Here is a 67223-nt window from a genome sequence, read left to right as displayed (position 1 = left end):
CCCCCCCTTCCGGTTTCCCCTTTCCCCCCTTTCCCGCTCTTACTTTACTCCTCGTTTCCTTGTAACCCTTCTATCCTACTACTTAACCCTTCTCTTACCCCCCTCTTCCTTATCGCCTCCATTCAACCCCTTTCCCTATCCACTGAGTCAAACCGCCGCCTTCAGATCTATGAAGGCCGCTACTACCTTACCTCCCTTCTTCTTCACTTTTTATTGATCAGGTGTTTTGGCACATATATACTTCATCCCCCCACCCCTTCCTAAAGCCTGTTTGACTTTTCCGGCAACATATTCCCCCTCTCTATTTCCTCCTTAACCTTCTGTTAGAATCCCCACATACCCTTATAAAACGTTTGGCATCAAAGTCCCCCTCTGTGTTTTTCCACCCTTTTTCCCCGTTCCCTTTTTTAACAGTGGTACTTACCCCTTTCCACCTTGTCCATCTCCCCTTTTTTCTATTCCTTTTCCTTCCTTCCTTTCCCCTTTTCAGCACCCCCTCTTCTTTCTAACGTTACAATCAAAGGGTGATGGCCCGACTCTATGTTTCTCCCACCTCCCTTTTCCTCTTTATTTTTTCCTTTTACTCTTAATCCTCCCCCCCCAAACATAGTTTTCCCCTTTTTCCCCCCTTTTCCTTCCCCCTCCTGTATATTTTTGTTTTCCCCCCCCCTACCCCCCTCTAATCCCTCCTTTAAAAAATTCCCCATCCCACTTCTTCTGCTTTTTTATCAACTTCCTCCCATCCTCTTTTTACCTTTTTTTCCTTCGATCTTTTTTTTCCTCTTCCTCCTCTCCTCCATAAACTCCCCCCCTTCTACCTTCCTTGCTTAAAATCTCCCCCCCAAAAATCGTCCATTTGCCCTTTTCTTTCTTTTTCCTCCTTTCCCTTTCTTTTCCCTCCATTTTCCTTTCCATGCCCCCCCCCCGTTAATGTATAACCTTTTACCCTCCACTTCTCTTTCCTCCCCTTAAACCCCGCCATCATTTTTCCCCCCGGCCTTTTCTCCCTTTTCCTGATACTTTTACCCCCTTCCCTCTCCCCCTTTTACCCCCATGATCATTCCCCCCATCGGTTTTTTCCTTTTTCTTTTTTCCTCTTTTTTGCTGCTTGCTTCTCCCCATCTAAAACCCTTTTTCGGTAACCTTTTTTTTAATCGCCTCCCCCCCCCCCTTTTCCTCTACCCCTTTTTTCCATCATCCCCACTCCCCCTCCCAATCCTCTTTTCCCCCTTTTCCCGAATTTTTTTTTCCTTTGGGTTTTTCAACCCCTGCCACATTCCAAAAACCTATCTTCCATTCCTCTTTTACTTCCCTTTTTCCTTTCCTCTTGCCCCTTTTCTTTTTTTCTATTCCCTCCCCCTTTCTCCCTCCTCCCTTTTTCTCTTCTTACTACTCTTTTTTCCCCTTCCCCTTTTCCCTTTTCCTTTTCTTTTTCTCCCCTCTTCTATCCTTTTTTCCTCCATTCTTTTCTTCATTCCCCCCTTCCTTTTCCCCTCCTTTTTCCATTCCTTCTCTAATTTCTCCTTTCCCCTTTTTTTACCCCTTTTTTTTTCCCTTCCCATTTTCCCCCCAAAAATCATTGATTTTTTTTCCCCTTTTCCGTAGTTTTTCCCCCCCTTGTTTTCCCTTTTTCCCCCTTTTTTTTCCTCCCAATTTATTTTCTCCATTTTATCTTTCTTTTCCCCCCATTTTTTTTTCTTTCCCCCCTTTCCCCACCCCCTTTCCTCTTAAAAAACTCTTTTTTTTTTCCCTTTCCTGTCTCTTTTGTTTTTCTGGGTGCCTGGTTCTTACAACCACCATTTTTCCCCCTTTCCTTTCCCCCCTTTTTTTAAAACCCTTTTTACCCCTTCTTTTTCCCCTTTTTCCCCCCCCATTTCTTCCTTTTTTTTTCCCCCCCTTTCTTTTCTTTTCCTTTTCCCCTTTTTCTATTCTTCTTATAAAGATTTTTTTCCCCTTTTTTCCTTCCTCCCCCTTTTCCCCCCTAAATTTTTTTCCCATGTTTTCCCCCTTTTTCCCCCTTATTGACTCCCCTAAAACCCCCTTTCTCCCCCCTTCTCCCCCCTCTTTTCCCCTTTTTTTTTTTTCCTTTTTTAATTTTTTCCCTTTTCTCTATTTTTTTGCCTCCAAATCTATCACCCCTTTTTCCCCCATTTTTTTTATTTTTTTGCAAATTTTAAAAAATAAACGGGACTTTTCTATTCAGTTTTAACCGCCTATCTGCCCATTCGCGGGGGTTTTTGCAATTAAAAGGACACCCTTATATAGGGGGGTTTTGGGAAAACCCACCACACCACCACCCCAACCCATATATATTATATGGGGTGTCCCAAATTTGCGAACCACGGGGAAAAGGGGAATAGAGCTTTTTAAAAAATAAAAAGCCCGGGAATTTTGTGATTTTGCAATAATTATTGAGTTTTTATTTAAAAACTAAAAAAAAAGGGTAATTTTATATATTTTTAATATATTTTTAAAAAAATTTTAAAATTTTTTTAATCTTTTATATCTTTTATATCATTATATTTTTAAAAATATTATAAAAGATATTTTTTAAAAAAAAAACTCAAAAAATTTTGCAAAAACCCAAAAAGATACGGGGGTTTTCTATTCATTTTTAACCCCTCTTTTGCCCCCCCCCGCAGTGGTTCGCAATTAGGGACACCCTGTTTAATTTTATTGTGTTGGGTTTGTTGGGGTGTGGTGTGGGGGGTGTGTTCTATTAAGTCTTTATATAATTTTTAAAAAATTTTATGTAAAGTATGTTGTGATTTAGGGTGTAAAAAAATTTTTTTGGGCCCATTTGCTAACAATTTTAGCGTGTGGGGGGGGTGTTTTGTGTTAAAAAAAAGCCTGTTTTTTTTAATTTTATTTAAAAAATTTTTTCTTTGTAAAAAAAAAATTTTTAAAAAATTTTTTTTTTTTTTTAAAAGAGTATTTTTGAGATTAAAAAGAAAAGCCTTTTATTATCAAAACAAACAGTAGTTTGATGAAAAACCCCAAAAATTAATTTTTTTTTTCAAAAAAATTAAACCCAAAAACTTTAAATCTTATAAATTTTAAACATTTTTTATTTTTAGATTATAAATTTAATTATTTTTTTTTTGGAAAATTTGATTTTTTTAAAAAAAATTTTTAAATAGTGTGCCAAAAAGTTAAAAAATGAATGTAAAAGAGAAAAAATAGACGGAAAAAAGAGCAAAGAAACGATAGATATTTTAAAAAAAAATAATAAATAAAAATAGACCGACTATAGATAATTTGATAGATAGGTAAATCGAAGATATTTCGAAAATAACACGAGCTAAAAAAATCGTTATATTATAAAATTTTTATATTTTTTATATGTAATCTAACAGGGTGTCCAAAAAAATCGGAAAGAAAATCTCAACGTTTTGCTTGCGTTTGGTTAAAAAAAAAAAATATTTTTATCCAAAACGATATATTCGTCTTATTTGTTTTTAAAAATATTTTCTCCCAAAACGTTTTGCTGGCGTTCTGGTTTTAAAAAAAGATTTTTATATGGGACGATTATTGCTGCTAATGTTTTCTAAATTTTTTCCCCAGACGATTTGCATGTGCTTTCTGGTTATTAAATTTAGAATTCAATCTTTATACCTACATGCAATGCCTGAAGTCAAATTCAAATACAGGAAACGTGTAGAAAAAATGTCGAATTTTCGAAGATAAACAACATTTTGTTATTGGAGAATACCCCTCGGGATATAATCGTATCCAAAAAGCATGCGCTCAAGGATGTCGCATGTCGACTTTCTCATATTTGGAATAAATTTAGAGTCATTCATAATCATAGCAAGAATAGATGCCAATTTAAAGATTGGAAAAATATAAAAACTAAAAAACCCAAAGGCCCAAAAGGGAAAAGGCTTAGGGAAAAGCACCTAAAGAAACTAAATGAATCCGTCATTTCAAAATTGGTGGAATTTTCAGATACGAGGATTCTAAAAATTGGTATTCAAAAAGGTCTCTTTTCTAATAATAAAAATTTATCAAATCAAAAATTTGTTATATTCTAATACTATTGTTTCAAAAAAACCTTTGAGCAAAGCTCGTTTTTCTATAAAACGGATAGACAAAAAAAAAAAAAAAATTTTGTGGGTGCGTTTCACGGGGAAGGGCGAGAAGGGCTTTTTTACCTCGATATTTAAAAAAATTTATTAATTTTTTTATTTTCAGTTACATATAATTATCAATTAATTACTTATCATAACATGTTGGGTATAATATTTATGGGCATTACAGTGGTTAAAATTTTTACTAGTGTTCAAATAAAACGTTACAATTTTTTTTTTCTAAAAATATAATTTTTTTGAAAATAATGTGCAAAAAAAAGTTCCAGTATTTTCAACGGAGATAACTATTTTTTATGTTACAGAAATGTTTGAAAGGCAATTTCAATACATTAATCAACTTTATTTTTTGATATATTGTCTAATATAAAATTTTTTAAAATTTATTCCTTTTAACTATTCTGCATACAGGGGAAAAGTCAATAAATTGAAAAGGTTTACGAGATATTTTACTAAATTTAAAATTTTAATATAAAAAATAAAAATTTTCGTAAATAAAAAATTAGTGTTTGAAATACTTTTATTAAAAAATTTTGACAAATAAAAAAAACCATAAAAAAAAAAACAATTGCTAAGCAGCTATAATTTTTTTCGTAAAAAAACTGTTTTTTTTTTATACCAATTTTTTTCGTTAATTTCATACTAAAAACAAAATTATTAAAAATAAATTTTTACGAGATATTTTTTATTTTTTAAACAAAAAATATCATGTCGATTATGTAAATATCTCGGAAAAATATTTTTCTTGGGTACATTTTTTATTTTTATGCAAAATTTACAAAAAATCTATTTACAGAAAAAGCTTAGAATAAATTTTATAAAATAAATTAAAATTTACTAAATAAATAAGTTGAAAATTTCCTCTTTAAAAAATTCTAGCATCAACTAGCCTTCTTTGAGATACTAAAATTTTTATTTTAAACATTTTTTTTTTTTCATTTTAGCGTAAAAAATTTTTTAAAGCTTTTTGAAACTTTGGGTAAATTTATTACATCTCATACTTCCTATATATATATAATATTATATATATATATATATTTTACCCACAAACAAATAAAGTTTTACTAAACATTTTTACATGAAAGTATATTTATTTGTTTTTTCACTCATAGATTAACTTTTTCAACATATATTACTTGTTTATTTGTCATTATATCCCAAAATAGCACGTTACAACATAAATGTGCATTTGGTAAAAATTCAAAAACACAAGAAATATATTTTAATTAAATTTTAATCTATGAGGGGAAATTCAACAACAGGATTTCATGTAACTCACTTTTTTCCTTTTTTATATTCCGTTTATTGTAGCAATGAACAATTATAAATCGGTTTTTGCTGGGTAATATATTAAAAACCATTGAAAACCCATGTAAAATTGTTTTAAAAATTATCCTTGAAAATTTATTGAACACTTGCAAACCCATGTAAAATAAATTTGTATGAAAAATTACGATTAAAAACCCCAGTAAATTAATGAAAAAAAAAAAAATTCGCCAAGTGAAAGAAAACTTTCCCAGGGGAAATTAAATTTTGGACATAATAGAGTCGTAAAAATAAATCAGTAAAAATTTAATTTGAAAGTAGAATCGTCCAAAAAAAAAACTTCTTTAAAAAAAAAAAGATAAAAAATGCCAGCCCAGCCCAGTGAAAAAAAAAAAAAAATTTTAATTAAAAAAACTGGGCGCGCTCAAGTTTAAAAATTACAATCCCTTTAAAAGTAACATTATTAATTTAAACCCAAAACATATTTTAACTGAATGATTTTTAAAAAATAAAATTTATTTAATATTTTATATTTTTGCCCCCCATTTTTTTTCTAAATTTTTTTTTTTTTTTTGGGGTGGGGGCATTTTGTTATTTTTTTTTTTAAAAAGAAAAGTTTTTTAGGTACGTTTCTACTTTGAAAATTTTAAATTTTTACTTTTCATATACGACTTATATGTCTGAAACTTTTAATTTCCCACGTAAATTTTACTTTCACTGGCGCAATTTTTTTTTTTTTCTATTTTTTACGTTTGACATGGGTTTAAAATGAAAATTTTTCATACAATTTATTACGGGGTTTTGAAAGTGGGATCTACATAAGTTTGCAATGGTAATTTTTAATCAATTCTACAGGGTTTGAAATGGTTTTTTTTAATAGGTTCTACATGAGTTTGCAAGGGGTATTTTTCATGGGATTCTACTAGGTTTGCAAGGGGTTCTTTTACATGGTTTTGCAATGGTTAATTTTGCCTAGGATTCTACAGGGTTTGAAAATGATTAATTTTTCTAGGATTCTACATGGGTTGCAAAGGATGGGATTTCCCGGGGGTTTTGCAATGGAAATTTTTTTTAATGGCGTGCCCAAACGTGCCTTTTTTACCTTTTTTTAAAGGTGAGTTTTTAGGTTATTCATTCATTTTGTTTTTTTTTTATCCAAAATAGAACATTATTAAAATTTTTATCAAAACTTTTTTGTTTAAAAGAGTGTACATCATATCCTAGAATCCTGTCATTCCCCTAAACCCCCTATTTTTTAAAATTTACCCAGTGGGTGTTGTGGTTTGTGTTGTGTGACTAATGTCGACATTTTTATAATTTTTAAATTAAAATTTAATAAAAGTTGCAGGATTCGAAAAGAAAAAGTTGACACAGACTTTTCCAAAGGGCGTTTTCAAGGTTTTTAAAAGGTCACTTTTTTTCAAAATAAAATTTTCCCTTATTTTTCTCATATAAATCTTTTTTTCCTCGCAATTTTTACAAAAAAGTTTAAAGGGTTTAAAAATTTTTTTTTTTTTTCCATAATCTTAATAAATTTCGAAAATTACAAATTTTTTATTTATAAATATTTCATTTATGAAAAATTTGGTAACTATTTTTAAAAATTTATTCACTTTACCCATCTTACCCTTACAACCTTTATTTAAAATTTGCAAAAAAATTTTGGTTTATAATAAATATTATTAACATCAGTTTTATTAATTGATGTTTAATTTATTTTTAGACTTATGGGCTAAAAGCTCCCATTTTTTGAAAAAAACTGTTTTTTTTACAATTTCAAATAGCTTTTAATGATAATTGAATATTTCCTTTTTTTTTAATTATTTTATTATTATTTTAAATCTAAATAAACTTTTAACTTATGCCAGCACATACAAATACTTTGTTCTTTATTTTTTATTATTTTCATTTTTTTTTCAATCTCAATCAATTCTATAACCTTTTCCAGCGATAAAAAACATGTATGTTTTTATTATTGTTAACTTTGTCTTTTCATTACCTTTCTTCATAGTTTGAATTATCCCTTCATCTTTCAATTTTTCGCAGAGATTTATTAAATTTAAATAACTTCCCCACGAAAATAAAGTTTGCTGGAAGATATCAGCAACGTACTTTAAAAACATGATTACGGGGAAAAAACAGTTTTTGGTACAGTAAAGGAAAGAAGTAATACATGAAAGTACGTATTGGCAAAAACCTTACCCGGGGAGCAGATTTGTGTAAGGTGTCGCTGCACTAATGGGGGACGTAGATTTTTGAATAATTGTCTAATAAAAAAATAAAATTAAAAAAATTTAGTTTAAAAAGCTTTTTGCATAAAAAAAATTTTATTTTTTCAAATTTTTGGAATAGTTAATTAATTAATTTTAAGTTATTTTAAAAAATTTTTTTAAAGTCTGTTTCAAAATTTTTTTTCATTGATAAATACAGTATTCTTTTTTTTATATTTTAATAATTAAAAAATTCATTTTTTAATTAGTAGTAAACTATAAATTCATTTTAAATTTTGAAAATATTGTGAATATTAAATTTTTATCTTCTCCTTCCTCCCTTCAATCTTTTTAAAATTCAAGGGTTTTTGTGTACACGCGGCCTTTTGTAAGTATTTTTTTAATTTTGGAATTGAGAGTATTAAAATGAAAAAAAAATTATGAAATAATAACCCTTTTTTTTTTTTTCTTATTATTTACTCAGATTTTTTTTCTATTTTATAAATAAACCTTTTAGAGTTTAAATTTTTCAAGTAAACTAATTGTAAAAAATTTAAATTTATGCTATAATTTTTTAAATCAAAAGAAAATAAGTACAAAGAGACAGTGATAGTGAGTGAAATGAGGGGTGTGTTTTTTTTTTTTTTTTTTTTTTTTTTTTTTTTAAGGAGAAAATACTTTGCGTACAGGTTGGGGGACTAAAATCTTAACGACAATACCGACTAAAAATAGCCCTCTTTCACCATTTTTTTGGCCCCCGCGTGGGGCCCCCCCAGCTACTTCGCGGGGGGGATTTAGCCGCACTTTCTCTGTAAAGGGGCTGTTTGGCCAGCTTCCCCCGCTCGCGCTTTTTTTTCCGCACCCTTTAACACGGTCGTAGCGTAGTACTTGAAGTCCCGGCGGGAAACGAGTTTAAACATTGGGGGTATCATACTTTCGGGAAGATTTTGCATCCTATTCCATCTTCCCATATTCCGGGTTTCCGAAACGAGGACACACGAAAAATGCCTGCATCTTAAATTGCCCTACCATTTGGGGCATCAGGGGATCTTGGTTTAAACCCTATGAAGGTACCCCCCGGTAACAGCCTGCCGGATATCATTGGTAGTTTATTTTAACTCTCCAGGTTTCCGGTTTCCCCCAGGGCTCGGTCGGTATACCGTGGTCCATCTTCCCTTCGCGACGTACCCCAGGCAATGCCACTTTTGCAAGCCTTCAGTTCCCTGGGTTCGAAGCTCCCCCCTAGTCAGGTGCGAGTTTTTTTGTTTTGACGCAGATCTTCCTTTCCTCTCAAAATCAAAGGGAAAACCTACCCCTATCACGCATGCCGCATTTTCCCAAAAGTACAAAAGGGCGCTGGTCCCGGGGTGTGCTGACTCTTAGACTGAGGCAAGCTTCGTCTGGACTTTGTTTGCTCGCACCTCAAAAAATTGGGGCCCCGTCATGAGCACAGATCTTCACCGACCTAGATTTTTTTTTCTATTTTTTTTTGGGACCCCGACTTTGGGCATGAGTCGCATAGTTTGGCTGTCACTGGGAGCTTTGTTGCAGCTGTCTCCACACCCTTTTTAAGAAACCCTTGGTCATTATTACCCCTAAGTATCGAATAGCTGTTTGAGTTTGCTTTTTCAGGTTCCCGAGATTGAGCTGAGGGTCTTTGCACTTCCTGCCAGAATTTAAAAACCGCCTCCTCTTCTGCTACAGTCTACCCGACCGACTTCATCCACTAAAATTTTTTTGGAACGTCTTTAAAATTCCATGTCACTTCCTCCAGGTATTTCCACTTCACAACCCTAATCATCACAAATGAAGATTTTAGTTTCAGGGGTAGTTTTTTGCTCAGAATCCTCGTAATACTTTTTCCTAAAAGTGGCCCTAGTCTGACCCTTGCGGGGACGCCCCCGTAACCTTTAACCCCTCTCCCCCGGGTTTCTGGTGTAGTCAAAACCCTTCAGGAAGAAAACTAGCGACTTTTTTCGTAGGTAAAAAGGGTCTTCAGTGATTAAAGCTTTATGTATTTTTCCCATTCGCTGAGTTAAAGGCTTTTAAAATGTCAAACGGGGAAACCAGAAATTTTTATGGACCCCCCCTTCCCATCTTTTCCCGACATGCTTTTTTTTGCCTGCTGATACTTGCTCTAGGGGCTCTGGTAGCCGGCCTTTTGAACCCCAAAAGTGGTCGGTATTGGGGTTCAAACCGCTTCTTCGACCTGTTGTGGATAATGCGTTCCAGGATTTTCCCCCAAGTACCCAGTAAGAGTGGGCGGTTGAGATGGCTGTCTAGTGGCTTTTTCCTTTAGGGGAGTACCCTTATCGTTTCCAAAAGTGGGGAAGGTGGTTCCAGTAAGAGGCCTTGTAGGTCTCCAAAAAAACTCCTGGTGTTGCCGTAAAGCTTGTTTGAGGGGTACGTTGGGGGAAACCCATCTGGGGCCGGAGCTTTTTTTATTTCTAAACCTAACCCCACCTAGCATTTTTCTTTTTTCCGTTATGGTGGGGTCTCTTCGTTTCCCCAAAACCCCCCTTGGAAGGGGGATTTTGGGGTTGGTTTGGGAAAAGGGCACTTTCATTTTTCGCAAAATAGAATAGGACAGTGGGGTTTATTTTCTTGTCCAGTTTCTAACGACAACTGGTAGGCCTGCCCCATGGGTCCCTTTTCCAACCTCTTCCAAAAGCATGGGCCTGTGTTTCTCTTGCTCTCTTAATGGCTTTATTTAATTTTACCGTGCTTCTTTTACTGGTTGTAAAGCTGCTCAAAAAGGGCGTTTTTCCCAGCCCTTTAGCCGTTTTGCGAGCCTTTACAATTTTTTCCTCAGCTCAGAGGGTTTTTTTATTTCCCCCCGTACACCGGTAAAATCGCTTGTTACTTGTCGCCCTGGGATTGTTGCATCGCAGGCTTAGTCAGTCTCAATGTGATTTTATTTCCTTTTCACTTGGCTTTTTTCCCAGCAACGGGGACTTTAGTGCATCTTTAACAGGGCCGGGATCATACTGCTAGTTTCCAGCCCACTGGGTTAGCTCTTGTACTGGGACTTGACCTATTTGCATACAAATTTTTTAGGTTACCCCCCCGTATTGGCACAGTGGTCGTAGCGTGTAAATATCGGAGACCCCCCCAACTGTTACTTCTCCCTTTCCAGGTATGCTAACAAAAGTCACAACATTAACTCGCCTCCCCTTTTGAAGTGGGGTTATCGCCTTTTTGAGTAAGACGACGTCCAGTAGCGACATCGCCTCCAAAAACAGGGGCCTCCGTATTGTCGCTTCTACCCCATAAGCCCATGCTTTTAAAAACTCCCGCAATGGTACAGGGGAAATACTTTGGGACTTCCACTAATTTGGGCCCGGAATCAGCAAATCTTCCTGTGTTAGGTAGGGGGGTGTAACAAATGTAAAATTTTTATGCCCCCGAATTTGGCTCTTATAAAAACCCGGGGCCTTTCTTTGGCTACCCTGGAGAGTTCGTCCACTCCCAAAGGTACTTTTTCAGCACATTTGGTGATCCTTTTGGGTACGGCTGCTTATAGGGGTTTGAATTTGAAAATTATCTAACTTACTCTCGTGCAGTTTGTAAGTGGTCTGGGCAATTCACAGGTTGAATTGAAATTTTAGCGTCTAACATTTTTTTGGGGCCGCCTTACCACCTGGAGGGGTTTTTTAAAAAACAGGGGAATTACCCCATCCGCAATGTAGCACAGTCTTCAGTATTTTATTGCCACACAAAAAACATCGGGGTTCCTTTCTGATTTTTTGGCTTTGTGGCCAATTTTTCCACATTTGGCCAAGTCTTCGATCGTTTCTTTGTTTCTGCATTTGCTGCAAAATGACCAAAATTCCAGCACCTGAACATTTTTTAGGTCTTTTAGTAGGGTCTTATTCTCAGTTACCCCCCCTATTTTAAAAGTTTTTTGCCGTTTTGAAAGGGTTTTGGCCAATCCCTTCCATTTTTAAATTGACGGGGGTAAGGTCCCCCCGTATGCTTTCGGAGGGGCTTTTATCAGTTTCAGAAATGGGTCCTTCCCCCGCAGTTTTTTAGTGCTTTTTAGATTTTAGGCACCGTGTGGTTTTCAAGGTCCTTATTCCCGATCCTGTTGGGGACCTTTCGACCCCGTGCGTCCTCTCCAAGGTGAAGAAATGGATTTCCATCTCCTGCGGTCACCCTTTTTGGGTTTTTTTGCTAGATAAGAACATATCCCCCCCTATTGTTCTTTTAAATTTTTTTTTTCCCCCCTTGGGGTTATCATCGCGGAAGCATCTTTTTAACCCTTTTTTAGGATCTCAGATATGTTTTTGGTTGGACGAATATTAAGCATAGGGCGTTTGTGTTTCTTTTTCGGTGCCTTTTCTTTTAACTTTTTCCACCAGGCGGGGCCTTTCAAATGCGTTTTGGCTTCGGTTAGGCTCGGGCTAACGGCAGAGTCCGTTTCATTAGTCTTCAAATTTTTTTGGCTCCTGCTTTTCTCCGGAGGGGGAAAAGCGTTTTTTCTTTTAACTTTCCGAAATTTTTCGGTCTTTGGGGTTGCCGATTTTCCTCTTTCTTCATTTTTTGATCCTTTATCGCGTCTCCAATACATTGCCAGTGACGGTTTAGGGTTTTTACTACCCTACCCATGTGGTGCCGTTTGATTTTTCCCAGTTATCGAATTCTCCGATGATCTTTTTTAAAGAGCGTCACGTCGTACAAAATTGCGGATCTCTCCATTACGTTATCTTGCCCTTTATGAAATCCGCCGGGGAGTGGTGTTTTCGTGCGCTCCCCGGCCTTATTTAAACCCTTTTGCTTTCATTTGTTTTATTTCTTTTTTTAAAAATCCTACTGTTCCACGAGAACCTAGGGAAAACCAAAATCCGCTCCGGGGAGAGCCCCGGTTGCCGTAGTAAGGCCACTAAATTACGCCTAGGGGGGACCTGGTCCTCAGGGGGAGCCTAGCGACGACAATACCCGCGCTTCCATCCTGGCCGCTAGACCACTGACTGGGGTTTTTTTTGGTCCGCGGAGCTACTTTATTTTACTCCTACCCTTTCAAGCGATTCGGGCATTCCCCCTATCCCCACCTGGGGGACGGCCACGTAAACATACAAACCCCCGCCCCTGGGGAGAGATGTGTGTGTGTGGCGTGTGTGTGTTGGGGGGTGTGGTTGTGGGGAGAGGAGGAGAGGAGATAGAAGAGAGAGAAGAGTTTGCCAACATAACCCCAGCTGCGGAAGGGGGGCGCTACTATCGCCATTGTTGTAAAACGGGCGAGATGGGCAAAATTAAACCCCTCAAAATCTTTCAGTTTTGTACTGGGATATTTGGGGGCGCAGTGTTTTATACGGTTTTGAATACGGTAGACGATCTACATTTTCTGGTCGAGATGATATAATAAGATGACGGGGGCGTTTCTTAAAAAAAATTTTTCATATTTTGCTTTGCATTTTTTTTCTCTCTTACAACACGTAGAGCGAAAAAGACACTTTTTTTTAATAATTCGAAAATCAATCTAAAACGATTAATCTATTATAAACTCGATTCTTCGCCTTATTGAGGGTTCGAAAAATTATAAAGATAAAAGTCACTCCCTTTTTAAAATACACGGTGTCCCGTTACCCGCCCCCAAAAATGGTCCGGGGGGCACTCCGTGTTCTTTTAAAATGTTGATTTATAAAATATCTCGTAAACCCTTTAATTATTGACTTTTACTTGTTTCAGAAATGTTACAAGGGAACAATTTACTAAAAAACTTTATTGACTAACAATACAAAATTTTAAGTTGACTAATGATTTGAAAATTGCTTTCTACAAACATTTTGTAACATCAAAATTTTTTTTCGTTGAAATACTAACTTTATTTGCAGCATTATTTTCTAAAAAAATTTTACTTTTTGAAAAAAAAATTTTTAAGTTTTATTTAGAAATCAGTAATATATTTTACACCACTGTGAAAGCTCATAAAAATTCATACCCAAAAATGAAATGAAATATTTTATTCTACTAACTGTGAATGAATTTTATATATATATATATTAATCAGGGTTGGAAAGTATTTAAAAAAATTATTACAGTTTCAGTTTTTTTTTTATTAAAAAATAACTAGTTCAGTTAAAAGATCCCAACCGAAAGTAAAGCGTTACAGTTACAGTTTAAAAAATAACAGTCGTTACTTTTTTAGTTACTTTCTTGCGATGAAAATAAAATTCAGATCATACTTAAAAAAGAAATTTAAAGGTAAAAAAATGAAAAAAATTTACAATAAAATTCCTTAAAAACATTTTTATTAAATATTATTTATTTAATTTTCAAAATTTCTTTTATAAGAATTAAAAAATTTTAAAACCACAACTCCACTTGATTCCTCTGACCAATGAGCCAAAACCCAGTTATTTCGACAATTAGAAGGAAAGAACTTTTGGGAAAAGGAATTTTAATTATGGGGTTGGGTCTCAGAAATTCCCCCTGTTCCTTTTTAAATCCCCGGGAAGAAAAGGCGAAAAAAATTGGTCCCAAAGTCGGCTAATCGGGACTCGAAAACCCCAGACCTCCGCTTTCCGGGGGACTGCTCTTTTTCCAACTGGGGCTATTCAACACTTACGAAAAAATACTTTTCTCATGTTTTTTACCCCCCCCCCCCAAAGCGTCGTAATTTGGTCTGACGCGACAACAAAAATCGAAAACCCTTTTTTGTCAGCCTTTTAAATTTTTTTGCCCAATCTCCACTTGATTTTTCCACCAATAGAGCCAAAAGCGATGTTATTTCGAAAATTTTGAAGGGAAAAAACATTTTTTAAAGGAATTTTTTTTTTTAAACTTGGAAAAAAGTCGGCACGGAATTTTTTCACCCCATTAACCGATTTTCGGACCAATTTTTTCTCCCTTATTTTTTAGGGATTTTAAGGGGGGGGCAGGGGGAATTTTTTAATAACCTAGGTTCAAATTCTTTCCAAAAAGTTCTTTCCTTCAAATTTTAAAAAACATCGCTTTGGTTTTTTTCAGAAATAATGGAGATTTTTTAAAAAAATTAAAAGAGCTACTTAATAAATTCCCTTATTTTTGGTTAGATTTAATTACACCTTTTTATAAACTTTAAAATTTTTTGAATTCTAAAATAGCCATTTTGGGACATTTGGGAAGCGGAAGGTTCGGTTGACTCGATTTTCCCCCCCCTTTCCCCTTTTTTTTAAAAGGGGGTTGGGGAAAGGGAAAAGGGGGAAAATTCTGAGGGATCCCAACCCTGGTTCAAACCCTTTCCAAAATTGTTCTTCCTTTCTAATTTCCAAAAACACCGTTTGGTTTTGGCGGAAAATAATGGAATTGTGGTTTAAAAAAAATTTTAAAAAGCACAATTTAAAGTTTTCCTTATTTTCTCCGCTAACCACACGCGTTTTGGGGGGGGGGGTTTAAAAAAACTTGGAAAAGTATTTTCGTAATTCTGTCCTCATTGGAAAGGGAAATCCCCGGCAGGGGAAAGGCCCGGGGTTCGACCCCGATTCAGCCGCTTTGGGCCCAATTTTTTCCGCCTATTTCTTTAAGGGAGTTAAAGGAAGGAACAGGGGAATTTCTAATCCCAACCTGGGATTCAAATTCCTTTCCAAAATGTTTTTTCCCTTTCATAATTTTTTGCAATAACATGGGTTTTGGCTCTATTGTCGAGAGGAACAAGGGGGGAAATGTGGTTTTAAAAAATTAAAAAAGCTGACTAAATAAGTTTCGCATTAAAATTAAAAAATCTTAACGTTCGAGAGTTATAGAGTTTCTATTTATATTGTATAACACATGTTAAATAATTAAGATCTCTTTTTTTCCCCAAATTATTTTTTTCATCTTCCCGGAATATTTTATTCTTTTAAAAACTTATTTTTGCTGATATCAAAATGGCCCCGCAAGTCGTTTAAAAGCATAAAAAGGGAAAACAAAAAACTAAAAACGTTATCGGGGTCCCGATTTTTGGTGACCGGGGACAACAGAAAGAAAAATTTCTAACAGACGTTCCCAAATTCGCATGGGAAATGCCAGAATTTCCTGAAATATTCAAAAAAAGTTTAATTTCCCAATTTCCAACAAATATTCTTGGGAATCTCAAATTGGAACAACCAAAACTTTTCCGGGAATTTTTTTTTATGGATGTTTTGGGAATTTATAGGAAATGTTTTGGGGATATTTTTGTATCGTTCTAGGATAAAAAAAATTCAAAAAAAATTTATTTTTAAAAATTTGTTTTTTTATTCTGTTGTTCTCAAACAAAAAAATATGAATTTTTATATCTTAAATAAACGAAAAATTGAATTTTTTGTCTTAAATATTATGTCCCTTACGTAGTTTTAAAATTAAATAACAAACTGAAAATTTTAAAAAAACTTAAAAACCCAAAAAAGTGAAAAATTAAAAATGTGAAATTTTAATAAACTTAGATAAAACTTAAAAAACTTGAAAATTTTTTTACTAAAATTTAAAAGAAAAAATTTATTTTTTTCCTTTTTGCTTGTGTTGTTGTCTTCTGTTTCACCCTTAAATTTAAACCCAATAGCCCAAATTTTAAATTTCAATATTTTTTCTGTTGAATTCCTTCTCGCACTATTGGGCGTCTAGAAAAAATTTAAATTTTTTTTTCATTGTAACAAAAAAAATTATAATTAAAAATTTTGATTCAATCTTATTTCCCAAGGAGTCCCGGGAAAAATTTAGTAAGGTCTTTTTAAATATTTTTGGTTTTTGGGCTCGTATTTTCCAATCTTCCAACCCCCCCCAACGGGGTTGCACATTCTTTTTGGCTATAGTGGCCTATTCTGGAAACTTTCAGACAAACTTGTGCCTCCTTGTCCTTTCAAAAAGGTTTACCTTTATAAAAAAAATTATAAATTATGTGTTTGAAATACACATAAAAATTTTCAAATCTAATTATATATAAACAAATTATATAAAAACAAAAATACACCAAATTTTCTTTAAAACTTTTAATAAATAATGAAGTACTTCAGATTAAAATTGCGATCAAACTTAATAGAGTTTTTAAAATTTTTCCTTTTTGTGCATTTTTTTTACGTTTACGAGTTTCACTGACGTGGGGTAGTTAATGTTTTGAGAATAAATCTTACTAAAGAACTTTTTATCATTGCCTGATTTTTTATTTAAAGCGGTTTTTATTTTTCTTTGATTATTTTCAACCGTATCATCCATTTTAAACAGAAAAATTTTTTAAAATGATTAAAAAAAGAAAAAATTTCTTAAAAATATTAAAGTTTAGAAAAAACTTATGAAAGCTTTTTAAAATAATAATATGTATTGAGTTTTTTTTTGTACTATATATCTAGAAAATTGTACTTTTAAAAAAATGCGAAGAGAAAAAATTTTAATATACTTCAATCATAGTGCTCGATTTTTTTTTTCTTCTGTCGAATTAAGTTGATGTAGACGCTCTGTTCTTCTTCTTCATATTAGTATTATTTTTTTATTTTTGTATGTTTAAAATCGCCAAATTCCATTGCCCATTCAAAATTTTGCATTCCTTTAAACAAAATATATACGAAGGTTCTTTTTGTAAGAAAAAAAAACCTTAAAAACTTTCTTAATCGATATAATTGACGTAGCATTCGGTATTCTCACCCTTGTGAAATTTTGCTATTTTTTCTAGAATTTTTGGAAAAAAATAACGTGTAAAATTTTCAAGTTCTGTTTAGTAATGTAAATTCTGACTCTACTAAATTTTTTTTTATTTTGATATCCCTTTTTTCCATCGTACATTACAATGAAAAATAAAAGTAATATTGAAAGAAAAAATGAGGTCTTATTTACTGAAAAATAAAATTTTTTGAAACCATGTTTTATCCTTTTTTTTTAAAAAAATTTAACAAAATAACTTTTCCATGAGTTTTCAGGTCCTCTAGTTCGTTTATTGCAGCCTTCAATTGTGCTTTTTTAATTTTTTTGGGGAAACCAACAAAAATTTGATTTTCTTTTTCATTAACCAACTTTTTGGTACAAAAATCCTAGGTACAGTTGCCCTTTCTTTTCAGAGGAAACCTACTTTTGCCATTTTTACTGTGATATAAATTAAATTTTTAATTAAAAAAAAAAAAATTTAAATTATAAATGAATACTTTTATAAAAGATTTTAAAAATCAACATTTTTAATTAAGTAAAATTCCCCGGCCCATTCCATTTTAAAATAATATATTCTCAAATTTAAAATTCAAAAAAAAAAAATTAAATTAAAATGATTTGTAACTCTAAAGAAAAAAAAAAAAATTGTTAAATGTTGGGAAAAACGCAAAATTTTTTTTGTTGAACAAATTGCCTTTATAAAATATCATAGGTGATTTCCCGGGGCCCCAAAAGTTTTTTACTTTTTAAAAATTAAAAGGTGTTTTTGGGGGGAACAACTTTGCTTTTAAAACGTTTTTTTAAAAAATACAATAGTTAACAAAAAAATTTTTTTCCCCGCTTTTGAAATTTTAAAAAACCCTTTTTTTTTAAACCCAAAACATACCAGCACAACTTTTTGTAACAAATTTAAAAAAAAGGCCCCCAAGGGAAAAAAAAATGGGACCCTTTTTTTTAAAAAAAACAATAGAATTGTTCAAATTTTTTTAATGCTTTACAAGGCCCAAAAAAGGGGGTTTTTTTCATTTTTTTAAAAAATTTATTTAAAAGGAAAAAAAAATTTATTTCGAAAAAGGGGGCTAAAATCACACAAAAACTTTGAATTTTATTTAAAAAATTTCCCCAAAAACTTTTTCTTTTTATAAGTTTTAAAAATTCCTTTTTTTAAAATTTTTTTTTAATAAATTTTTTCTATAATAAAATTTTAAAAAAAAGGGGTTTTTACTTTTAAAAAATGGGGTATAAATAAAAAAAATTTCTTATTTGGGGCTTCCAAAATTTTTTATCCTTTTTTGTTAAATTTTCCAAAAATTTTTTTTTTTTTAAAATTTTTAAAAAAATTTTAAAAACTTTTTTAAAAAATTTTAAAAATTTCGCTATAAGAAAAAAAAATCATGGGTTGGGAAACTTTAAACAATTACCAAACTATTAAGCTTATTTTTTGGGTTTTTTTTTTTTCTTTCGAAAAAATGTTTTAATTTGATGTAACGGGGAAAAAAAATCTTTTTTTCTTCCCTTTTTAAAATTTTCAAATCCCTTTAAACCCCAAATTTTAATTTTCAAAAAATTCTTGCTCAAAAAAACCAAAAATACATCTTTGAATTAATAATAAAAATTTTCCAAAAAATTTTTCTGAAAAAAAATTTCAAAAAAAAAAAATTGTTTTCTTTTCCCCCTAACGCCTAAGGTGGAAATTTAAATTTTTTTTAATTTTCCCAACTTCGACTATTTTTTAAAAAAAAATCCTAAATTAATTTATAAATTTATATATTGAACATTTTTTTTTTTTCTCTTCCAATTTTAAAAAAAAAATTACCCCCCTTTTTTTTAATATATTTTTTTAAAATTTTCCAAAAAAAAATTTTTTGGGAAATTTAATTTAAAGAATTTTTTTAAAAATTTAAAATTTTTAATTTTTTATATTTAGATTATTTTGCAATAAACATTAATTTTCCCGCCCTTTTAAAAAAAAATTACCTTTTTTGTAATATCCGGGAAAATTTTTGGAAAAAAATTTGGAAAAAAAACTTATAAAAAAACTTGTAATTTAAATTTAAAAAAAAAAATTTTTCATTCCAATTATTTTCCCTTTTCCTTTATTTTCCCCGGGGAAAAAATTTTCATAACGAATTTTTTTGTAATTTTTCTTTTTCATTTTTTACAAGAATTTTTTGGTTTTTAAAAAAATTTTAAAAAATTTTTTATCCATTGTAAAAAAATCTTTTTTTTTTGAATTATTTTTTTTAATTGGGTTTTTTGTCTCGCAATCCGTAAAAAAAAATTTTTTTTCTCTTTCCCCAGATTTTCCTTGGGACTTTTTACATTTTTTCAAAAAGGGTTTAAAGTAAAAAATTTTTAAAAATTTTAAAAGTGAAACTTTTAAAAAAAACCCCCCAAAAAAAAAAACTTTTAAAATTTTTTTTTTACCGAGGGGGAATTTTTTTAACCAATTTTTTTTTTATTAATTTTTTAAACAAAATTTTTTCTTGAAAAAAAAAAATTTTTTTAAAACCCAAAAATTTTATTTTAAAAATTTTTATTTTAAAAAAATTTTTAGAATCTGGGAAATTTTTTTTTTTTCTTTTTTTTGTTAATGGTTTCATTTTTAAAAAAAAAAAATTTAAAAAATTTTTAAAATTTTCTTGTAAAAAATTTTTTTGAACCATTTTGAAAAAAAAAATTTTTTTATTTAATAAATTTTTTTTTTTTTTCCCGAAAAGGGGGGGGGGCCTAAAAAAAATTAAAATTTTTTTTTGGAGATTGGGGCCAGCAGTTTCCAGGGGTAAATTAAAATTTTTCCCCAAAATAAAACCGTTTTTTTTTTTTTTTTTTACCTTTTTTGAATTTAAAACCCTTTTTTTTCATTTTACTTTAAAATTAATTTAAAAAAATTTTTTTTTAAAACCCCAAAACCCAATTTTCAAAAAACTAGAATGTTCCCCCCCAAAAATTTTTAAACTGTTTAATTTTTTTAAATTTATTTTTCCCTTAACAAATAATAAAAAACCCTCTTTAAAAAATACATGGGAAAACAGGGCGTTTTAGTAAAAAATTTTAAAAATTTCCCGCAAAAAAATTTTTATTATTTAAAAGGCCATTTTCCCAAGCTTTTCAAAAGTTTTTAATCCCCTTAAAAAAAAAAAAAAGAAACGGAATTTAGGAAAATTTTTTCTTCAAAAAATGGGGGAAAAATTTTAAAAAAATTTGAAAATTTCCCAAAGTTTTTTTTGAAAACTATTTTATTTTTTAAAATTTGAGAATTTTTGGGGTTCCCCCCCTTTTTTTTTTATCGATATTAAAAATTTTTAAAAAGTAAGGGAAATTTTATAACTCCCAGAAAACCCTTTTTTTTGGGATTTTTAAAATTTGCGTTAATACTAAACACCAACGTAACATTCGCCCACAAGCACGCTCAAAAGTGCCGTTTTATTTAATAAAAATTTTTTTAATTGAAAATCTTTTAATATTAATTTTTGCAATTTTTACTTGATTTCAAGAAGGGGTCTTTTTTCTTGTGTAGACTCGTTTTTTTTTTGTTTTGGTCAAAAGAAAAAAAAAAGTTCGTTGTTGAGATTTTCATCGTTTAAAAAAACTCTGGGGAACGAATTCCTAATGGTTTTAAAAAAAGTTTAGCATTTTTTTTTCTTCCCATGTACCAATTTAATTTAAAATTTGGGATGCAAACAACGGCAATAATGTTCTTTTTTTTCAAAAATGAAAAAATCAAAATTATACATAAAAAATCAAATAATTGAATATTTTTTAAAAATAATAAATAATTTTTAAATTAAAAATAACAAATTCCTTTTTTTAAAAACCTTTTGTTAAGAGCTGCGATTTAATGATTGGCAATGCGTTTTTCATTTTTATTAAGTTTCTAAAAATTTTTTTTTTTTAATGTTTTAGACGGTATAAGGTAATTTCCCATTAATCCCTTTTGCTTTGCAATATATCTAAATTTTGGGGTTAAAGGTTTATTACCAAAGAAAAAAAGAGGAAAAAGATACACGTTATTATATAGTTATTAAATACATATTACAATCTTTATACAGGGTGACCCATTTTAACTTAGGCAGCCAATAACTCGAAAAATAAGCACACTACAAAAAAATGTTTAGAATCAAAATTTCGTCATTTTGAGGGGGACGTACAATGACGTTAACCATCAGCCCCTTCACCTCTCCCACTGGGCGGTGAGGGGGGGCAAGTTTTGAAATCTTAAATGGGAACCCCTATTTTTTATTGCATATTCGGAATCTTTGGCTAAAAAACACATACAATTTGTCTGAAACATTTTTCTCGATTCATGATAGATGGCGCTGTAATCGACAAAATGTCAATTTCTTCGATTTCTCTTACTGAGAACCCATGCTTACGATTCTGCAATACATTAACAATAAAAATACCACGTTTTCATTGTTTAATACTCGAAATTAGTCTTAAAACAAACTTTTCATTATTTTTTAAAACTTATTAATTATTTTTAAAAAAAACGGCTTTTAGCGTAACCCAGGAACAAAAAACGTGACTAGCAGTTTTTATTCCCTTGGGGTTTTTAACGTAGTCCCCTCGCCCTCACAATTCGGGGTGCTTGAAGGGTGGAAACCCGCCAGGAAAAAAGGTCGAGTGGACCAACCATTAAGGGAAAAGGGAAATAGTACCCCCAGTAAAGGAAAAGGGCGAGTGGGACACAACAGTTAGGCAGGTCAAGTAGTGACCCACCCCGGGGAAGGAAAAAGGGCGAGTTGGGACCCAACCCCTTGGCAAGATCGGTAGTGACCCCCCTGAAGGGGAAGGTCGAGTGGTAACCCCCAACAGTTAAAGGGAAGGTCATGTGTGCCCTCAGTGAAGACAAGGCGGTGGTGACCCAACATTTTAAGAAGGTGGTGGTTTTCCCAAACCTTAAGGGGAAATTGCATTGTTATCAGCTCTCTCCCAGAAAGGGAAAGTCAAAGTGTGCACCTTATTTTCTAAGAATAACAGTAATCGACAGCAAAAGTTACGTTGTACATTTCTAGCATTAAAGGAGTTATAGCTTCACAAGCTCTTCTTATTCTTTCCATCATATTCAATCTTGTCGTTGGAGCTTCACTATACACTGCATCTTTAACGTATCCCCCATTAAAAGAAATCAAAGGGGTTCAAATCCGGTAATCTCGGAGGCCACAGAACTGGTCCACCCCGCCCCTATCCACCGATTTGGGAAACCTTTGATTCACAAACATCCGTACAAGACGAGCATAATGAGCAGGAGCACCATCTTGTTGATCACCATAAATTTAGTCTAACTGCAAGGGGAACATTCTCTAGGTATATGCTGGCAAATCATTTTCGAGGAAAGTCTAAATACATTGGACTATTAATTAGACGTTCAAAAAAATGAGGTCCAATAACTTGGCCATTGCAAATGCCTACCCATACATACAAACTCCAACGATGTTGATTAAGCACCTCACGATACCAATGTGGATTTTCTGGTGACCAATAGTGGCAATTATGCCTATTGAGACTACCATTGCTGATGAATGTTGCTTCATCACTGAAACCAAAATATTACTAAAAAATCTGGATTCTGATCTAACATCTCAAGAGCCCATCTACAAATTGTAATCTGAGTACGTCGTCGCCCTCCTTAATTCCTGTACTAGAGTAATATGATACGGATGGTATTGACTGATCGTAACAATCTATGTGCCGTAGTTTTGAGGGGATTCCCGTTTCGCGTTCTATTTGACGGGTACTAATATGGTATTTTGATGAACCACAGCCAAAAACTGCGAGCAATCTAGGGGTCATTATTATTATGAAGTCCTATTCCTTCGCCCTTTCGCGATGGAAGTGGTTATTACGAGATCTTCTTTCAATGTTTATAATTTGTTGATCAGTAGGATGGCGGCAATTTGGGAATCGCTCCGCATAAGTACGGGCAGTAAGTCTGTAATTTCTACCACATCACCAATAGGTATAAAGAATATACGACTACTTCGTAGGAGTATAATTTTGCCATTTTACCAGAATTTTATCAGAGTACAAATTGTTAAAAAAATACATAAACACTGTGGACTTTGGCCACTAATGGAGTGCGCACTGAGTGTGCACTCGCCGCAGGTAATTGGGCGTTTCTTGTGCGGTTACTTTGGACATTCAAGTTGCCTAAAGGGCAAGTTACGCTAAAAGCAATTCTTGAGAAGTAATTATGAGTAAATATAAATAATGAGAAGTTTGTTTTAAGACTAATTTCGAGTATTAACAATGAAACGTGGTATTTTTATTGTTAATGTATTGCAGAATCGTAAGCATGGGTTCTCAGTAAGAGAAATCGAAGAAATTGAATTTTGTCGATTACAGCGCCATCTATCATAAATCGAGAAAAATGTTTCAGACAAATTGTATGTGTTTTTAGCCAAAGATTCCGAATATGCAATAAAAATAGGGGTTCCCATTTAAGATTTCAAACTTGCCCCCCCCCTCACCGCCCAGGGGGAGAGGTGAGGGGGCTGATGTTAACGTCATTGTAGTCCCCCTCAAAATGACGAAATTTTGATTGTAAACATTTTTTTGTAGTGTGCTTATTTTTCGAGTTATTTGGCTGCCTAAGTTAAAATGGGTCACCCTGTATATACATATTTATATATTTATGTTTCATATTAACAACTTATAAATTTATCTAAATACCTGACAATATTCTTCTATGAATTTCATTTCATGTTCAGTCAATCGTTGCAAATTACAATGATCAAGGCATTGATTGATTTGGTCGGGATCATTTTTTAAAAATGTTGCTAGTTGCATTACAGAATCAAAAGTAGAGTTCCATCTACCAAAATAAAAAAAGATGAAAGTATATTAGAAACTTATAATTTGAAAAAATATTTATATATACTCATATGCAGAATTAAATGAAAACATGATTAAAATTAAAAAACAGTAAATATGCAATTTATTTAGTTATAGAATTGAAGACAGTTGTAATGTTTTTTACTATTGTGTCGAGAGAATATCTATGGAAAAATAATATTGAATATACATATAAGCCACTGCGTGACTTGTACATAAACATTGCGAATATTATTTTTAGACACTGATAAAAATCATTAGGTACATCTATTATCATTCTAAGATCAAATAAGTTTCATATTTACAATCTAACGCAATAATAAATTTTTTTACCTGGTAATAACAGGAGTTTTTAAATAGACACCTAAAATTTCTTTTATTTTGTCAGATATTTGTGTAGATTTATTTTGTTTACTCCATAATTTGGTTAATTTAGCAAATGTCAATCTGTATAGTTTTTTATATGAAACATCATTGTCTAGAGCTTTCTCGGAATCTTTTACAGCGACAAGATTTAAACTGTGACTCACACATCTATGATGTGATGGAAGAATAAGCGAATCTTCTGCATCCATATCTTCTATATCATCTTTAATTAAAAGATCACTTAAATCGTGAAATTCTATAGCAGTAGATGTTTCATCTTCGTCCTCGTCTTTTACAAAATTCCTAAAAAATATTTAAAAATTTTACTCTCATGAATTATATTAAAATATTTTATATGTCAATTATGTTTTGTTAATTATATTTTTTATTTTTATTATACTTTAATTATATATATGCTATTATACCTTAATTTTAATTGTTTTAGTTAATTTTTTGTATTATATGTAATAAGGTAAAAGGAGTATGTAAGCGAGATGAAGAATGCCACATTCGTTTGAATATCCAAAATTAAAATATAAAATGTAAAAAATATACACAATATACTTTGAAACAAACTCTTACCGAAAAGCTTTAACAAAGTTGGATCCACTATCGGTAGTTACATAACACACTTTATTTTGGATATGATACTCGAGAAAGACTGAGTTAATTGCTCGAGTTAAAACATCGTATGTACGTATGTCTGCCTTTCATCCTACGGCAAGCCAATGCAGCTGATTTTCTCTCGAAAGTTACGGGATTCACCCAATGAATAGTTATGCCTAAATAACTCCTATAAATTTAGATTTTAATTTATAAAATTTGAAAAAATTATAATAAAAAAATATAAATATAAAGTAATATTACTAGCCTTTTTGTTTTGCTCCACAAATCTGCGGTATTTGCAACTACTTCTACTTCTGTCAATTTTTTTTCAAGAGCAGCCTTCATTTTATGATATGTTTCACAAATTTTGTTTCTTAATGTTTTTCTGCACATTATACGGATATGTGAAGGAAGTCCAATTCTAAGTAAATTAATGAATGCTGGACTATCTACAGTAGAAAGAGGTTAAATATCTTCAATAATAAAACGCAGTATCGCTTTATCTACTGCTTTTTGAGTAGCTATTGAGCTCCCAGAGCCCCATCTCTCTAATCTTTGACATTTATTTGGAACATTATTCGGAGGATCTTTACTTGAATGTTTATTTGATAATTTCAGTTTTGCCTTATCTATGTTTTGCAACAAGTGTGGATGTTTTGCCTATTAATTTTGTTTTGTCTATTTATTTCATACACACACCAGAAAGAGTAAGAAACGGAAAAAGAAGATAGAAATAATTATAATAAAAATATATCAATAGTCTTCATAATTTAAATATGTACATAAATAATTTCACAATAAAAAGAAAAATAATAACACATAGTAAAATTTTTTTGAAAAGTAAAAAGAATTTTTACCAAAAATCTTATGAGAAAAATTAAAAATTAGTTTTTAGAAAAGTTTTGTACTAATATTGTATTAATATTTATTTACATTAAAAGAGAATTTTTACACATGTTTTTCTCAATTTAAACAATTATAAATTTGAAAAAAATGTTTAAAATCGTAATTTAAATAATTCTAATTGTTTAAATTGAAAAAAACGTTGTGTTCAAATCATATATTTAACATATCATACTCTTGTAACTTTTGATACCTATTTTATGCTTTATGCACATTATATTTGCTTCAAGGTTGAATGTTTTGTATATTTGAAAATCTAAAAGTTGAATTAAAAAAATTAAAAATATAGCTTACTTATATATATAATTTTAATTTTATTATACTTTATATTGATTTTTATGTAAAAAAGGGAAATAAATTATTTTTTCAATTTTTTTTTTAAATAAAAAGATTTATGGATTATTATATTCCTTAAATTGTATATAATTTGCATAGATTCGATTTATTAATTTAAATAAAAAAAATTTGAATGTAAAAATATAAATATCAACATTCCACACTAAACATATTATTATTTGCTTATTCATTATCACAATTGTCAATTCATATTTATTTTTTAAAATTACTAAAATAACAATTATATAAAAGATTGAATTTAATAGGAATACAATAAACCATAGGAATCAAAAATAACCTTACATACTAAAAATAATTTTTTAATAAAAAATTTATGTAAAAACTTACACTTATATGTTTTCTTAAATTTGAAGTGGAAGTTCTGCTAGCATGAATAATTTTACTTCCAATGCAAATTTTACACAAAAATGCCCAGTTTTTCTCGTCTCCAAGTTTTTGTTGCAACTGAAATACTTCTGCATATGCTGGCCATGGCATTTTATGATCATTTTCTGAAGATTGAGATGCCTCTATTGCTTGAACATTTTCTGAAGATTGAGATGCCTCCATAACCTCCATTGCTTGAACTTTTTAAACGTAGACAAATATAAATATATATTAATAATTAATATATATCAGAATTATATTGTAATTAATATTAATATATCATATATCCATAAAGTGTTTTACAAGATACTCGTGTAATCAATGCTATAATAAACTAAAATTTAAAATTAAATAAAATTTTGAAGAAGTAATAATAATAACAAATAATATCTTAAAGAAAATCACAAATAAAAGAGAAAAAACCAACGAAAGGCGAAATACAATACTTACCTCGTATCTTATCTTACTCAGAATCAACCAGAGATGTTCTTATTCTTGGTATCAAACATAAAACGAAACACAAAACGTGCATGAGCACGTACAAGACTTGTTAATCCGTGGAAAAACGGATTCTCTACATGCGGTGAAAAGGACTTCTCTCTCTCTCTCTCTCTCTCTCTCTCTCTCTCTCTCTCTCTCTCTCTCTCTCTCTCTCTCTCTCTCTCTCTATTTTTCCATCTCTTTCGCAATCAATCAATCTGACAGAACGGAATCGAATGTACGAGAGCACGTGCTCACAGCTACGATATTTCAACTTATGTCGAGAGTGCTATTCTGTTACCAGATTTGGGCGCTCGGCAATGACACACGTATAAAAATCACTATATTCTAGTGACTTTAACGTATACGGCTCCTTCGTCGTGTGTGTCCCCACATCAGGCGCTTCGGCTGCGGCCCAAATCTGGTAACAAATCAGTAGTCGAGAGCAGTTGGGAGCATGTGTATTGAAATGTACAGTACCGATAAAGATACTTGCGCAAGCGCAAGGCTGCCCAACGCGAAGTATATAGAGATTTGAAATATATAATAAATATAACTATGAATGTAACTATTGAATTAGTTACTAGTTACCGAAAAAATGTAACTGAAGTTAAGTTACAGTTACAGATAGAGAGAAAGGAACGAAGTTAACTGTAACTGTAACTGTAACTGTAACTTCGTTACAAGTAACGAGTTACTTCCCAACCCTGTATATATATATATATATATATATATATATATATATATATAAGAATTGCATGTAAATATATAAGCAAAAAAACAAATATATATATATATATAATATTATTGTGTTCAAACTATGTGATAAAAATAGACACAATTATGCATGTATGTTTTACTGTTATTGACACGCTTAGATAAAAACGCGTGTGCGAGATGATTCAACAGTAAAAATATATTATGTTGTCAAAAAAAATATAATATGTTGAACACAATAAAATTGTTTTTTTTTTTTGACATGCATGTAAATTAATATTTTGAAACTGCCGATAATAGCGAAATTAAAATTGTCAATAATTATCAACAATTTTAGTTCCGCTTAGATGAGGGCGCTAACCCGTCGGAGTTCGGCCAATGCTCCGGCATCCCCATAGGTTGTGGAATGAGTCAGTGGAGCTCACTAGTCCACCACAGTACGCACAGTGTGGAAGACGTGTATAGAGTGTGTATATCAAAATACTCACCAATCCTCTCTAAAATTGGCAGATAAGTAATATATTAGTGATTTTCGTGTTTTATAAAACAGGATATATTAATTGTATACGCGAATAATTTATTACGATTACTTTAATTATTTTTCTGTATTATATTTAATAATTCGTAATGGTTAAAACGATAACGTGCTTACCTGATAATATAATACTGATCATTCTAAGCTACAGTGATCACTCTTGAAGATATCATTAATTTGAGATGCGTCTGCAAGAAATTACAGCATGCAGCCAAATGTGACGATACGTTTCTGGAGAAACAGTTTCTTCAAAGGTATTTCTTTTTGTTTGTAGAATTCTTTTATTTCATTAGCCTTTAGTTTTACTTTTCCAGTTTAGTTTTTTTATAGCATAATAAAACATATAAAATATAAATAATAAGATGCTGGAAATATATATATATATATATATATATATATATATATATATATATTTATATAACACGTTTGCTTATTAAAAATAATTTTAAAAACAATTATTTAAATTCTGATTAAATTATAGTATAATAAGGATTCAAAACTATAAATTCGAGAACATTCCGATTTTTTATTCTATATGTATTTCTTAATGCGTTTGCATCATTTTAAATGTGAATTTAGTAAATTAAAGTTTATTCTTATTTATCTTAGACACACTTTATATTAAAAATTAGAAATTTTAAATATGTATTTTATTAATTTAAATATTTTATTTTATCATTTTATTAATTTTTTTTAAATTGTACTATTATATAAAATGTAAAAATTAAATAATTTATTATATTTAACTAATATAAGGCTGTACCGTAAATATATAATTTTCCCTTGTTCTTTTTCTTATTATTTTATTGTATATTTTTAGTGTAAAATTTAATTACAATTTAAAATTTTAAATTATATATTTCATATTTTCTATTCAACAACAAAAAGATTTATATTTCAACTAATATTTTAAATATTATGCATTTTATATAATTTATTCTTCTGAAAATTTATTAGATATAATAACACTGTTATTAGTGTAATTTTTAAAAGAGTAATAAAATATATTTTGTCTAACAGATGGCCTTCTGCGAAGAGACTTTATGATAAACAACTTAATGAAAATAAATGTAAGGAAAAAAAAACAGAAAGAATTTGCAAAACCTACACAGAAGAATGAAAAAAACTTATATAAAGAATTTATAAAAACAGGCATAAATGCTGCGAGACAATTATACAATTTTAAATCTGAAACACTTCAACAATATTATATTGACAAGAATTCAATCGATAATATGATCAAATTTGATTGCATATTTAATTTTAGTTTAAATCCCATTGATAATATAATTAATGAAAATTTTTTAACGTATTATTTTATTATTGATGAGATTAAAAACTTGCTTATACAATCTCTACAGTAAGATATATATCATAGCTCCATTAATTTTATAGATTATAATATAATTGTTGCACAGTTTTTATATAATTGTTGCATGAACATTTTTTACAGAAATCCTAGTTGGAATCTAAGTGAAAGATATTGGATTATAAAAATGCTTCATTATATTAGGCATCTTTCGGTGAAGAAGGAGTACAGTAAATTTATAGAAAAATCTAACAAGAAACAACTTTTAGAACAGATTGCTACTTTTTTGGCACAATGGTTACAACCTGAAAAGCATGTATCTTACTCATACATAAAAGCATCATTAGATAAGATCGCACGACAAGCATTGAAATACCTCGGAGTAAATTATCACAATCATTCAATATTCTTGACATCCGTCACAACTTTTATTAATTGGAGAAACAATAATATCGAGAATAATTATTGGAACCAAGCAGAAGGTACGCAGATAATGGATACACTCCAGAAATATATAATTGGTAAATTAAACTTTTGACCATGCGATTCGACAGACACAAATTTGGAAAACATATGCATAGATAATGTAAGTTATTATAGATTTATATTATAATTATATTATGTTTGTTTTATATCTTACTGCAATTTATTTTTATTTATCACAGGTTTTAGAAAAGAAACGTGGCCACGAAATAATTATATTCATAATATATCACAGCGTAGCCAGGAGACTTGGTCTATATTGCAATCTGATAAATGTACGAATGTGCGAGGTCTCTCATTACTGTTTATTTTGGAAACCTAACTAGTAAGTACACAGTTTGAAAATTTGTGTTCTTTTTTTGTTAAAAAAGGGCTCTTGTTAAAATTTTTTATATTTAACTTTATATACTTAATATTTATTTAATATTTATTGTGTAAATATTTACACATGTCATGTGTGTTAATTTAATATATTACTGCTGTGATATTAATTGTACTCACATATTAAATTATTAAAACAACGGAAAAGAAGTGTAAAAATAACATAATAAGCATCTATTTTTTGTTAAATTAACTCAATTAACTTAAAAATTTCTGCAGACTGTTTATGAGACACGTGATAATTGTTAAATTTAACACAAATTTTTCAATTATGTATATAATAATAATTGGAATTATCTGAACCTTTCGGCATTTTTATTCTTATACAAACACATATACATATATATAATTTTATATTGTTCACAGTTCCACGAAGAGTTTGGAAAATGCAAGATGTTTTAATATAATTTCAGAACAATTCCCAAATTGTCTCCTCGATCAACTGAAGATACTTGAAACAATGTATTTTAAGAGAAATGTTAATATTCCAATAACAAAACAACCTAACAAAGTTGGTAATTATTTATATATGGTCTCATCTATATATTAATTTTAACTAATTAATATACTTTTACCTTAACAAAGATATAAATTAATGAAATATACTTTATATTTTACTAGCAGATTAAATTACATATTATCTCTTATTTTTTCATTTATTTTCAGAACTCTGTTCATTTAATTCTTGCTCATGTTTAATCGTTTTTTTCAGATTTTATTTGGAATAATGGAACTATTTGCGTTTTTGACTAATGTACGTTTCGGGGTTAATCCGCATGAACATGGCATGCACGTGGTAAATCGGAAGATATGCTAGTACTGTTAATAATTAAATAATAAAAATAAAAATGTAAAAATATCTTTATGAAGTTTATCTCCGATATTATTTACAATTATAAATTTTATAATAATCTATAATAAATAAGCTGTTATCTCTTATTTTAATCAGCTGTAATTCAACGTGCTACAAAAGTTTAATATTTTAGGAATTGCTTTGCAAGATGAAATAACAATTCAAATATAATCTTGCATTTTCCAGCTCAGCCTTAATTTTAAAAGTACAAAGCAGTTAAATAGACCAGAGGAAGTAAGATTTGCGGTTGGAATGATAGTTACATATACCAATAGTGATCAATTTACAGATAGTTGTACCGGCGTGATAATCGGATGGCATCGATATAAAGATAGACACGTTACATATTTGTCCGTAAGCGATGTAATAAATATGGATATATGTGTATTGCCGTTGAACCACTGTTGTAATTGTCATGCTATAAAACAAGAAACTAATTATTATATAATTCTTACCCAAAATAATAAAATGTGTTGCGTGGAGGAAGGTATGAATATCATTAGACGAGTCTTTTATAATTATTATATAAAATAATATTTTATTTTGATTTTTTTTTAAATATAGTTATTTTATTTATTTTATTGGTCGAGATAAAGGTGTATATTGTGTTTTTATTTTATTTATCTTATTTAATTTATTTAATTATTTAATTTTATTTATATAATTTATTTTTATATTTATTTTGTTTTTATTTTATTTTATTTATCTTAATTGACATATTTCTTATTTATATATTATATGATATATTTGATATATTTCTTATTTCATTTATTTATTTGGTTTAAATTCGTAATTATAATCTTTTTTTTGTATTTACATTTTTTATTTTAGATCATATAACTTTAACAACGCCGCAATGGATCAATAATAGCGAAATTGGTCGCTATTTTTCTAAATTCGAAGGCACGCATTACGTGGCAAATAAAATGCTAAAAAGACTTTATCCGTATGATGCCTTTGTAATTGCTCGAAATATTAGAGAATTGATTAGAGAAAGAAATTTCAAAAAAGAATATGTGAAAATTAGTAGTATAAATTAATAGTTTAAGTAGTCATAAATTAATAAATCACATTATACAATATTTAGAATGTACAAATGTTTTGAAAAACTTATATATATAATTATTATATTAATTATATTAGACAACACACACACACATACGCTATTTAAAATGAAAAGATAACAAGGGAAGCCGGAAATACTGATTTTAATGAACTATTTGTATATTATTATCTGAATCAAAATTAGAGTCATATATTTTTTTCATTTTATTAATGATTTCTGTTGTGAGAATAGAATACTCTCTTAAAAAATCGGTTTTAATTTTTTAATAAATACTGTTGAAATGAAAAAATATGAAAAAATGTTTCAAAAGTTGTATAATTTACTTTAAAATAGTGCAACTAGATTTTTTTTAGAAAACATTGTAGTTTTCAATTAACTTTTTAATTAATTCTTTCTTAATTTTCAAAAAATTATGAAAGTTTTGAGATTTGTTTTACTATAAAAGTTAAAGCCAAATATTTAATGCCAAATTCAACAATATATGATATAACCATTACAAAAGTCCTTTCTTTAGAAATAAGCTAAAAATTTCTATATAAAAAACGCATCACATATATTAATTGAAATATTACAATTTACGTCTTTTTATATTTAATAGTAAAATTTATTATAATTTATATACATATAATATATTATATTATATTGTATTATAATTTATTATATTATATTTATATTATATTTATATTATATTATATTTATATTATAATTTATTATATTAGATTTGTATTTATATATTTAATATATAATTTATACATATATATATATATATATATATATAATTAATAATTTATCTATTTATATATACAATAAAATTTACACACTACAATTTTGATTGCATTTATATGAATTGAACTTTTCATGTAATAATAAAAATATGCCATATCACACCCTTATCTGTATAGTTTGGAAATCAAGGTAGAAAGTACAATATTAGATTTGAAATCTAGATCACATTCAGCATTTTATTTTTTTTTTATCACACTTATGCATACATATTGTTCATAGTATCACGAATATTTCAAAAAATGCAAGATGTTTCAACAATTTTTACAAACAATTCTTGGATTGTTTTATCAACCAACTGTTGCTGTTTTGGTTATTATATTCCAGCACAAATTCTTCTGAATTTTCTGTCTTAAAAACTGTAAAAGTTGGTAATTAATCATAGGGTTTTTATTAATTTTGACACTAATTAATGCATTGTTAACTTAAATTAGATTTATTTAGGCAGAAAGAATTTTCAATATTTTATCCAATTATCTCATCTTCTTATTTTTTTATTTGTAATCAGAGCTCTGTTCGAAGTTAATATCTGCTCGTTTAGTCATTTTCTTCAGATGTGATAAAGCTAAGACAATAATTAATTACATATTTGAAAAGAAAAAATCTAAGATGTTTGAGATTAATCCAAAGGAATTATAATTTTAATTATAATTAGTGTACTAAACCATAAAGTATATGCTAGAGAACTATATGTATATATTGTATATTAATAAATAACAATAATAAAGAAGAATCTCTAGAGGGTTTTCTCTCTGATAACACATACAATTCTATATAAATTATAATTACCAATAATAATTTAACCAGCTCTAATTAGTTTGATATAAAATTTCAAAAGTTAATAATGTATTTAAAAATAAATTAACAAGACATAGCAATTAAAATCTGGTATTATTCTTACACTTTCCAGTTCATTTTTCGTTGTATAAAAACAGAGCACTTAAATACAAGATCAGAGAATATAAAATATGCAGTAAGAAGAAGGGTTACATATAATGTCAAACTTACAGATAGTTTAGTATAAATACAACAATGATAATCAGATATTATCAACATGTATAGTATATTGCGTTCATTATATCAAACCCTTATGTTCTACATCTGTTAAACTTTTTAGTGAAATGTGAATTTAATTACTATATATTAATTATTAGTCATTTCTTAATTCAACATTACATATTACATAATTCTTGAAAATAATAAAATATGTTACTTGAAAGAAAGTAACAAATGATATATTGCTATTTTGTGCTTCTATTTGCCTTCGTATATTTTAAGAAAATGCACATCAGTAGGTAAAAAGGTAAAATATTCGTTAATTTCGAACTTCTTTCCTGCGTGCGCACGATGTGACGGTTAACAAAAGGATATTCCTTCTTTTTCTAGACAAGGAGAAAGTTTCATTTTTCAGTTCTTCAGAATAAAAATAGACGTGGAGTAGACAGTATCTGTATATAGTGTTCATGAAACACGTGTTTGTGTTCTCTGCAATCGCGGTAAAACAACAGATAGAGATATATTATTGATGTGCTTCTAAAAACAGAGAGTTAATTACACGAATAAATTATTTTCTTTTACTTTAATAATTTTCCTGAATAATTTTTATAATGCGGCTACATTAATGCGCTTATCCAACGAGGTTATCGCCATTATTCTTGTGTTTTATTGAAATTTTTTCATAATGACTACGATAACGTGCTTATCTAACGAGGTGATACGGATCATTCTTACGTTCAAAGATATCACTATTGAAGATACTATTAATTTCAGATGTGCCTGCAAGCAATTTCAGTATGCAGCTCAAACTAAGAAGTTTCGAGAACAAAAGTTTTATCAGAGGTATTTTTTTTATCTGTAAATTTTTTGTCATTTTATTTCATTAACAGCAGGGAGTATTACTTGTAAAAAAATATATTTTAGAAAAATAAAATTAATATATGTAGAATATTAAAAATAAAATGTAATAAAATAAACATATAAAACTTTCAATAATTAATATTAAAACACGTAGGAAAATAGGCTAATAATGAAAGACAAGATGTAGAAAGCAGTGCGAACAATGATCTTTAAATAATTTTCTTCATTATTTAATTTATTCTGTTTAAAACTAAAACTAGATTTTAGTAAAATATATTTTTTAAGAGTTATTTTTTGTAATAACTATTTTTTCTACATCTTTGCTTTCAATCTATTTTCCTATTTATTTTGATAATATGTATAATAAAATAAAATATATTAAAAATTAGAAATTCTGCACTTTTATTTTATTAATTATATTATCTAATTTTATTATTTTTCTTAGATTAATTTAGTTATTAAATTATATTATTAATTAATTAGATAAATTATATTTTATAAATATTTCATATAATAAAAAATTAAATAATTTTTTATATAGTTTATAATTACATAATAAGAATGTAACGTAAGTATGAGTTTGCCTATTTGCATTTATTATATTGTATATTGTAATGTAAAATTTAATTATAATTTAAAATTAAAAATTATATTATATATTTTTCGTATTAAAATAAAAATAATTGTTATTGTGATTTATGCTTTAAATATACATATATTTAAAAAAAATTATTGCTTTGAAAATTCATTATACTGGTGCAATAACATTGTTTAGTATAATTTTCAAAAATTTATTAAAATAGGAGTTGTGGAAATAATCGACCAAACTAGCAAGTAATAATTGTTTATTAAATTTCACGAAGGTAAAGATGTGCTATCTAGTAATTGTGCGACTAATGTCGTTTATAAAATTGACTGCAATGACTGTACCGCATCATATATAGAATAAACGAAGAGACATCTTCCCAGCAAACACCAAGTAACAATTATAAAACTGTTAGTTATAATTTCCCACTCAACAATATAAATGCAATATAATACGTGTGTTATATTGCATTTATATTGTTGAGTGGGAAATTATAACTAACAATTATATAATTGTTACTTGGTGTTTGCTGGGCTAGTACACAAATTAAGGAACTTATAGAATTATTGTCATAATATTAAATTACATCATAGTTCACATTCGGTTATAAGTAAACATCGATCTGAATTTGAACATAATTTTGATTGGAATAGATTTAACATTTTACACACGGAAAAACATGTAAGGAAAAGAAAGATAGCCGAAATGTTTTATATATTAAAAAACTCAACAACAACATTAACTCACAGAAGGATACAGAGAGTCTAAACGAAATATATAATTAAATAATTAAGGTCGTGTAAATAATCTCACTTAAAATACACTAGAATCTGACGATCCTTTGTTGGGATATATTGTGGCTGTCTCACATTTTCAATTTAATTTTAATTTTGACTTGTATATTTCTCACTAAAGATTGCTATTGATTATTGCTGTATGATGAGTTAATTATTACTAAATTAACTTGTAAGTATTACGTTCGTTTCCAATTGCAAATTTTATATTAGTGTTTCGTTGATAATAATAATATATGTAATAAATTATTTTAGTCTCACTGAAAAAGGACCACGCAACCATATAGTCGAAACGTCATGAAATTTAATAAATGATTATTACTTGCTAATTTAGTCAATTATTTCCACAACTCCTACTTAAATAGTGATTGTCATTATTAATTGAGATTTATTTATTAAAATATTTTTTGTTTGTATTGCAGATGGTCTACTGCAAAGAAACTTTGTGACGAGATTATGCTTAAAGAAAATGAACTAAAGGAGACTAACGAAAACGTACAGAGGAATAAAAAAAGCTACAAACTAAACTTTATACAAACGGGAATAAATTGTTCCAGAGATTTGCGAAATTATATGTCTCAAATAATTTTTCAAGATTATGTTGATAGAGGATTAAACAAATATAATTACATTATGTTAATCAATACATTAATAAAATTTGAAGATGCAAATTGTTTAGATAAATTTTTAAAACAATTTTGGAGAAACTTTAGCATTTATAAAAAGATTAATAATGATATGATAAAATATGTTTTCTATATTGATGAGATTAAAAACTTGCTAACACAATTTCCACGGTATAATTTTTAAGATATAGTGCTATTAATTTCATAAATTTATATATACTTACTGCTCAGTTAATATATAAATTTTGCAGAAAATCTAATTACAATCTAACCGAAAGATCTTACAAAATATTGTTAAAACAGATAAAGGATAATTCGATAAAACAAACGCATCATACTTATTGGTTAGTAAATACAAATTTTTAGTTAATATAAATTTAGTTAATAAATTTTATTATTTTTTATTATTAAAAAAATGTGTCTAATTGTTTTATTTTCAGGAAAGTTACTCGCGATTTAATCGAAAGATATAGTAATGTAAAAAAAGATCACTTTCTAAAATTACAATCCTTAAAAAATATGTGGAATACATTTATAACACAAAATGACCGAGAACAACTTTTGGAATGGACTGCTTTTTATTTTGCACAGTATATTCAACTAAATAAGGATGTATCTTATTTGCATATAAAAACGTCATTAGATCACATAGCAAATGAGGTGATGAATTGCCTCAGAAAGAAGTATCCCAACCATTCGATATTCTCCACGTCTGATGAAACTCTTTCCTATTGGAAAAACAACAATATCGACAATAATCATTGGAACGAAGCGGAAGGAATTCAGATTATGGATACACTCAACGAATATATATTTGGCAAATTAAACTTTCGACTATGCAAATTGACAGACACAAATTTGACAAACATGTGTATAGATAATGTAAGTTATTATAGATTATAATATAATATTATTGGCCATATATGTTTGTTATATATTAAATTTTTTTTTCGTTTTTTGATTAATTTCTATACATACAATGTCTGCCGCAGGTTTTACTACGTAAATGTGGCCAAGAAATAATTTTAGTGATTATATATCACAGTGTGGCCAGGAGACTTGGTCTACGTTGCGATATAATAAATCTACAACATTCCATATACCATATTCGCTACAACATATTTTGGAAACCAAACTAGTACGTATAATATTAAATTCGGAATTATCTGAATTTTTCGCATATTTTTCTACTTATCATACTTACTCACACATATATATGTATATAGTTTTTTATTATAAAAATTTTATTAAGATAACAATATTTTTATTGTTTACAGCGTCACGGAAAGTTTAGAAAATGCAAGATGTTTTCACATACGATTCAAGAAATTTCCGAATATTTTTGTCGACCAACTATTAATATATAGATCGTATTTATTTTCTTGGTGGACAAACAGCCGTACCACTCCAATAAAAGCTATAGAGGTTGGTAATTATTTTACTGTTGTATGATTTCTGTTAATTTCAACAGTAATTAATATTTTTGTAATTTTGGCAATGATGAGTCAATGAAATACATTTTGTATACATATAGACAGAAAGAGATATAATCTCTCATTTTTTACAGAGTGTCCATAGGAAAATACTGAAACTAATCAGCTGCTAATTTTTAATATTTTAATACATACATATATTGAGAAAATAAAAATTGTGTTGAAAAGAGAAAAGCATTTTTAATGCATATAAATAAAATGTTTGTATATTAGTTTATTTTATTGATTAAAAGTAATGAAAAAAGTGTTAATAATCACATAAAATCACATAAACTAATGATAAATATTTTCAACAATGCCAGATTTAATAGCAGCTATTAAAAAATTCGCCAATAACATTAAAAATGACATGTTAGAAAAAGTTTTTACGAATTTTCGTAAAAGAATGAAATTTTGTACAAATTCAAATGGTGTGCACTTCGAAAATATTTAGCATTAGTTTACATATGTGATTATTAACACTTTTTTATTACTTTTTAGCAATAAAATAAAATAATGTACAAACATTTTATTTATATCTATTAAAAATTGAAAACACTTCTATTTTCAACACAATTTTTGTTTTCTTAATAACTGTATGCATTAAAAAATTGCTGATTAGCATTTTCTTGTGGGACACCCTGTAATTTGTAATCAGAACTGTTTATATTTAATCTTTCTTCATATTTATATTTTTCTTTTAGATGCGAGACAAGAAGATAACTTTGATTAAGTATTTGAGAAGTCAATCTATATTATTCCGTAAAGAAATAATGCCCAAGTGTTTGGTTTGAGTGTAATAAACCTTAAGATATGCATTATAACAAATATTGATACGTATACTAGAGTAAATAACTAATTGAAAATTTTAAATACTTTTATCTTTAATTTATAATTTATTTTATTTATTATTTATTAAAGATATAAAATTCACATACTTACATTATTTTTTTATGTACTTTCCATGGAGTGCAATTTAAGTCTTCCAACGCTTCGTGCACAAATACCTCTAGAAAAGAGATCTTTTATTTGATGCACCAATTTCTCCTCTTCTTTGGACCTAAGACTTGCTTCCTATCGTTTGAATGTTTTCCATATTTGCCATATTCATCTTGCTCTCAATTTTCATTTCTTTATTCTTCATTTATTTCTACTATTTTTATCAAAATACAGATTTTTTACCAATGATAAAGCAATAAAAGTGACTAAAAACGTAATTTTTTTCATTCTCTATTCTTCTACTATGATATTATTATTGGAATATTAGACACGTATAAAATATTGTACATATAATACTAAAATCATGTATAATTTTATCAAATAAATTTACAATTTTAACACGTTATACGAAAGAGTGTTAAATTATTTAATACTTCACCGAATATTTTTTACAATTTTAATAATTCGTACTGAAAAAGAGTAAATAAAGTCAAAACGTATATGTTAATTAATTAGGGAAATAAATAAAGGACCAATTTTGTATCTTTTATATAGGATTGATCATTTTATTATATGTAATTATAATATATAGGATTAATCATTTTATTATATGTAATCAAATATATTCTTGAAGAGTTGGTCTCTGTTGGCTCTAATTTTTATATGTTGAATATTTATCTACATTTAGATTTACTTGATTTGTAGACCAACTCTAGTCTGACTTCCCTCGCTTTTGCCAGCTTTTTCAGTTGTTCTAGGGTAAATAAATTAATCAAAATAATAAATAAATCAAAAATAAATTAATCAAACTAATAAAAACAATTCGCATTGTAATAAAATAAATAGAATGTAGAAATGTTTAATTAACTTACTGTTTGGATTGCTGATCACGATTATTGTTATTGGTCTTATTTTGGGTGGTCCAATTTTGCGTTTCCTGTCGGCCAAATTCTGAGTCCTGGGGTTAAATTGATTTCTATTTAAAATATTGTTGTTTCTATCCATTTTTGTTTTACAAATCTTTTTCACTTGTAAAATATATATTTGATGATATAAATTACTACAAGTTCTTATTTTTTTTAAATGTGCGCAAATCTGAAAAAAACCTTTGCGAAAAACTTCTCTCAAGGATCGAACTGCTATATACACCCTTTAGGCCGGAGCAGCGACCCCCACTTACGCTCTATCTCAGGGACGATCTGTAACACGATGCCGTTCCGTATTCTTTCTCTAACTTTAACTAAATATTTTGAGTATTTTAAAATATTTTAAAATTCGATTGGTCAAAACTTGCTTTTTAAATCTTATTTTGTTTTTTTTTAACAATTTATTTTTACTCCTCCATGCTCTTTTTTCGGTTAACTTATCAAATACTTTGTAAGTATGTATATACATGTTTATATATATATATATATATGAGATACATATATGTATATATAATATATGAAAGTCACCACGCTTGGCTATAAGCAATAGAACTGGCCAGATATCTTTCTGTATTTGTAACAGCGTCCGAACTGCATCATGGGTGACACGCTTGGTTCTAAAATGGACTATATCTTGAAAACTAAAAGCTTGCCCATCTTGGCCTTGGAAGCGTTTTAAAAGGGAAGATTTCTACTTTTTTTTAAGATTTTTTTGAAGAAAATCGAAGATGTCTAAATTTGAGAAAAAATTGATTTTTACTTTGTTTTTTGAAAATCTTATATAAATTGTTATTGAAAAAAAATTAATTTTACAAGATTAAAGTACGTAAAAAGATCTTTCGAAATCACATCTTATTTTTTAAAATTGAAGTAATCTTCTGAAATTTATCAACGTTTGAAGTTGGACGTAATGGTTAAAACAATAAAAATTACCCAAGTAGAACATATTAGTCACAAAAACATCAAGATGACATCTTTTTTTGATCATTTTTTTGCATCACGGTGACGTCAAAATGGCCCACCGAGAGCACCTATTCATGACATCATTAAGACATCAAAATGACGTAAAAATGATCTTGTTTTACAAAGCAGAATTAATTAGATATTATACATTAAAAGTAAATTAAAGTAATATAATAGTATTTTAGCTAACAAATGCCGGAAATCGGTCGAGAGTGCGGAAGTTGGGCGCACGAGGCGAAACCAAGTGTGACCATCCGCACGATCGGCCGATTTTTGATCCGCACATGTGTTGACTACAATATTTTATGCAATCAGTGCCTGGAAAAGGACCCCTTTCTAAAATCGCCTTATGTGCGGAAAGGGCCACTTTTCAGGCGCTGATTGCATAAAATAAACATAATAACATGTAAGACATATAATTACATGTAAAGAGATTTCTTTTTATTGAAATTTACATATGGAATTTACATGTATCATATAACAGAGAGATAAAGAAATTATATAAATTTTGAAGTATATAAAATAAAAAATATTGAAGATACTGAATAAAACTAAAATGCTCTAATAATCCATACATAAACCAAAAAGTCTTTGTTAATTATTAAAGATATTTAGAAAAATTAAATGTACTAATACTATATACTAATAATAATTGTTAATTATTAAAAATATTTAGAAAAATAAAATGTACAGTAAAACCTCGTTTATCCGGCCTTCAATCAACCGAGTCTCCGCGTTATCCGAGCCACCGGACTTATCCGAGCACTCCGCGTTAACCGAGCTGTGCGCTCGGATAATACGGAAAAACTCGGATGAAACGGATGACGCTTCGCTGCTATGCGATGCGCGCGAAGTACAACATACAATACATAGTTTGCGATCGCTATTTTTTTGTTTAAACACGCACGAGCTTGTTAGTAGTACACGCTTTGTTCTCCGCGGTTGTGAGGTAGAATTTAACAGTTGGGCTTCAACAGTCAATGAAAAAACATCGTGTACATACATACATATGTCGCAGAAGCGAAAAAAAGTCGTCGTGAGTGTAGAGAAAAAGTTGGAAGCAATTAGAAGATTGGATAGAGGAGAAATCATTCGCAATGTCGCGGCTGATTATGGTGTTGGAGAGACCACCGTTGGCGATTGGCGTCGAAATCGATCTAATTTAGAGCAATTTGCAATAAAATCGGACGGTGCGATGACTAGTCGTAAAACGATGAAACCGGCAGAGTATGATAAAGTTGATAAAGCTTTATTTCTATGGTTCACTCAAATGAGAGAAAAGGGACTGCCAGTATCAGGTAAGCACACCCCGGAGTTTGAAGATTCGTCATCGATACAATATCGTTTTTCCCCCTTCAGGCTCCATTTTACAGGCAAAGGCCATGATGCTTGCAAAGCAGTTTCCCGATGAAAGCGAAACTTTTACGGCAAGTTGCGGATGGCTCGACAGATGGAAGAAAAGACACGCTATTCGTCAGTTAAGCATCTGTGGCGAAAAAATGTCAGCTGATGAAGGCGGATTGAATGAATTTAAAGAAGAATTTAATAAGCTTGTAGAGGAAGAAGGATACTTGCGGGATCAAATTTATAACTGCGACGAGACTGGTCTGAATTTTCGAATGATGCCTTCTAAAACATTGGCCTCGCGAGAAGAAGCGGTTGCTCCGGGGTACAAAAAGAACAAAGAAAGGGTCAGCATTTTAGCATGCAGTAACGCGTCCGGTACACACAAACTTCCGTTGATGTGTATCGGGAAATCGGCTAAACCGAGAGCAATTAAACACATCAAACCGGAAGCCTTGCCAGTTTACTACGCGCATCAAAAGAGTGCTTGGATGAGTCGCGATCTTTTCCAAAAATGGTTTTTCGAACAATTCGTCCCTTCGGTTGAGAGATTTTTGAACAAAAATGGTCTTCCAAGAAAAGCTATTTTGTTACTCGACAACGCTCCATCACACCCGAACGAGTCGGTTCTCAGAAGTGACAATATAATTGTAAAATTTTTTCCACCGAATGTAACCTCTATTGGACAACCAATGGATCAAGGCGTACTCGAGACTTTCAAACGTCATTATCGACGTTTTTTGTTGCAAGAAATTCTGGAAAAAAGTGCCGCGGGTAGTACTCTTAAAGAATGTTTGTTAGCAATAAATATGAAAAGTGTTATTTACTGGTCAGCTCAAGCTTGGGATGCTGTCCAAAGGCTTACGCTTGAAAGATCATGGGCAAAAATCTTGTGTTCTAACAATCAAAGCGATAAAATAGCAGACGATGTAGATCTACATAGCATCATGGAGCAGATTCCTGGTTGTGAAAACGTCGAAAGAAACGATACTGAGGAATGGGTTCATGGTGACGATTGTGAAGAAGAACTTACAGACGACGAAATTGGCCAACTCGTAAATTTTGGAGAAGAGATCGCGGATGATATAGAAGACGGCGAGGCGGAAGAAAGTCCGGTAATCAGCCACGAAGAAGGATTAAATGCGCTTGAACTAGCTCTCAAATATATCGAGGAACAGCCGGAAAGTACTGCAAGTGATCTCTTATTGATGAAACGATGGCGAGATATTGCAGCTAAAAAACAAATGAGCAGGTTGAAGCAGTGCTCTATCACTGACTTTCTTAAACCACGTTTGTAATATGTACATAAGTATGTAATGCTTGTTACGTGAAAAATTAATCCACGTTCGTTAGTTTTTCATTTTTATATGTTAATGTGGTTAAATTCTCTTGTTACCATTTTAAATATATTGATTTGTCTTTCGAGGAGCACGTGAACTTATGCACGAGTCGTGCTTACAAGACGCTTGGATTTATAGTGAGAGCATGTAAATATTTTGTAAATATTAACACGGTGCGGCTATTGTTTTGTGCGCTGGTTCGGCCGAAGCTGGAATATGCACCGGTTCTGTGGACTCCATATCAGCAAAATCTTTGTGTCCGGATTGAAAGAGTCCAACACAGATTTCTTCGTAGGGTTAGTTATTATACAGACCGTCCGATGTCTTACTCTGATCATACATATGATATTATTCTTAATAAAGTTAGATTAATTACATTAGAAGATAGAAGAATTTTTATGGATTTAATGTTCCTATATAAATTAATTAATGGGCGAAGAATTTGTCCGGAGTTACTGGCCAGGATCAACTTGCATGTTCCAGCTAGGTCTCTAAGAAATAACGCGATTTTCCATGAGGAATGTTACCGGACTTTATATGGTAAAAATAAACCGCTAAATAGATTGTGTATGTTAGCAAATTCATATGCAAATCGGTGCGATTTCTTTCATTCTTCTGTGGGCATTTTTATAAACTCTCATAAGAGAGGTAGAGAGATTTGTTTGACAAAGAGATTATCTGATCTCCGTGTTTTGTTTATTGACCTCGTATTAGGTATTATTTATTTTCGAGAGCGTTCTGAGCGATCCTTTGTCTATCGGAGAAACCGAAAACACATCTCTGCTCGATACACGAAGGTAACGCCGATTGGTCCGATATTTCGGGTGGGAAGGTTTTTAACGCCGGGTATATATATGCCGACTTTTGGGAATCGTGACAGAGGTTGTACAGCTTGAACATCTTGAGTCAGATCTTCTCTTAAACATACGAAAAGACACTTCTTCTCTTTGACTCGGAACGGACGGCGAAGTTGGAACTCTCAGCTCGGAAGGATTGAAATCGTTCACGGCACGACTTGAAGACATATAAGTTTCGTAATAATATATATATACATGTTTAACGTTGGAATAAATATTCAGACTCGATCTATCCTGACTACACAATATAATCTCCCGATCGAGAAGATTATCCTATCTATCCTTTATAAAAGAAGAAGTGAAATCCCATCGTTTCGTCGCCGACAGCATCAGAAGTGGGATCGTGGCACACCCTGGCGTTAGAAGAGCCTTGAGATCCAACAAGAGAGTCGTTCAAGATGAAGCCGGGAAACAAGATGACCGTGTTCGGTTTGAAGGACGCTCTTCGTCAACGAGGACTGACCACGAGTGGAACAAAAGCCGAATTAATCAAGCGGTTGAACGATTATAATCCGAACGTGTGGAGAGAAGTAGAAGAGGCGCAGGGAAATGCACGGCGGGAGGTTTGCTCGAGTCCTGGATGTTCGCGTCAAGTCGCAGAGGACGGCGGAACATTGACGGCGGGCGAGGAGGCACGTGCGTCGGAGGACAGGAGCTTCGCGGCATTGAACCCGGAGGAACGCGTCGTCTTGATGAGGCAGGAGTTGGAGCTATTGAAGCGTGAAAAAGAATGTTGGCGGAGAGAGCGGGAGTTGATGCGGCGGGAATTAGAAATTACGCGAGGGTCCCCCGCAGTAGGAAGCAACGCGGCATCGGAGGGCAGCGTTACATCGTTGACAGCAGGCGACGTTAGAAATATTAGAGAACTGCTGCCCGAATTTGACGGATCTGAAAATACTTTTTGGAGATGGAAGCAGCAACTTCAATTATTGAAGCATACTTATAATTTGGACGAGAATGCTACACGGATATTAATCAGTTCGAGATTAAAAGGACGTGCCCTCGCTTGGTTCTACTCAAGAGCTGAATACCTTGTGCTGAGCATGGAAGAATTGCTGAAAGAAATGGAGCAGATGTTCGACCTACGTCCGGGCAGGCTGGCAATGAGAAGGGAATTCGAATCGCGAATCTGGAGGGCTGGTGAATCATTTTGTGATTATTACCATGACAAGATGATCCTAGCTAACAGAGTACCGATCGCAGGAGACGAAATCCTAGACTATCTCATCGAGGGCGTATCGGATCAACAATTAAGAAACTAGGCGCGTATGCTGAATTGTCGAGAAGGGATCGATCTACTCAAGGCGTTCGAAAAGATTCAACCTGAAGGAAGGAAGGCGAGTGATGCCAGGACGAACAAGGATGAATTGAGAACCACCGGCAGCAGGAGGACTGAGACGCCGGCGGCTGGAGGAGCGAGAGAGTGTCATCGGTGTCATGAGGTGGGGCACCTTGCGGCCCAGTGCAAAAAAGTGCCGAATAAAAAAACGTGTTTTGTGTGCGAGTCGACGGAGCATTTTGCGAGGGAATGCCCGAGACGTGGTCAGGCTTCGACATCGGAGGCGGCGAGAGACTTTGCGCGCGCCGCCACGACGAATGTGGTGCACCCGGTAGATCTCCCGAAGCCCTACACGATGCGCGTGAAAATTACGCCCCTGAACGCGAAAGACAAGTACGTGTATGTAGTAGACGCGATGGTTGATTCGGGGTCACCAATTAGTCTTGTGCGTGGTGATGTGATTCCGTGTGAATCACATTTTTTTAATGTAAGCGAGCGATCGTTCTGCGGCATTAACGGGTCACGATTGAAAATTGACGGTACTTTTCGCGGACAATTGGAAGTTAGCGGCGTGCGAGTCGAGATAAAGTTTCACGTGGTACCGTATGGTGCAATAGAGTTTGATGTTCTCCTTGGAAGAGATTTTTTAAACTGTTCGCAATTGCATGTTACGATCGGAGAAACATTTAAAATCGAGAGCACCGAAGAGATGCGCGCGATTAACGCATTAATGCACATCGACTGCGATAACAATTCTATTCACGCGTGTGACGAGCTGAGGATTAATCCTACGATCGGAGAGGATGCGTCGGCACAAATCAAAGAAGTATATAAATCAGGTAATCTCGGGAAAATGCGAGTAGACGAAAATATTGCTTCTGTTGTTGATTACCCGGTGCCGCGAAACGCCAAGGACGTACAACGTTTTGTCGGACTGGCTAGTTATTTTCGCCGGTTTATTTCTAATTGCTCTTTGTTAGCGATACCATTGTACGATTCTATAAGAAAGAATGCGATATTTAAATTCGAATCTCACGAAAATGCGTGCGAAAAAATATGCGAAGCGCAGCGAAAGGGCGCCGAACGTTATAATTTGCGCAAAAAAGCGGCCCATAAATATAGCGTTGGCAATTACGTTGAAATACGTAATGTAGAAACGGCGGCCGGAATAAATAGAAAACTAATATCAAAATATAAAGGCCCGTATATCGTGGGAAAAATTCTAGATTGCGATCGTTACGTTATCACCGATGTTGACGGGTTCCAGCTAACGCAGCGGCCCTATACAAGAATACGAGCACCGGATTAAATGCGCCCGTATATACGTGCATGATTTTGTATGATTATTTATATTGTGTTTTGTAATTTTATAATAACGTTGACCGGGACGGTCAAAAAGTCAGGGATGGCCGAGCTGTGGGCATTTTTATAAACTCTCATAAGAGAGGTAGAGAGATTTGTTTGACAAAGAGATTATCTGATCTCCGTGTTTTGTTTATTGATCTCGTATCAGGTATTATTTATTTTCGAGAGCGTTCTGAGCGATCCTTTGTCTATCGGAGAAACCGAAAACACATCTCTGCTCGATACACGAAGGTAACGCCGATTGGTCCGATATTTCGGGTGGGAAGGTTTTTAACGCCGGGTATATATATGCCGACTTTTGGGAATCGTGACAGAGGTTGTAGGGGTAAACAATATAGTGATTGGCCACTTAAGCAAGATCGCAAAACAAAAACCGAATTATGAACCTGAATTCAATAATTTAGAGAAAAAAACCACTAGTACTAATCTCTGTGAAAAATAATAATAATCCATAATAAAATAAAATCCATCATAAAAATTTAGGAATTAATAAAAATTATGTAAAAAAAACTCTCTTGTCAAAAAAGATAATCATTGGCTATATTAACACAGTTATTGTACAACAGTGCGATAGTGATTGGCCTCTATCCATGCTAGAATGAGTAAATATATATATATATAATTAAAGAGTGACAAAAAATTATTTAGCATCAAAAAACCAAAATTATTAAATCAATATATATTTTATTACATATATTTAACATAAGATGAACATATTAATTAAAATATAAACAAGAGAAACAAATTTTGTTTAACAAGTATAATATTATTTTAAACTAAACGAACTTTCTTTGAAAATATTTCATTTTTCAAAATTTTTGGTTTTAAAATTGCCTGATCCTTTTTCCTCGTTTTTTTTGGTTTTTCATCAATATTTTCTTTATTGTCAACTTTCTCTTTTTTAACTTTCTGTAACATCGTTTTTTTCTCCTGTTGTTTTTGTAGTCTTGCTAATTTTTTTTGTTCTTTTAACTTTTCAGCTATTTTTTTCTTTTCTAACATTTGTTGTTTTTTATCATCCTTTCGTTTCTTTTCCATTTTTATTCGTTCTAATTTTTTCTCTTCATTTAATTGCCATTTAAAGGATGAAATCGCATATGATGTTCGTTCGGTAAACTTTTTTCCTTTGCGCGTAGGTGTTACTGGTCGTGGTAAAAAATCTTTCAGTTTTTTAGAACAATCTTTACGATGACTCAGAGACAAATCAAGTACTTTATTATCTTCAGTCTTATCGGCTGCTAGATTCAATTCTAAATTATTTATATTATTATTATATGAAGTTTTATTATATTCAACAATATTATTTATTTCTAAATTATTAACATTGAATTTAGGCTTACCATTTGCTACAATAATATTATTTACTCCTAAATCATTCGTAACATTACTTTCAATTTTATCAATTATTGCAATATTATTTAATTCTGAGTCATTTATAATATCACCTTCAATTTTATTAGTTGTAATCTTATTATTTAACTCTAAATCACATAGTATAATATCACATCCAGTTTCATCAATTGCAATACTATTTATTTCTAAATTATCTGTAATTTTACTTTCATCCTCATTAATAGTCAATATATTATTTAACTTTAAATTTTCTATAATATTATTAGTATCAGTCTCATCATTTATCGCAATAATACTATCTAACTTTAAATTATTTTTAATATCACTCTCAGTTTTATCAATTTTATCAATATTTGACTCTAAATCACCTACATTTGACTCTAAATCAACTACATTTAACTCAAAATCACCTACATTTGACTCTAAATCAACTACATTTAACTCAAAATCACCTACATTTGACTCTAAATCAACTACATTTAACTCAAAATCACCTACATTTGACTCTCAATTACCTACAATATCTGTAGCTAATTGTGCATCATAATTATTTGTTGAATTTGATACTTTTGTATATTCTTCAAACAATTGATGGACAATTGATTAAAAACTCTGTTGACTTGCTTTCTGCTGTGACTTGCTGAGAAGGAAATAATTGTAATTCTTTCAATAAGTCATCTCCCACTACTTTGGCATACGTTTCAAATGAAATTGTGGCTCCATTAGATGGACGATCAATAGTGATAATATTTTTGGTCTTAACACCAAGACATTTTGAGTAATCTACTGCATCTGGATTCCAAGGATATAAGCCACATGCTTTGAAACCATTTCTTATGGTATTACCATCAGGTGAAAATTTATCAACAGCATTTTTCAAAAGTGGAGCCATTCTATCTAATGATAACGATAGTGTTGGATTTTGTTGCCTCCATTCTAAAACACTTTTTTTCCACATATTCTTTAAAGGTCTAAATGCTGAGACATCAGCAGGTTGTAACATTCTTGTTGAATTTGGATATAAACAAATAAGAATTATCTCTAATTCTGAACAAAGTTTGCTTACTTCTAAAGTGACATGACTACTATGCCCATCGACAAATAAAATAACAGGAAACACAATCTTTTCTTTTTTGAGATAAGGATAAAATACATTTTCTAAATATTCATAAAATAATTCTGCATTCATCCAACCACTTGGTGTAACACCGATTCCCCAATCATCAGGTACTGATCGTCCAACAGAGGCAGGTAATCTTTTGTAAGGAAACACAACAGTCGGTGGAGTTGTTACTCCACTTGCACTAAATGTAAATAATACAGTCAAATTTAACTTAGAGTTTCCTCTATCAATTTCATAAACATTTCGTGCTCCACGAGGAGCTATCACATTTTTCATCTTTGGACATACCATAAAGTACGTTTCATCACTATTAAATATACGTGTTGGATCTTCCAAAATATGTAAGTAGTTATGTTCTGCCAAATAATTATTGTATATATCTCTTTAAACCAATTTTTAATATCATTTTTACTAACACAAGAACTAGCATTAGTAACTCCTTCTGGATGTCTTTCAGTAAGAATTGGGTTTCTTTTTAACAAACTTTTATACCATCCATTCCCTGGCATGTTATTACGAAAAGGATTTTTTTTCTTTGTTTGATCCAAAAATTCTTTGACACTAGTTTGTACTTTAATTTTTCTCATAGGGAATCCTTTCCGTTGGCAATCAATAATCCAATTTACTAAATCGTCTTCTCTACTACGACCTAATACAGGAGCTGGACCTGGAGTTGTTTTTACAAATGCATTACTCATTCTGAACTGGATAGTCGATCTTGGGACACCATATTGTTTTGAAGCTGCATGTTTTGACATTCCATTTTCTATTGCATGAATAGCATCTTCAATTTGTTTTTCACAATATTTTTTTTGGTACTTGTTATCTTTCTTAACTTTTGGCATTTTGTTCAATTTAGAAATTAATTCTAAAAATTAAAAATTTGTAAATTAAGAATTTTATCAATTATTATAATTTGTATTATAAACTGATTTATTTATAATAAATTATTTGTTTCTATTTTATAATGATATAATACTAATACCCTATAGTATTGAATATTTTACTTACAGCTGACTGAAAAGTAGTATATTTTCTAGTAATATCAAATTATTGTTTTAAAGATGTTTTAACAATCCATTTTTACGACTGCATGAATAGTACTAATCTTCAATTTGATTTTCAAAATATTTTTGTTAATTTTTTTAACTTTTGGTGTTTTTTTTGATAGATTAATTTTAAAATATAACCTAAAAATTAAAAATTTTTTTAATAAAAAATTTTATCAATTATTATTTTTACATAAATTTATATATTTTTAATAAATTATTTCTTTCTATTTATTATGATAGAATATTGAATATTTTATTTACAGCTGAAAAATATATCTTTTTAGTAATATAACAAATAAACTTACTGTCTTATCTGTCACTCGATATAAGGGGCCAATAACTGTCACACAGTTTCCATAACCACAAAACAATCATTGGCCGAGTGGCCAATTACTGTTGTAAAACGTCAATCGTGTGTTAGTCGTTGGCATAGTTATAATTTTTAAAATATATATGTATTTTTACCGATACGAATTTTTTTTACACAATTTAAACTTTATTAATGCATGTATATCACGAAAACAAAAATTATATGTCATAAAAACATTTAAAAATTTGCAAATCGTTGGCTCACTCTTACGGTTTTTTGATTGAATGGCAACAGTTTTCAAAGTATGTTACCAAAGTCATTTTATTCATTATTTATATAAATTGCAATACATAGAAAATAATTAAATATTAATTGTATTTGAAGCAGAAAAATGTATTAAACATTTTTTTATTTATAATTGAAAATATTTTAATAGTATTTCCTTATAATCTTTAATTTTTTAAAATGTAGCCAATCATTGTAGAGTGGCTAATAACTGTACTGTTTACCCCTACAGCTTGAACATCTTGAGTCAGATCTTCTCTTAAACATACGAAAAGACACTTCTTCTCTTTGACTCGGAACGAACGGCGAAGTTGGAACTCCCAGCTCGGAAGGATTGAAATCGTTCACGGCACGACTTGAAGACATATAAGTTTCGTAATAATATATATATACATGCTTAACGTTGGAATAAATATTCAGACTTGATCTATCCTGACTACACAATACAATCTCCCGATCGAGAAGATTATCCTATCCTACCCTTTATAAAAAGAAAAGAGAAATCCCATCCTCGTCGCCTACACTTCTGAACATGAGTTTAGGCGTTCTGTATTGGCGTGCATCAGCCGACAGGTTGAGGTAGCAGTCAAATAGAATTTTCAAATATTTGGATGCGTGCATGCGTTTGATTTCTGATCGTAATCTTGGCCTTAATCTTGATCTTGCTCTTAGTCTTAATCTTTCCGCATAAGTATAATCTATATTTTTTGTTTTGTTTTATTTCTATTAATCTTTATATATTTGTATATGTTTTATGTATTTTTTCTTTTTTTTTACTTCTCTTTATAAGCTTGTTCGTACTAGAGGGACTTTTCCCGTTTACATGAATAAATAAATAAATAAATAAATAAATAAATATACCAAAAATAAGAGAAGTTTTCGAGTTTTTTTTATTTATTCCGTGTTATCCGAGTTTTCGCTTATCCGAGGTACTTCCCCACATTACCTCGGATAAACGAGGTTTTACTGTACTAATACAATTTGGTATTTAAAATGAAATAACTGAGTAATTAAATATATTAAAAATAAAATATATATATGTATACATATATATAACGAAATAACTTCAGGTATTAAATATCTGATTAAAAAATATAATAATTTAATATTCAAATCATGAACAAAAATTAAATGTTCTTACACGTTCTATTAATGCACAATGTGATTAAAAATTTTTAGTCGTGGTTTCATAATATAAAAATAAAAATCTCATTAATACTAAATATTACAAAAGCAATTAATTTTTCCATGACTAAAAAAATGTTTTAACGTAATTAAATTTTTCTTTGATTTCCTGTGTAAAACCATCTTTGTATTTTTGACTTTACTGTTTTTAGGTCACTTTTTGGATGGTTTTTCAGAACAGCGCCTGCAATTTTTATTTATAATTTATTTCCTATCTATTATTTTAATAAAAAAAACTAATTTCTATAAAAGTATACTTACAGTAAACAGTCTCCATAATTTTACTATTTGCTAATGCGATCTTAGTGTCCTTAGTACCTCTCCAGCTTATTGTTCTTGCCAATTTATTACTTATTAGTAATTTTGATACCAAATATACAGCACTTTGCCAGTCATTACCTTGACTGATCGTGCGATCCGCAAAGTATTGTACCTAAATCATATTTATTTAACAAGTATGTTTGAGTATGTACAAAGAACAAAATCATATAAATTATAAATAAATCTTATTTACTTTAAACATACCGCTGTTGAGAAACTTGTACCATTATTTAAAAACTCTTCAAATTTGTCATATTCGTCAATTGTGTTTAGAGGAAGCGCTAGAAAGTTATCTGGTCTTAAAAGAAGACTTTCTTCTGGTAATAAATAAGTAAGAATTTTTGTTGTGTTCATTATTACAAAGTCGAGTTTGCTACTTATTTCTTGAAGCAACTCTGTCTTAATTTGATTTATGGCAGCAGCAGTAGTGTTATCACCTAATTATTAATACAAGCAGAAATTATTAATATAAAGTATTATTAGTTAATAAAATTTTAAATAATCTATATATATATATGCTTACTTGATCGATTATTTTCAGAAGACTATCTACTTTAACGAAGCTTACACCTTTCACTGTCCATTCTTGTAAATTTGTTAATAGATACAATTGCTTTTGATCGTCATTCTGAAGAAAATTATTTTGATTTTCAAGATTTTTTTCGAAAATTTCACCATTACTACTTAATACTTCATGTTTACTATCATCGCTACTGTAAATATTATTGTTGTCTATTTCAAATTTAAGCCTATCAGAATTATTACTATTTATATTACTATCAACTCCATTAGAGTTATCTGTGTTAATACAAAAAATATTGTCATTTCTATTCTCACATCGATAAATATTAACACTAGATGTACTACTATTGTCACTATCATTAAACAATTGTAAATTAATATGCCCTGGAATTCTCTTCGCTTTAAAGCCCAATTCAGCCACTCTAATTTTCTGCATTACTTCCTGTCTAACATATCTTGCTCTACGACGTTTACTCTATAAAAATTATTGATATAAGATATTAGATAAAGATATTGATTAAGACTTAAATTCTGTCTGCAAACCACATCTATCTTTGTTTGATAACATTAGAAGTGAGAAATCCATGCCAAAAATTAAATTCTTAATATATATGTTAATATAGATATAAAATAAAATAATAAATATAGATATAAAATATGAAATAATAGTATATTGTGATACAAGTGCGACGATTGCCAACTCGCACGTGTATCACATACTACTTTATATCATGAGTGCGAACTATGTGGAATGAGAAGGTGGAAGTAGGCGAGGGAATAAAACGCAATGGAGGGGTCCAGGGGGCGAAGCCCCCTGGCGGGGGGCCTGCGGGGGGGCGGAGCCCCCCGCAAAAGAGAAAGCTTTATGAAATATAAAGAGATTTTATTTATATCTTGTTTTTACAATGAAATAATAGGCAAGCAAAATAAAAATAAGTCTTAATTTTCTTCTAATAGAAAATAACAAAAATAAATAAATAAAATAAGGTAATCTTTGGTTTCTTTGATAAGTATTACCTAACATATATTGTAATATATGTTGTCATCAACGATTAAAGCTGGCAGTCAAAAAGGTAAACCAGTCATAAGTATTCATATAGCATTTTAAATATTTAGACGAATCGCCGAGAGCGAGACAGAGCTAAGCCACACAGATTAAGTTTTATAGAAGATAGATCAGCATACATATATATAACATTTTCAGGAAATAACAAAAAAATAAAAATAAAGTAAATTAATCTTTATTGGTTTTTTTAATAAGTAATAACAAAATAAAAATGAAAATAAATTAGTCTTTTTTTCCTTCAATAGACATGTTGTGTTTTGAGAAAATGATCTTATATTTTTGACAGTTGTCCGGGTTATAAATTTGTTGTATGCAGCTGTATATTTTTCTTTTGATTTTTCAGGCAAGAGATTTTCTATGGTGTTTCTTGCCATTTCTGTAATTTCTGGAGGTGATTCATTTTCACTGTTGTCAAATGTGATGTTCGATGTCATATTGGTTTTTTTATATTGACTCGTTTCAATTAGATTGATGCAATGCAAAAGACTGGAATGGGGACGTAGTGGCGGTTGCGCGCTGCGAGATGGCGTTAGGAAGAAAGTGTTTGTAGCGATTGTAGCATTTGCAGCGTGAAATAATGAGCTTGTAGCGTGAAATAATGGGTTTGAAGCGTGAAATAATGAGTTTGAAGCGTGAAATAATGGGTTTTGAAGCGTCTGTAGTGTGTTGCGTGTGAAAATGGCTAACTTTGCGAACGGAAAACAGTGCGCAAAATAGGCATTTACGCGCACGCATGATATAAAAATGTATATATTCGCATAAGATGACACTTATTGGGTATTTTCTTATTATAGTGGCACAAATTGATACAAGCTGACATAAGCATTATTCTGTCTTTTTTCAATATTCAATATAAAAATAATAAAAGATATTAGAATAATACTTATGTGTATGTTAGCTCATGTCAACTTGTGTCGCTATGGAACATACCCATATTGTAATCACTTTAGCATATTTATAACATATATTTTTCTTTTTATTTAAATCAAATAATCAATAAATAGCTAAAATAAAATATGCAAATATGCTGTAAAATAAAATATAAAAACATCATGAGAGAAAATAAATTATAATATGATTTCTTATTTCTGATGTCAAAAGCAAAGTTAGAATATTAAAATGCATTAATTCTAATAAAGGATTGCATTAAATGAATTTTATATGTTATATTAATATAAAATATGAGTATTTGAATGCAAAGCGTAAAAATATTAAAAGCAAATAAAATAGTATTTTTTTGAAAAAAGCTCACATGCCATCTAGTACACGTGCAATATTTTCATAAAAAGTTTATTATACTTACAGGTTTATCAGTCATATTAGAATTTTACAATATGCGCACATGTATGATGATATATCAGGAATCGTAATTATATAATCACTTTTTTTGAATAAAATTCTGAGCACATCAAATAAAATTCACGAATAAATACGACAGACAAAAGACTACATGAGCTGTGATCGGAACGCAGCCATGAGATGCGACCATATGGCAGATGATGCAAAATAGCGAGAAAAATCACGCAAACGCATTATAAGTTTGTGATCTGTTCGTCTTTGCTGCGCACGCGCATTATATCCAGCAAACACAGTATATAAATGTTATATACTTAAGCATGTTACATGTAACGTATATGTTAGTTGTAATTTCCCACTCATAGATGTAACATATTTAATATTACATATATTACATTGTAGTTATATTGTCATTATATCCCAAGATAGCACTGACTTATCAATACATCAATGTACTATTTGGTATATACTTACAATATAACTACAATGTAATATATGTTATATTAAAATGTTACATCTATGAGTGGTAAATTACAACTAACATGGATGTTACATGTAACGTACACGTTATATTACCTGTTATATTCTGTTTTATTACAGCAATGTAACAATTATATATCGGTGTTTGCTGGGTATATATATAGCTTACATTTTACTTCTCTCATTTTGACTGTTATATGATCTTTTGTTATTCTTTCATGTAATTTCATTCAACAAATCATGTAATTTGTAATAATATATTATTATACACATCACAAATATTATAAAACTGCATGTCATAAATCAGTCATTGCAAAGTAAATCTTGATGTCAATCATTTTATGACGTAAAATTTATCATTTTAACGTCACATTGACGTTTTTGTGATTAACTTGTTCTACTTGGGTTCAAGTCCCTGTTAACACAGAGCCTGTATATTGTGGACCAAACAACTTGAGGAATAATTTTACTTTTGATAGGACTACACTTTCTGCAAATTTTAGCGTGATTGGAAAACTTTGAAAATTTGGGTGGATTACTTCATAAATAATACCCCATATGTATGTTATATATATTACTTCTGCAGATAATATATTTTATATAAATAAAATAAGTATAAAAAATATTAAAAATATAATAAAAGAAGAATTTTAATAATCAATATAAAAACAAGTAAGAAAACGCGAGTTAGAAAAAAACGCAAAAAGTAACGTGTCATCAGTAACTTTCAATATATTTTTTTCTAATGTTTCATTTATTCTTTTCAATTAATTTAAAAAAAATTAAATTTAGTAAAATTTATTCTGTTTATAATCTATAATATTACAATAAGTGTATATATAATAATTCATTAATAGTGGATAATTAAAAATAAATAATTTTGTTTAGTCATTTAACATATTGGATGAGTTTATCATTTTTATTGCAGCCAATTATCTATTGCTATAAAAATATGTACATTCAGCAAACAGAACGAATCCGTTTGATTAACATTAAATTACCTGATTTACAATAGAATATCTTTTTATTCTAAACGTCGCTCTATTTAGATAATACTGCTCTTAGGATTTCAGATTAGGATCTCAGAATTATATGTGTGGACAGGGTGTGAAATTCAGAGGTCAACCGGTTGACGTTTTACCATCTCAAGGTCGTATTGACACAATTAATTTATATATGCTTGAATATGATTCAAATTCTAAAAAAGGTTAAATGATATTTTATTTTAATTTATGTCAGGTGTATTTTAATGTTTATACACGGTTTAATGAGCGTTTGTGTTATGCGATTTATGTAATATTTTAAATGACTATTATATAAATTGTCATTCTATGATTTAATATTTCGTAAATGTGATATACGAGGTGTGTTCAAAAAGTATCGCGAATTTTGAATTTCCGCGGGTTACGTATATTCGATTTTCGATTTTTTTGTGGCGTTATGTTGGTACTCATGTTTCTCATTTATGCCGACAAGTACGGCCATTTTGAATGTTCAGTTAATTTTTGACAGCTGCTTTGCTTGCACGTGTTTTGGCTCGTCTTCGATTTTTGCCTATTCCAAAAAATGGATCAAAGAATCTGTATCAAATTTTGTGTGAAAAACAAAATTAAGTGCGCGGACGCATTCCGAATGTTGACTGTGGCATATGGTGAAGCTACCTTGGACCGAAGCAACGTTTATCGGTGGTACAAAATGTTTTCCGAGGGCCAAGATGATGTGAACGACGAAGAGCGTGCCGGACGCCCGAGCACGTCAACAACAGACGAAAACATTGATGAAGTAAAGAAAATAGTATTGGTCAATCGTCGAATCACCGTTAGAGAAGTTGCTGAGGACCTAAACATATCGATTGGCTCGTGCCATTCGATTTTTACTAATGATTTGCCCGGATTTGTGGAAGAACAAAAATTGGCTTTTGCACCATGATAACGTCCCTGCTCACACATCGTTGCTTGTGCGCGAATTTTTGGCCAAAAACAACACACTAATAATGCCGCAGCCACCGTATTCCCCAGATTTGGCCCCCTGTGACTTTTTCTTGTTCCCGAAACTGAAGAGGCCCATGAAAGGACGACGCTACGCTACGATTGAGGAGATAAAGACGGCATCGAAGGAGGAGCTGAACAAGATCACAAAAAATGATTTTTTGAAGTGCTTCGAGGATTGGAAAAAACGTTGGCACAAGTGTATAATATCTGGTGGGGATTACTTTGAAGGGGACAAAATAGATATTCATGAATAAATAAATAATTTTTGAAAAAACACAAAATTTGCGATACTTTTTGAACACACCTCGTATATTTTTCGTTTGTAATTTTTAGACTTGATAAGGACCCAAAACAAGGGTCGAAATGTCGTCCTTAATTTTGTTTGATATCTAACCAACAATAAAGAGATATTTTTTTAAGCCAGTTGGGTCGTTAAAAATTATTTGATTTATAATAATTTCATTCAATGTATTTTCCCAGCAAACACCGATATATAATTGTTACATTGCTATAATAAAACGGAATATAACAGGTAATATAACGTGTATGTTACATGTAACATCCATGTTAGTTGTAATTTCCCACTCATAGATGTAACATTTTAATATAACATATATTACATTGTAGTTATATTGTAATTATATACCAAATAGCACATTGATAAGTCAGTGCTATCTTGGAATATAATGACAATATAACTACAATGTAATATATCTAATATTAAAAATGTTACATCTATGAGTGGGAAATTACAACTAACATATACGTTACATGTAACATGCTTGAGTATATAACATTTATATATTGTGTTTGCTGGTTTAATATAATAATAATAATTTAATAATTTATTATAAAGAGATGTCTTCCCCTGCCTCTTCTTCTCGGTCTCCAATGATAATTAACTGCAGATAATTTATATAAGAACAACATAAAATGATTCTCTTGTACCCGGATCTCTGCTCTTCTTCCTCTTGGTCTCTATTCTGAAAGTATCAAAGATTATATATTACAATTAATTAACTACATATACTATAATAGTATTTTGTGATTTATTCTAATTTAATGTTTCGATTACAAATAAATGAAAGAAAGCAGCATATAAGAAAATTGCTTATATATAAAATATTTATGCATTCTTTTTGCTATATATTATAAATATTTTTTACATACACTGCATTTGGACGTATTTATAAAATGACGTATCTAAATATATTATGATGTAAGAAACTTACGTCGATTAGGCTCGACTTATTGAGCTCACTGAACTGGTCGATCAGGTTGCGCCTTTTTTTTTGTGACGCTGGGGAAACCGTCATGGTACCACGCACCCCCGGGTAGGGGTGCGGGTTATGTGGGACTCCTTGTTCCCCTTGATCGAACCACGAATGGCTCGACCAGGGGGCCCAAGACCTACCTCACTAAAATCCCAGCGGGTGTCCTTCCCGGGCGTTGGATAGGGGACGGCGAGGATGCTGGTATCCCATGCCGTCTCGCCGCCCCCCCCGCCAAGCCGTCTCCGGGGAGCTGCCCCGACCTTGCGGCCGAGACCCCTCTCCGACCGCACAGTCAATGACTGTGCGGTTCCTTCGCGGTTGCGGCGCAGGGCGAACACCGGCCCCACGCCGCGCCATCCCAAAAGGTTTGGGGGGCGGGGCTATGGCTCGAGAGCTCCCGCTCGAGCCATCGCCCCCCGCCCCCCTAGTGGACGCATCCCCTGGATCCCCAAGGAGGTGATCCAGTTCGGCGTTCCACTAGGGGAGCCCTCACCAGGGGTGCGTTCAGATTCCCTACCTAGGTACTTTAAGTCACTCAAACGCCGTTCAGATGCCTCCTGCTTCTGGTCAGGTGACCTCTGAGTATATCGTTCAGATTCCACCCGAACACACCCGAGTGAAGGGAAAAAGCACTCTGTTCCTGACACAGGGTGTCGGTGGGTGGATTTTACGCGCCAAGAAAACACAACGATGAATTTTAAACTCGTGGTCACGGAGACTGGTTCTCCAGTATTTTCCGATAACAAGTTGGTCGTATGGGACGTTGATGGTAAGTTATTTGTTATTCACGCTCTAAATATTCAGCTGGCCTATTCTGTGACTTTTATCGACAGTTTCATTATCGTTATAACGTTATGCAGATAGTAAAAAAGCTGCACAATGATGTTATCACGATGGCGAAACTGTATTTAAGAATTATAATACAGAATAGGCTTGCAGTTATAGTTTTTTCTTTTTCATCAATCAAAGTGATTTATTTTTCTAAATAATTTTCCAAATATTATGTGCTATGAGCTGAGCAAGGTTAGGTTAGGTTTTAATACTAATATCACAGTATAAGCAGATACTAATATTATGAACAATCCTACATATAATGATAACCGACGTTTCGATCTATATCAAATCATTTTCAATGTGATGTAATACATATGAAAATAATACAAATATAAACGGTCAATTGGTTAAAAATTAAATTCATTTGCAGATATTACTTGTCGAGGTAGAATATTTAAACAAACTATCTACCTCTGCTTCAACAATTTCCAATCTGAACAAAACTAATATTAAAAATTGAAACCTAAAAAGTAGGGACACAGATTGGAAATTGCTAAAGCGGAGGTGGACAGTTTGTTTAAATAGTCTGCTTCTATAAGTAATGTTTGCAAACGAATTTAATTTTTAACCGATTGACCCTTTATGTATATATTTATTGTTATTTATAGCTAGCATTATCTTTATAGATATCACAATACACTGAAGATGACCTGTAGGTCGAAACGTCTGTTATCATTATATGTAGGATTGTTTATAATAGCATTAAAAACCTCGGCTCCTAGACTATATTTGGTATTATTTTTATATATTTGAGCCTCAATCATTGTTTATTATTTATTTTTCTTTTATTTCAACAGGTAATTGTCCGATGTACCTTGATATAACACCTGAAAATCTAGCATCTTTCAATCTATGTGTTGAAAAGAATTCTTCAGGCAAGTTCTTTGTTTTACTAATCTCTGTTTTAATTTTGTAATATTGTATATGAGACTACTTTAGTTGATGAATCTTAAAATAATATTTATTGATGAATAGATGAGACTCTAGTGTCAGAAACAGAACTGTTGTCTGGTGAAGAATCAAATTCTGAAAATAAAAATTTACTAACACTTATTGACATCTCTGGCAAGAAAAGTACGCATGTTTTTTTTTAAATTATATTTTCGTCTCTTTGTATACTGCTATATTCATTACCAATTCTTATTTCTTACCACAGATGCAGCATCGTGGAAGGATGATTATGCTGTTAAAACTCTTATTGATGAATGGAGAGGACATGAGAGCTATTTCAAAAGCACTACCATTACTAACAAGAAAGTCTGGGAAATGATAGCCAGCAAGTTGAAGAAAGAGAACCCACTCTGGGACTATACTGGTCAGCAATGTGAAGACATATTTAAGGACCTCAGGAAACACTATGTGAAAGCTAAGGACAAGAATGAGAAGGGTAGTGGCCTTCCAGTTACTACATGCAAGTTTTATAAAGAGATGGATGATGCTCTTGGTGACAAGCCAGCTGTGAAACCTGTGTCCATAGCTTCAACACTAAAAAAGCGTAAATCTACTATTGTAGAAACTCAAGATTCAAGTGCAGCTTCTATATGCTTAAACAGCAGCAGTGAAGCCGATAGTGAGCATGGTTCTACTTCTAAATCCAAAATGAAAAAAAAAGTGTCACTGAGAAAAACATCGAAAGACTATTAACCATAAGAACAGAGGAGTCTAACAGAAAAGAAGAGGCCCGACAGAAGAGGCACACTGAACGTATGGAACGACAGGATCGTGCCATTGAAGTTTATCAAAGTGTAATGAGCCAACTCTTGAAGAAGTTATAGAGTTGTAAGTAGTGTGTAGTTTTTTCTTTCTATTTTGACATTATACACTGATTTCTTTAATTTTTTTTTTTTTTATTGTAGAGTTTTATATTATTGGAGCACTTGATTTTGTATTGCAATTCTTATGCTAGTCAGAGAATTATCTCAGTGTATTAATTTGAAGAAGCGGAGGAAGTCCCGAAATTTAGTCGGTAATACGCCATATCTTATTCGTCCTGTTCTACTAGCAACTCATTGGTGCTCTAAATATAGTTGTCTTTATCGTAAGTTTATCGTTATCAGCTCAGTTCTCGGTGCTCGCTTAGAAACGACTTTCGTTATACATATTCCTATTTTGGATAAAAGTAAACGATACTTTTCAACGGAAACGCTCTTAATTGCTTTTTTCTAATTAATAATTTATCTTACTTCTGCGTAATGAGCATGGATATTAAAATATTCTTTTTAATTTATTTTCACGGTTTAATATAATAAATATCACATACGTATCTCCCGATAATTATTTACCACTTTTAATTAACGTAGGTAGAAATTATAATTTATTAACCGTTTGATTGTATATAAATAATTTATCTGATAGAAAAGTTATTCAAGCATTAATTTTTTTAAAGTAAATACTAGCAAAACATACACCTATTCTGAGACCCCTCGCATTAAATATAACTAGGAATGAGTGACGTCTGGGTCGACTGACTTGTAAGTTATATTGTTATTAATGCGTGTTGTCTCTCGCAAAGCGTCGTTTATTTATAATATTTGTTCTTTAGCTGATAAAACGAGCGACGCCGACGTTTATTTCGCTCAAATGACAATCATTAAGTGATTAAAAAATTGTACTTAACGATAACAGTCCCGTCGTGTTTTACTTGAAAATTGCAAAATTAATCGATAAATTGTGGACAGTATTCTGCGTGTCGTATCACGCACACCGGACTTTCAGTAATATTATGTATAATTCTGAGGTCACGTTTAATTGCTCGAGTCCCGATAGTGTCACAAATTACGTGCTTGCTTGCTTTACGTGGAGTTGCATGGAAATAAACAATGCGCTACAGAAATCCGTATAATTTTCTAACATTTTCCGCGCTTTAAATATAAAGCTTTATTGAAAGTTGCTATTATTATCTTTTATTCCTTTGAGATAATTAGATAAACTTAATTTAATTAAATTAAAATAATTAAATATAACTTTTATATTAATATCTTCCATCAAAGTTTCAAGACAGTTCATGAGCTTTAACATATTCATTAATGTAGTCATTATTCACCTCAAATTAAAATTAAAATATTAGGCGAGCATTCTGTGGATTTGGCATATTCGAGGTGGACGACGTTTGTTCATTTCCAAGCAGCTCCACGTAATCCATGGACAACGGTTGCAACAGCTACCGCTAGTGTCCCAAGTAGGAGGCTGTGTATAATAAATTTCTTATCCCGGCGTTCCATTGAATCTTGCGTCTTCTTTCATGCATGGCACGTGCTTTTCGGCCCTCAGCTGCTATGTCTCTTCGTGGAATCTTCAAATACCCATCGTTACTCGAGCACGTGTCCCCTTTCGTTTGTCCTTCTTCCGGTCGGGGAAGGGACCGAGAACGGGCATAAAACAAAAACTCATTGCTAAACTGAAAGAAAGAACTTTGTTGTGCATGTTTCTCATTTAGTAGTAACCTTTAATAGTATTATTTTAGTATTTAGTTCTATTCTTATTTCGTTTTGTAACGTCCATTTCCACTAATGCAGATTAACTTTAATCTTAGTTTAATTAACTTTTTACTTTTTTAGTTCTAAGAATTAGAAAAAGATAAAAAGTAAATTAAACTGAGATAAAAGTTAATCTACATTGGTGGAAACGTACATAATTCACAGTATTGATCTCTATATAATTTTAATTACTTCAGTAATTCAGTAATTCATTAATTTTAAGTAATTCAAGATATTGTAAATGATTGTTTGCGATTGGTGCTACCTGAAAGTATTATTGGGATTAAGTTCTTTGCACATGTTATTGACTCAGATACTTAATGTGATTTAATGCTTAAAGACTGAAACACTTGTTATGTTGAGGATATATATATTTCTAATATATTTTATTGCCACATATATAAATATTTGTAATGTATATTGTATAGGTAAAATGACATGAATAAATACAGTTCTATCACAAGTATTTATGCCTTGATTCATTATTTTATTCTTCATCAAGAAACTTTGTCTACTAACAAAATATATAATTAGAAGTGTTATACTTATGACCGCTAGTGTATAATACATAACTATCAAACTAAGGTTACTAGCTAATTTCTTTTTGCTAAACCAGCATCTTCATCTGCCACTGGATCTTGAACACAAACTTCATTCTCCCTGCCTTCTTCAATGTTTTCATTTTTCCAACCTTCTAAGATATATTCTTCTATGTTTTCATCAAATCTTTCAAGACAGATGTTGTGAAGAACTGTGCAAGCAATTATTACAAAGGGGATCATGTCCATTCTATTCATGTCTAGATATTTCAGCCTTCGAAATCTTCCTTTCAGCAATGCGAATGCTCTTTCAATGACTTGTCTAACTGTAGACAGTATGTTGTTGAATCTTTTCTGAGCCTGCAAAAGAAAAAATATTCTAATAATTTCATGGTTTCGACATGCAAAGAGAAGTGAAGAAAATGTTTACCAAATGAAAAATTAATATGATTCTATAGATACAACTAAATATATAAAGTATGTATTTACCGCTGTAAGATTACCACGATCACGAAAATACGCAGAAATACACCAACGTAAAATAGGATAAGCTTTATCACCAATGATGTATTCCTCGTTAGGGAAATATGATTGTCTATCCCTCTGGACTTCTGACCAAAGATCAGAATTTCTAAATACTCTTATATCACCTACAGATCCTGGGTAATCAGCAAAGCAATCCAGAAAAACTAACTCAGAGTCACATATAGCTTGAAGTATAACAGCATATTTTTTCTTATATGTCTTATAGGACAGAGAATCTTTCTTTAAAAAATAAAGTTTCAGCAAATGTAATATTTAGAGGTATTATGTATTTAAAATCAATATAAAATTATCCAGAGCTAATGAACAGAGTTAGGTCACCGTGCTATTATTATTAAAAAGTTATAATAATACGTTTCGGTTAAACAATGTTTTTTTACTTTATTTCTTTGATGATCGCATTTATGGTTAAAACATTTGATATTTTATTTGTTTAATATAATTGTTTAATAATAATAGCACAGTGACCTCTACTCAACCCTTGACAATTTTATATTAATTTTAAATGTTTAGAGCACATACACAAAATATTTATAAATTTTAATGTTCATTTTAATTTTAAACTCGCTCAACAAATTTTTTGCATAAAATCATATCATGATCAGAACATTGGATAAATCCATCAAGATATAGTTGTTTTAAACGAAAAAGAAACTTACATACGGCTCTTTTATAGAAATATGAGTACCATCCACAGCTCCAATAATGTCAGGTAGCACTGACAACCTTTGAAATTTTTGTTTTACTGTTGCTAATCTGTCTTCTCTTGGCCATTGTATGACATCTCTAGCGATGTCATTCAAGGCTTGTACAACCCTCATGAAACTGACATTCAGTGAGCTCTTACTCATGTCAAATCTTTCCCCTACAGACCTAAAACAAATACACTTATTCACAGACAAGATTCACACACACATGCACACGCACGCGTGCATACACACACACACACACACACACACACACTTTCAATGGTCGTGAATTACATATCATGACTATACATTTTCTACTACATCTGTGGTTGCATAGTTTTCACTGTCTCTTTAGAAAATGCTTTAAAAGAAACTTACCTGTAGGAATCTGGTGTAGCCAATAACCATAGAGTTGCAAGTAATTGCTTCCTGACTGGTATGTGAGATTTCATACCAACATCTCCTTGCAAAATTGGTGCCAATCTGTTCGAGTTGATTGTACGTTGTTGGAGTCATGCGAAAATGCTGCCTGAACTGCTCACGATGAAGTTGTGGGATTGTATGTTCTATATAACCTTCAATTCTTACAGGTTTGCGTTGAGGTCCTCGCAATTGCATATGTATTCGCATATCCAACTCCTCATCAGAGGTATCACTGCCACTACTGTCACTATCACTTTCCATTACTTCTTGTAAACACTTTTTACTTATAGTCACAACTGAAGCTATAATTACTCGATGATCCATCTTTAAGGTTAGGTGATTGTAGATGGACGTTTTCTTTGTTAATGGCACCTTTACACAGTCTCCAGAATGCATAGGTGCGTTCAGATTCTTCACTCCACCGAAATCACCTCACAGTAACTCCGCCCACTCCCAGTCCACCCTACCCACACTCGCTGGGTGAGAGATCTGAACGCACCCCAGAGGGTCCCTCTCAGAAGGAGAGGAACCCCCTTCCGTGGACGGCGTTGCCCCCCCACTGGTGCCTTATGGCTCCCGGTGAGGGGGCCCCGTACGTCACGTCTCCGTCATTGAGAGGGGCCCAGGCGCCCCGAGCGGGCGGGCGATGCCCACCCGCCGGGCACGCCCGCCCCCCCTCCCGAGAGGCTGCCGGGGGGAAAGGAGCTACGGGCTTAGACGCCCCCACTCCCCCCCCCCCCCGACACCCTCATCCTACGTCTATTGTCGACGCAGGAATAAGATGGGCGCCCCTCCCCCGACCCCCGCCACCGCAAACAGCCACGCTCGCAGGTACAACTGTCGACGGCGGGAAGAGGGGAGGCACGCCCCCACCCTCCGATTCCTCTTCCTCCGAGGACTGGGCGCACGCATTTCGCCCAGCTCTCTCTCTCTC

At 31.1% G+C, this 67223-nt stretch overlaps 1 protein-coding gene, 1 long non-coding RNA gene and 2 pseudogenes across 5 annotated transcripts; 2 read left to right on the top strand and 2 right to left on the bottom strand.

Moving 5' to 3' along the window:
* Window positions 1-10617: 10617 nt before the first annotated feature.
* Window positions 10618-25054, bottom strand: LOC146723385 (uncharacterized; annotated as a pseudogene). Its single transcript, XR_014924618.1, has 4 exons — window positions 24923-25054; window positions 24308-24643; window positions 23813-23954; window positions 10618-10893 (listed from the first exon to the last, which is right to left on the bottom strand). The product of XR_014924618.1 is annotated as an uncharacterized LOC146723385 (transcript).
* A 162-nt stretch (window positions 25055-25216) lies between these two features.
* On the bottom strand, window positions 25217-27332 carry LOC146723384 (uncharacterized). 2 transcript variants are annotated; one of them, XR_014924613.1, is made up of 4 exons: window positions 27023-27332; window positions 26534-26772; window positions 26043-26105; window positions 25217-25606 (listed from the first exon to the last, which is right to left on the bottom strand). It is a non-coding gene; the product is annotated as an uncharacterized LOC146723384 (long non-coding RNA). The 2 variants fall into 2 exon arrangements; XR_014924612.1 differs by lacking the exon at window positions 25217-25606 and having other exon boundaries at window positions 25997-26105.
* A 597-nt stretch (window positions 27333-27929) lies between these two features.
* Window positions 27930-39455, top strand: LOC114942495 (uncharacterized). The gene is given in 14 exon segments (XM_085482421.1): window positions 27930-28558; window positions 29325-29664; window positions 29758-30199; window positions 30279-30421; window positions 30844-30988; window positions 31190-31273; window positions 31517-31684; window positions 34858-35018; window positions 36839-37213; window positions 37294-37386; window positions 37483-37924; window positions 38035-38180; window positions 38320-38467; window positions 39219-39455. Coding segments are annotated over 14 exon segments (2826 nt in total). The 5' UTR covers window positions 27930-28509; the 3' UTR covers window positions 39309-39455.
* A 22143-nt stretch (window positions 39456-61598) lies between these two features.
* LOC146723383 (uncharacterized) lies at window positions 61599-62394 on the top strand (annotated as a pseudogene). The gene is made up of 2 exons (XR_014924617.1): window positions 61599-61693; window positions 61776-62394. The product of XR_014924617.1 is annotated as an uncharacterized LOC146723383 (transcript).
* The last annotated feature ends 4829 nt before the right edge of the window (window positions 62395-67223 follow it).

The sequence above is a fragment of the Nylanderia fulva genome, unplaced genomic scaffold, assembly GCF_048542155.1.
Source record: "Nylanderia fulva isolate GAGA-0341 unplaced genomic scaffold, ASM4854215v1 Scaffold200, whole genome shotgun sequence".
In the NCBI taxonomy this organism is placed as follows: Eukaryota; Metazoa; Arthropoda; class Insecta; order Hymenoptera; family Formicidae; genus Nylanderia; species Nylanderia fulva.
Note: the sequence above shows the minus strand (reverse complement) of the source record. Positions and strands in the feature narration are given on the sequence as shown.